The sequence below is a fragment of the Pyrus communis genome, chromosome 2 (genome assembly GCF_041283825.1).
Source record: "Pyrus communis isolate YQ-2024b chromosome 2, ASM4128382v1, whole genome shotgun sequence".
Lineage (NCBI taxonomy): Eukaryota > Viridiplantae > Streptophyta > Magnoliopsida > Rosales > Rosaceae > Pyrus > Pyrus communis.
The window spans coordinates 19,406,520-19,471,982 of NC_142566.1; the positions used below are offsets into that span (position 1 = coordinate 19,406,520).

At 37.0% G+C, this 65,463-nt stretch overlaps 3 protein-coding genes, 1 long non-coding RNA gene and 3 pseudogenes across 25 annotated transcripts in view; 2 read left to right on the forward strand and 5 right to left on the reverse strand.

Annotated features, from left to right (window-relative positions):
* The window catches only part of LOC137713906 (uncharacterized), a 2,896-nt gene extending 738 nt beyond the window's left edge, over positions 1-2,158 (forward strand). Inside the window, exons 1-5 of one of the 6 annotated variants that reach the window (XM_088685694.1) lie at positions 1-3; positions 254-436; positions 511-590; positions 958-1,063; positions 1,813-2,158. The exon at positions 1-3 is cut by the window's left edge and continues 377 nt beyond it. In XM_088685694.1, coding sequence (XP_088541820.1) covers positions 1-3; positions 254-436; positions 511-590; positions 958-1,063; positions 1,813-1,869 — 429 coding nt within the window. In that variant the 3' untranslated portion in view covers positions 1,870-2,158. Of the gene's footprint in view, positions 4-253; positions 437-510; positions 591-809; positions 1,064-1,812 lie in introns of all 6 variants that reach the window. The other 5 variants (XM_088685697.1, XM_088685699.1, XR_015956668.1 and 2 more) reach the window with 5 other exon arrangements.
* A 21,273-nt stretch (positions 2,159-23,431) lies between these two features.
* LOC137749040 (putative disease resistance protein At5g66900) lies at positions 23,432-28,150 on the reverse strand. 4 transcript variants are annotated; one of them, XM_068489223.2, is made up of 6 exons: positions 27,776-28,150; positions 26,794-27,448; positions 26,273-26,676; positions 25,612-25,973; positions 25,262-25,467; positions 23,432-25,114 (listed from the first exon to the last, which is right to left on the reverse strand). In XM_068489223.2, the coding sequence occupies exons 2-6, from the start codon at positions 27,437-27,439 to the stop codon at positions 24,276-24,278; spliced, it is 2,457 nt and encodes an 818-aa protein (XP_068345324.2). In that variant the 5' UTR covers positions 27,440-27,448; positions 27,776-28,150; the 3' UTR covers positions 23,432-24,275. The 4 variants fall into 4 exon arrangements, with proteins under 4 accessions (XP_068345324.2, XP_068345325.2, XP_088541800.1 ...); XM_068489224.2 differs by having other exon boundaries at positions 27,822-28,057; XM_088685674.1 differs by having other exon boundaries at positions 25,612-26,006; positions 27,822-28,015.
* Positions 28,151-29,058: 908 nt separating this feature from the next.
* LOC137749038 (putative disease resistance protein At5g66900) lies at positions 29,059-33,830 on the reverse strand (annotated as a pseudogene). The gene is made up of 5 exons (XR_015956646.1): positions 32,326-33,830; positions 31,438-31,769; positions 30,748-31,106; positions 30,413-30,624; positions 29,059-30,161 (listed from the first exon to the last, which is right to left on the reverse strand). The product of XR_015956646.1 is annotated as a putative disease resistance protein At5g66900 (transcript).
* A 3,768-nt stretch (positions 33,831-37,598) lies between these two features.
* On the reverse strand, positions 37,599-41,439 carry LOC137748201 (uncharacterized). Of its 11 annotated transcripts, none has more exons than XR_015956679.1 (7): positions 40,973-41,439; positions 40,446-40,532; positions 39,323-40,142; positions 39,101-39,188; positions 38,754-38,818; positions 37,906-37,989; positions 37,599-37,804 (listed from the first exon to the last, which is right to left on the reverse strand). It is a non-coding gene; the product is annotated as an uncharacterized LOC137748201 (long non-coding RNA). The 11 variants fall into 11 exon arrangements; XR_015956673.1 differs by having other exon boundaries at positions 40,864-41,438; XR_015956683.1 differs by lacking the exon at positions 40,973-41,439 and having other exon boundaries at positions 39,323-39,914; positions 40,084-40,142; positions 40,446-40,857.
* Positions 41,440-41,586: 147 nt separating this feature from the next.
* LOC137749041 (putative disease resistance protein At5g66900) lies at positions 41,587-46,094 on the reverse strand (annotated as a pseudogene). The gene is made up of 5 exons (XR_015956648.1): positions 44,840-46,094; positions 43,912-44,252; positions 43,231-43,580; positions 42,896-43,107; positions 41,587-42,705 (listed from the first exon to the last, which is right to left on the reverse strand). The product of XR_015956648.1 is annotated as a putative disease resistance protein At5g66900 (transcript).
* A 4,907-nt stretch (positions 46,095-51,001) lies between these two features.
* On the forward strand, positions 51,002-51,541 carry LOC137747834 (uncharacterized). Its single transcript, XM_068487975.2, has one exon. It carries the CDS (start codon positions 51,002-51,004, stop codon positions 51,539-51,541), a length of 540 nt encoding a protein of 179 aa, XP_068344076.2.
* Positions 51,542-57,366: 5,825 nt separating this feature from the next.
* Positions 57,367-59,832, reverse strand: LOC137747833 (putative disease resistance protein At5g66900; annotated as a pseudogene). The gene is made up of 4 exons (XR_015956684.1): positions 59,623-59,832; positions 58,919-59,277; positions 58,584-58,795; positions 57,367-58,294 (listed from the first exon to the last, which is right to left on the reverse strand). The product of XR_015956684.1 is annotated as a putative disease resistance protein At5g66900 (transcript).
* Between the last annotated feature and the right edge of the window lie 5,631 nt (positions 59,833-65,463).

Consider the following 65,463-nt stretch of genomic DNA (forward strand, 5'->3'; position numbering starts at 1 on the left):
GAGGTAATCTCTCTGTTGAAAGCTTCTATTTCTTTTTTCTTTTTCTTTTTCTTTTTTTCATTTGGTAGATTTTTATTTTTTTTATTTTTTATGGATTTATGTATTTTTTTTCAGAGAATTCGAAATGAAATAGGAATAGCGGATTGAGCATAAACAAATTGATGAAATTTTTATTTGAGTGTTTGTGTTGGTCCTTTTTTGATTTGTTGAGGTTTGGAATTATTTGAGTTTTTTTGCTGTTACTACTGTGAAGGATGCTTGGCAATCGCGAAATGGGGGCCTACCTCTTTGGAAAGAGAAGTCTCGCTGTCCAACCTCTCACGAATTACAAACAAGGTGCTTTCTTGCTGGAAAAACCACTGAACCAGTAGAACTTTCCTCGCTTCTTCAATTTGATTCGAATAAATTTTTTACCCAGAAAAGCCAGCGTTTCCTGGTGAGTTTTACAGCTTTCTCAATGTTTTTGTGATTTTGCATTTCCTTTTGTGATTTTGAGGGTTTTGTTTATAGATTCTCTCACTCATCTCTCAGCTCTCTCTCACTTTTGAGGTACATGCGGTTGGATTCCGTTTGCTGCTGCTGATTTGCAGGTAAAGCTTCAATTACCATATAAAGTTTACGTTTTTCATGATTTCTTGAATTAGGGTTTTAAACAATGGAAATACTGCTAGATTCTTATCATTATGTGCAAATTACTGGCGATTTGGATTGGTGCCTGAGATTTAGAGAATGGCTCGCAGCTTTAATTTCTTTTTCCTTCATTATTACTGTTTTAAATTTTTTTATTGTTGGGTATTGATAATTTGTAGTCTGTGAGGGCTTCAATCTGTTGGAATTTTGAATGGTTATTGCTTCATCGGAATTTGGGTGGTCCAAATTTTGACTTAGAAGAAACCCATTTGATTAATATTTTTGGTGGATTGGTTCTCTGTGTTTTCTCTGTTATTTCTCCCCCAGTTGGAAAGTGGAAGCCCCAACTTTGAGCTCAGAGCTTGAATTTCTCAATTGTTCAGTTTCTCTGCACTCTCATCAGTCACTCTTGATCCTCTCTCTGAAGAACTGGGTAATTTTCCAGGTCTATCAAGTAATACTCCATTTAATTGCTTAATTGAGGTTTTTTGTTTCTCTTCTTCTCAAAAAAGTTCATTGGCTTTGATGTTGGGCTGAAGTAAATGGGAAATCATTAATTGGCATTGTTCAAGATATAATTATGTGTTTTTGGATTTGTGAAACGATTTGGCTAACGAAGATAGTGGTTAAAATAAATTTTTTGTCATAAAGTTTTGTTATCTTATTCTCTTTGTATCTGAAGTCTTTGTGTCTTCATAAATTTTAGTTCTCACTACTCTACATATAAATCCAAACTTTGACATGATTATATATAGCCCTCATAGTTGATCTATCAAGAATTTTGGTTTATCCAATTTTATTTGACTTCTATATATTCCTAATTTCATGAATTAAACTTGCCACGCCGTCCATCTTGGAGTAAGACTTGAATTGTGATTCAATTATAACAACATATTACCACTTTTTGTACTACTTTGATCATGCTTTATATATTGGATGAAGCTTCAATTAGTTCTACCAAACAAGCCCCAAATTCTTTCTGGTAATTGAGATTAGTATCTGATTGTTTGATAATCCTCTATATATTTGATGAAGCTTCAGCTAGCTTCTACCAAACAACCCCTGATTTCTTTATGGTAATAGAGCTTCGTCTCTAATTGTTTATTGTCTGATTAGATTATTATAATATTTGGGTTGTTGGATATGTTGGGTTTGAATTGGGTTTTTGTTTTCGTTTTTCAGAGTGATGGATTTTTGTATGAAATGCGCTCTACCCTGAATTCCAGTGGGGGTGGCTGAAGCAGCTGCCGGATATGACAAATGGCAGCCAAGGTTCCCTAAATTGCCCATCCTTTTAGTTTTATAAAGTATGACAATTTGATATATATGTGTGTGTGTGTGTGTGTGTGTGTGTATGTATGTATGTATGTAGAGAACTTACATCTCTTGACAGATTGTGTGGCTAGATAGGTTTTCACGTACCTGACCAAAATAAAGTTTATCATGTTATTCTGTCCAACTATTGATTTGTAACAACGTTATGCAAATACATTTTACACACCATTTTTATAACACAATTATTCCTGTATTTGAAGACTTATATACAATACTTATAATTCGTTTGACATTCTACTGCAACGTGCGGGTTAAATCCCTAGTCTATGCTACTTTGAGGGCGACGCAACTCGGTCTCAGAACCTGTCTGCTAGTCTTGAATGCCAGAATTCTCTAGCTCGTCGGCGAAGTGATTTCCTGGTCGCCAAACAATTAAGTAGCTCCTTCAAATTCCTCAAAGACTCATCCAATCCAACTATAACATATGGAGGTTCAGGAACTGAACCCAAATCATGAAATCCTTCTTGCTTTTGTATGACAACATTCTCTCTGTTTCCTACCAAACCATTTTTCTGGACAGTAGCCAAGGTCTCCCTCGAAACAGCCATGTTCTTGAACCCATTCCTTATTCCCTCCACAGTCAGTACCGTCAACAACCTGTCTAGACGCTTATCCAAATCGAGAAGTTGCTCGACACATTTATACCTCCTGAAGCCTTTCCACCGGCTACGTGAGTAGCACTCGAGAATTAGAACTATTTGTTTCACAATTTTTTCTACTTTCTCCAACACCTCTTTGCACTTCGCTATGTCTTTGAGCGGCTCTAACGCTTCTATCTTGGAATCGAGATCTCTGAGGAGCTCTTTAAACTTCATAGTCTTGTCCTTGACATCCTTAACAATCTCACTCAGCAATGCTCCTAAAGCAGCACCTGCAAAAAGCTCCCCAACTCCTCCCATTCCAGCTTCTCTCAAACAAAACCCGACACCGAAAATCCGAAAACTAACTCGTAATAGTTTCAATCAAAACTTAAAGACAAGAGAAGAACATAGCAGTATGAAAAACCCAAATAAAAATGCTCTCTTGATATAAGGAAGAATCCGATCCTGCTTCAATGGGAGGCTAACAATTCCTGAGCTGAATCCATTGGCTTACTTTTCCCTGTCCCCATTGAGTTACCAAGCAAGTTCAAAGCTGCTTGCTGTGAAACTTCGAAACCTATTGACTTTGCCATTGATTGACCAAGAAGAAGTTTCCTCTAAACAAAACATCGCACCTATCACACTCATGGCTGCCGATAAGAGAGTAATTACAATGCAATGATCCAAAGTGTTTTGTGCATGAGGGGAACCCTTCAACCACAATCAGTCGCAAGTTAGAACCCTTCAATTATGTTTCCCTTCTCCGGTCACCGCTAACTTCCAAGTCAACAACCACAACGGTGGTTTTTCTTTTCTAGAAACAATTAGTATATGCTCGTTCTATACCGATCCCTACCCTTATTATAAAATTTATTTTCTAGATTTTTCGGACCACCATGCTATCAGGGTAATTGGAATTCCGTTTTTTTTTTTTTTTTTTTTTTTTGTAAAACAATCAAAACTCTACTTTATAAAGAAAAATCCAAAAACTTCATCTTCTTGTTAAAGTTGTGAGAGTGAATGCCTACATGTTTTTAGTCAAAGATGAAAAGTGAGGAAGACTTAAGAATAGTAGCATTGTTGTTGTTTTTGTTGTATGATGTTTTTCAAAAGACACTTATTTCACTTTTGCAATTCTCTACGGATATGACTCTATATAAGGAACATTCCATGTATGATCACAATACACAGAAAAGAAAATAAGTGGAAAGCAATAATATCAATATCCATTCCTTCCTTTTTTTACTTGCAATCATTTTGTGTTATAGTTACGAAAATAAACAGTGTGATACTTGCACCCGCTTCACTCATGTCCCTAGCAAAGGTTATCTCTCTAACTTTTGCCTATTTGTAACACGTTATCAACATGACTCTCTCTAACCAGTTATCATTTCCCTTTGCCGAAAAATGCTTCCTCCAAGAATCTTACTGTTCTTCTTCCTCATTTGCCTTACCTACTTGATGTACCCTCACCAAGATCTGCTAGCATCATGCCTTCTCCTAGTTCTCAATATAACAATTACTTATATTTTTTATTTCTTGTTTGGTGTAGCTCCTGATTACTAACGTAGTGTTTATTTATGTTAATTTTATTACGATCAAAGATGGTGTGTTACAATTACCCATCTTGAACTGCAGATTTAATTTTATTGCAATTTTAGGTGGTGCGGTATAATCGTCCACCCTAGGGCTGGGCAAACGGGGCCTGGACCCGCGGTTCGGGGCGGGTCCAAGCGATTCGGGGCGGGTACGGGGCGGGTTCTGTTTTTAAAATTCTAAAACGGGGTGGGGCGGGTCGGGTCCATGTCATTTGCGGGGCGGGACGGGTCCTAATTGCTGAGGAAACGGGTCCCCGACCCGAACCGTTTCCACCTTCCAAAGATGCGTTGATTTAATCTGATGCGTTGATTTAATCTGATCACTCTGTCTCTGCCTGCCAGACTCCCACACCCACAGTCGATTGACTCAACTTGACACCCCACTCCCCAAATCTCGTCTCCTCTCTCGTCTCAGACCTCGCTCGATCGTCTCAGAGTCAGACCTCACTCCGTCCAGATCCAACCCTCCGTTTCCTTCTCTCCCCTCTCGATTCTGCATGTTCCGCCTCCTTAGCTTCTGTTTGGTTTCCGAGAATCTGTTTTCCCGAGAAATTTTTTGATTTTGTTGTTTGTGTTGAGCTGTGCGTTTGGGACCTGGTTTTGTTTTGTTTGTCCTGGAATTTGTATAGCGTGATTGTTTAATTTAAATTTTCTTTTGGTTTTTTTGGAGATGATTAATTCTGTGCTTTTAAAAAATTGTAGGGCGGAAGAGATGGATCGTTACCAGAGAGTGGAGAAGCCGAGAGTGGAGACGCCTATCGATGAGAACGAGATTAGGATTACCAGTCAGGTCAGGATGCGCAAACATCACCTACGCCATGACCCTGCTTCAGGTCTCTCTCTCCCTCTCCTCTATTTTTTTTCTTCCATTTTTTGTGTTTAATTTCTGCTTTCGGATGCATAGAATTGAAAAAAAAAAAATTGAAAATAATGAAATTTTGTTGTGTATTATGATGAAACAAATTCAAACCCTGATGTTAATCTTGTGTGTTTACCTGCTGCTGTTGATTTTCTGCTCATATGCGATTATATGGTAGTATATAATGCGTATGGAAGTTTGAGAATGCGTAGGGATGAATGAATAAAGATTGAATAGAGATTTCGGATTTATGTTAGGTTTTGATAAACCTATATTACTTGATACAGCACCTTAGATTTTGCTTATCCAAGAGACTTCGGATGTAATTTAGGTTATTTTAGACCTATATTAGTTATTACAATACCTTAGGTTTTCTTTATCTGCTTGTGCTGCATCCTTGCAGGAAAAAGGATCGGATGAAGTTGTGTTCAAGGCCATGGGAAGAGCCATCAACAAGACTGTAATGATTGTGGAGTTAATCAAGGTTATGTGTCTTGTTCTGAATCGTTATATATTGTTTGTGAGATGTTTGTTTCCGTTCTTGGATTAGGCTGACAAGATATTCTTATTACTGTTGTTTCAGAGAAGAATTGTTGGTCTTCATCAGAACACTACAATTGGGCTAAGAAATTATAGCAGAATAGTTGTATATGTTGTTACAGTCTGCAAGTATAAGTTGCTTGCTTTCATGTCGAAAATGAAACTCTGGTAAGCGCTCCCCAAGGCTCGTGAAGAGAAATACCAGTCAAGAATCAGAGTACTTGAAACACTTGCATCCGGAACCAGTGAGGAAAGTGAGGTATGAAACATTTTTCGAAAAATTAGATCAAGAGTTGACAGCTTCTCGTAAACATGTTTCAATGTGGAACCAATGTCTTATTTTCAAAGTGAAAATTTTCTGTTACAGCTTATCATGAACCATCTTCAGCAAATAAAGGTATATTTCGCAGACAATGAAAAAACATATTGCTGGTGTTTAGCAGTCAAAGAATACGTATAATTTTACTTGTAAACTGCGGTTGTTCAAGTTTAATAAGGTCTATGGTTCAGATGTAACTCAATGCAAAATACTTAGTTCTTGATTTAGTTGAAGTTTAGCCAGTGCTCCCGGGGAATAAGTTTAACCTACTTATTTAATAGATTCTTTACTTCATAACACGATTATGTATATCAGTGTAGGAAGTTGTTTATGGCTCTAATTGATTATATGATTATGGACTACTGCGATATAATTGCATAAGCTTTTTGATTGATTATTTGTACAATCTGTGAAGCTGTACAATTTTTTTTTTCTTTCAAACATAATTGCATAAGCTTTTTGATTGATTATTTGCAATCTGTGAATCTGTACAATTTTTTTTTTCTTTCAAACAACCAAAAAAAAAAAAAAAAAAAAAGGACCCGTGGACCCGGCCCGAACCGGCCCGTTTCAACCGGGCCGGGTAATGTCCGGTTCTTATATTAAAAAATGTAATCCCCGGCCCGGCCCGCCCCGTTCCCTTTGAACCTAGGTCCGGTCCGGTCCCTTCAAAATTGGGCCCGGCCCGGCCCGTGCCCAGCCCTAGTCCACCCTACACTGCATAATTAAATATTCATGCTACTTGAGCGGTACATTATAATCACCCATCCTACGCTATATTGTTTCGATGAGAGTGGTCTTGTACAATCGCCTTCCTCATTAATTATGAGAGTGCTTATCATTTTGGTCTGAAGATCAAAATGAAAAATTTGTAAGAACCAGAAGTTCTAACACTACATTCCTCCATAATGCATATTATTGCAAGTTCTTACACATCTCATTTTTCTTTTAGAAAATGAAAAATGGCGAACTTGGCAAAGCTTGATTTTATTGCCCTGGATATTACTGGGAAAATCGGTTACGGTGGTTTGGACATTTGCAAAGAAGGCCTACTGACGCTCCAGTTAGAAGATGTGATTACGGGACAGAGGTCCAGGGCTGAAGGGGTAGAGGAAGACCTAGGAAAACTTTGGAAGCGACTCTAAGAAAAAACTTAGAGTACTTGGATCTAACGGAGGACATGACACAGAACTGAGCACAATGGCGTTTTAGGATTCATATGGCCGATCCTACTTAGTGGGAAAGACTTTGTTGTTGTTGTGGATATTATTGGGAAAAACTCCCTTACTTGGGTAGTGGATACCAAGATCCATATGGAGGCAAGAAACCTTGGAGACACCATCAAGAAGAGAAATAGTGCATCCTCTCAAGAATAGGTGAATGCCATGATCTTTATCTGTCACCACCTTGATGAAGGATTGAAGAACACTTAACGGTTGAAGGTCCATTAGCTTTCTGGAAGGCATTGAAAAATAGATACAATCACCAGAAAACAGTGATTCTCCCAATGGCTCGTTATGAGTGGACACACTTGAGAATCCAGGATTTCAAGATGGTTTTTGAGTATAACTTTGCAATGTTCAAAATTAGCTCCCAAATGAAACTTTGTGGTGAGAATATTATTGAGGAAGATATGCTGGAAAATACTTTCAGCACCTTTCATGCCTCCAATGTGCTTATGCAGCAGCAGTATAGAGAGCGAGGCTCTACTGAGTATAACCAGCTAATATCGGTGCTCCTTGTAGTTGAACAGAACAATAAGCTCTTGATAAAAAAATCATCAATCTCAAACTACTGGGTTGGTGTTATTCTTAGAAGTGAATGCTGTTTCCCTCGAAATGAACACCACATCCTCTTGTGGCAATAATTACAAACGAGGGCATGGCCACAAACGAGGCCAGTGGAATGGGAAAGGCAAGAATCATGGTGTCCAGTTTTACAACCAAGGTCTAAGGCATAATTTAAGCCCGAGCTTTAAATATGTAAATCGCCACAAGGTAAAGCTCATATGAGTAGCACTCCTAGAAATCCTGAAGGAGTTTGCCATAGGTGTGGTGGTAATGGCCACTGGGCGCGTGCCTGCTAGACCCCAAAACATCTGGTGGACCTGTATTAATCCTCCATCAAGGAGAAGGGTGTTGAAACTAATTTCATCGACCAGGCTAAACTAATCGATATACCTAATCCAGTGTTCAATTTATCAGGACAATTGAACACAACCTACATGGATGTTTCAAACTTCATTGTGGAAATAGGGAATGAAGTATATGGATCTGATTGAATAATTTTTTTGTTTGATGTACTCTTATTATCTGAACTTGTAGTTTAAAGCTTGCATTTCAATTCAATAAAAGGCATTTCAATTTCTTTTTATTATGAATAAATTGCTTCTAACTATGATTCCCTTATTTAGAGAGCATGGATAAAAATTATGGTTATTCTCAAAACAAGAGCAATTGCAGAGATATTTGTCTTGTAAATAGCGCAACCACGCATACAATACTTCGAGATCGAAAATATTTCTCAAGCTTGATGCTTACAAAAGTAAAGGTAACAACAATACCAAGTCAATCAGATGTTATTGAAGGCTCAAGAAAAGCCCAGATCATGTTACCAAATGGAACAATATTGTCCATACAAAATGCATTGTACGATACTCGATTTCCTCGAAATTTGTTACATTTTAAAGACGTACGTTTAAATGGATATCACATTGAAATAAAATGTGCAGAAAATGTGGAATATCTATGGATTACCTTCAATGATGCCCAGAAGCGTGCATCGGAGAAGTTGCGTGGTTTATCGAGTGGATTGTATTATATATACATAAAGACAATTGAAGCACATACTGTCATGAACCGTAAGTTCATTGATCCAAAAATTTACATGCTTTGGCATGACCGTCTAGGTAATCTAGGATCCACCATGATGCGTAGAATCATTATCAACTCCAACAGACATCCATTATTGAGCAGACATATTGCTATATCAAATGATAACCCTTGCAAGGTTTGTCCTTAAGGAAAGTTGGTAATTAGACCATCACAATTAAAGATTGATGCTAAATCCCCATCATTTTTGCAAAGAATTCAAGGGGATATTTGTGGGCCTATTCAACCACCATGTGGACCATTTCGATATTTTATGGTTTTGGTTAATGCATCTACACAATGGTCATGTGTTTGCCCCTTGTCTACTTGAAACGTAGCTTTTGCGACTTCTAGCTTAGATAATTAAGTTATGAGTACAGTTCCCAGATTACTTTATTAAGTCAATTCAACTTGATAGCGCTGGTGAATTTACGTCTTAAACCTTTGATGATTACTACATGACATTAGGCATTGATATTGATCACCATGTTCCTCATGTCCATACTCAAAAGGGTTTAGTAGAAGCATTTATCAAGCGGTTTCAATTAATAGCTTGTGTTCTGCTCATGAAAACAAAATTGCCAGTTTCTGCATAGGGACATGCCACCTTTCATACTACATTATTGGTTCGATTAAGACCTATATCCAACCACTAATACTTCTCAATACAACTCTTGTTTAGGCATCGGCCAAACATTTCACGTTTAAGAGTTTTTAGCTGTGTTGTGTATGTGCCTATTGCACCATCACAACGCACTAAAATGGGACCTCAGTGTAGACTAAGAATTTATGTGGGTTTTGATTCACCATTGTCGTTAGATATTTGGAACCTTTGACATGTGATATTTTTACAGCTCGTTGCAGAGTGTCACTTTGATGAAACAGTTTTCCCACCGTTAGGGGGAGAAAAGACCATTACAGAAGAATGGCAAGAACTGACATGGTTATACCTATGTTATCTTATTTTGATCCACAAAGCACTCAATGTGAAAATGAAGTGAAAATGATCGTTCATCTTCAAAGTATTGATATGCCAAATGCATTTAATGATGTTATGAAAGTGACAAAATCACATATACCAGCTGCAAATGCGCCTGCAAGAATTGAAGTCCTTGTTGGACAAAACAAAGTGGCAGTAAATGATTCATCCGATGCATGCTGAAGCGTAGTAGACCCCCAGGTTCAAAAGATTCAACCCCTCGAAAGAGGAAGATGAGGGCACAAATGAATCCAAATGAAATCATTCAGGAAAAGAAAATGAATGACTAATCCACAATCCATGTTTTTGTACTTCCAGAAAAAGAAAATGTGCTTAATAAGACACATGTCCCTGAAGAGACAGAAGTACATGAAAGCAAAGGAATCTCCATAATTATGCATGTAATAATGAATTGTGGGATCTAAATGAAATAATCATTGACAACATGTTGGCATTCGCAATAGCCACTGAATTCATATTAAGCGATGATATTAAGCCTCTCTCTGTTGATGAATGCAAAACAGAGACAAGATTGGTCTAATTGGAAAGATGCAATACAGGCAGAATTAAATTCCTTGGAAAGGCGAAGTGTTTTTGGACAAGTAGTCCAACCCCGCCTAGAGTAAATCCCGTGGGTTACAAATGGGTATTCACAAGAAAGGGCAATGAGAAAAACAAGATTGCAAGATATAAAGCACGACTCGTTGCACAAGGTTTTTCACCAAGACTTGAAATTGATTATAAGGAGACATACTTTCCTGTAATGGATGCAATTACGTTCCGTTACTTAATAAGTTTGGTGGTTTCAAAAAAAACTTGACATGCAACTTATGGATGTCATCACCATGTATCTATATGAAAAATTAGATACTTACATAAATATGAAGGTCCTAGAAGGACTTAAGTTGCCTGAAATGACTAACAAACCACAAGGTATGCTCTCAATCAAATTAAGGCGATCATTATATAGGTTGAAACAATCTGGACGAATGTGGTACAATCGTCTCAGTGAGTATTTAATCAAATAAGGATATTCCAACAATGTCATTTGCCCTTATGTGTTCATTAAGAAATCAAATTCTGGATTTGCTATAATGGCAATATATGTCGACGATATAAACTTAGTTGGAATCCCTGAGAAGCTCAATAAAACTGCTACATATTTGAAAAACGAATTTGAAATGAAAGAACTTGGGAAAATAAAATATTGTCTCAGCTTGCAGATCAAGCATTGTGGTAATGGAATTTTGGTCCATAAATTAGCTTACATTGAAAAAATCCTAAAGCGATTTGGCATAGACAAGGCTTATCCGCTCAGCATGCCAATGGTTGTTCGTTCTCTGGATATTAAGAAAGATTCATTTTGTCCAAAAGAAGATGATGAAATGGTCATTGGTCTAGAAGTACCATATCTGAGTGCAATAGGTGCTTTATTATATTTAGCACAATGTACTAAACCAGATATAGCTTTTTTAGTCAACTTGGTAGCAAAGTATAGCTCTACTCCAACAATTCGTCATTGGAAGGGAGTCAAAGATGTTTCACAATACCTTCTTGGGACAACAGATATGGGTATTTTCTACTAAGAGAAATCCACAATGACCAGAGCCTTATTGGATATGCAGATGCTAGTTTTCTCTTTGATCCGCATAAAGCCCGCTCATAAACTAGATATGTGTTCAGTTATGGAAATATAGCAATTTCATGGCGCTCAACGAAGCAACCATTAGTTGCTACATCTTCCAATCACTTAAAAAATACTTGCTTTATATGAAGCCAGTCGTGAATGTTCTTGGTTAATATCAATGATCCACCACATCTAGAATTCATGTGATCTACCTTCAAAGACATGATCTACCTTTATGTGAACTGTCATTCATGAAGTTAATGCAGCGTGTGTTGCCCAAATGAAGAAAAGATTCATCAAGGGCGATAAGACTAAACACATATCTCCAAAGTTTTTCAGTGCACATGAGCTTCAAAAGGCTAAAGTTATTGAAGTCAGACAAATCCATTCCAATGAAAATCTGGCAGACCTATTCACCAAATCTCTACCAAAGTGCACGTTTTAGAAGCTAGTGTACGATCTCGAATTATGTCAACTTACCAATTAGTTAAATTTGAAGAATGCAGAATCAGGGGGAGATACATATTGGGGGGAGCATCCATGATACATGCATGTTATACTCTTTTTCCTTGAACTAGGATTTTTCCCACTGGGTTTTTCCTATCAAGGTTTTCATGAGGCAACATAAGCATACTTAACATTATACCAACAATCCAAGCAAAGTTGTACTATTGTTCCTTCACTAAGATTTTTTTCCCATTGGGTTTTTCCAAACAAGGTTTTAACAAGGTAACTGATGTTGATATGTGGGCATCCAAGGGGGAGCGTTATAAAAGTTGTGGGAGTGAATGCCCACATGTTTTTAGCCAAAGATGAAAAGTGAGGAAGACTTAAAAATAGTAGCATTGTTGTTGTTGTATGATGTTTTTCAAAAGGCACTCGTTTCACTTTGGTGATTCTTCACAGATATGACTCTATATAAGAAGCATTTCGTGTATGATCACAACACACAGAAAAGAAAAATATGTGGAAAGCAATAATATCAATATCTCTTCCTTCCTCTCTTTACCTGCAATCCTTTTGTGTTATAATTACGAAAATAAATAGTGTGATACATTGCACCAGCTTCGCTCTTGTCCGTAGCAAAGGTTATCTCTCAAACTTATGCCTATTTATAACACATCTTCAATTATAACAAAATAAATGGTCATTCTTTAAAATTAGAGTGAAACTATTCACATGTTAAATATTAAAATTCAAGGGTGGACCCTTGAGCAAGGAGAAAATGAAGAGAGAATGTTGTTTTAGAAAATGAGTTAGTTTAGTGTGATTTTTTTTTTTTTTTTGAATAAACGATATTATCTACACTAAGGGGAGGAGTAGGCTGAGTTTTTTGTGGCCTATTTTAATTTGACAAGGAGAGATGGGAGGCGTGGCAAAGAGAGAGAGTAGGGAGAGAGATGTGTTTGTAGGATTATGTAAAGGATGTGTTATTCCCCCTACGCAATGTCTTTATTTATAGTAATAAGGGAGGGAAGAATCCTTCTCCTCCAAGGAATACAAGTCCTAATAGGGAAGAATAACTAGTTAGGATTTACATAATCACACTTTAATACCATGTTTATAACACTCCCCCTTGAGTGTGTACTCAAGTAGATTCGACATCATGTAGAGTTGAGGAAATCGACTCATTGGCATTGATTTTGGGAACACACTAATCTCAAACAAGGTAAGAATTTTCATATTGAACTAAGTCTCACAAAAAAACCCAATGGGCTATGGTAAAACCCGAGTAGGGACAAAACCCATAGTCTAATAAAAAGTGCATAAGAAAATGCAAAGTCAAATAAAATGTCTACGGGACGTCATCAAGGATATAATCAACCCAAGGTGGGTGCCCCATCAAAACCTTGTTAGGTAGCAAAACCCAAAGGGAAAAATTCTCCTAATCGTAGGAAAAAGAATACATTAAGGTCAAGCAAGTATACTTCAGGATACTCCCCCTGAGTTTGACATAATTCCAAAGAACTAACAATGTTACAACTCAAGAAAGTTTATGTATACCTATTCCTTGAACAAGCTTCTGAAATGTCGCATTCGAGAGTGATTTGGTGAAGAGGTCCACCAAGTTGTCTTGTGAACGGATTTGAGTGATGTCAATCTTCTGATGCTTTTGTTATTGATGTGAAAAGAAGAAATTCTGCGCAATGTGCTTGATGTTGTCTCTTTTGATATAACCCTTCTTGAGTTGTTTGATGCATGTTGCGTTATCTTTATAGATCATTGTAGGGACGTCAACGATGGGGTAAAGATAGTAAGAACTTCGTATATAGCCCACAACTACTCTCAACCAGAAGTATTCCCAAGTAGCTTCATGCAAGGCGGGTATTTTAGCATGGTTTGATGAAGTGGCCTCCAATGGTAAAGATATTGCGGTGCCTCCAATGGTAAAGACGTAACCCGTTTGGGAGTGCACCTTATGCGGGTCAGATAAGCAACATGTATCGGTATAACCAACAAGGCAGGAATCGATTTGAGAACCAAGAGGGGTTGCGACATCACTCGAGGATCTGTAGGGACAGAGCAGGCCTAGATTTGTAGTACCCATAAGGTAACGGAAGATGTTTTTAACACTAGTCCAGTGTCTATGTGTCGGTGCATTACTGTATCTTACCAAAAGATTAACAGGGAAGGAGATGTCAAGCCTAATACATTGAGCTACGTACAGAAAAGCGCGTATCACTTAGATAAGGAACTTCAGGTTTTAAAATCTCTTTTTCATCATCCTTTAGATGGAAGATATCTCATTTTGCATCTAGCGATTGAACGACCATATAAGTACTCGAAGGCTTCACTTTATCCTTGTTAAAGCATCGCAACACCTTTTGGGTGCAGTTCGATTGATTTACTAATTCCACCCGAATGGTGTTTTATCTTGAGACCGAGACAATATCAAGTCTTTCCTAGATTCTTCATCTTAAATTCCGACTTCAAGTGCATGGCAATTCTCTTGAGCTATTCAGGAGTTTTGATGAGGTTCATGTCGTCAACATAAACTGCAACAATCGCAAAAACGGAATGTGACTTTTTAATGAACACGCAAAGGCATATTTTGTTGTTCACATATCCCTAGCTAGTCAAATACTCACTCAAGCGGTTATACCACATTTTTCAGGATTGCTTCAAACCGTAGAGTGAGTGCCTCAGTTGAATTGAGAATGTGTTCCTAGGTTTGGAACTATTTGATCTAGTCAAAGTAAGTCATTTGGGAACTTTCATATAAATTTCCGTATTAAGATCCCTATAGAGATATGCAGTTACTATGTCTATTAGCTGCGTACTCAGTTTTTCGAAAACTACCAAATTGATAAGGTAGCGAAAAGTAATCATATCAATAATGAGTGAAATACGTTTCATTATAGTCAATCCCGAGGCGTTGTGAGAAGCCTTGCGCAACAAGACGAGCTTTGTAATGCACAATTTCGTTCTTCTTATTATGCATCCGAACAAAAACCCACTTGTAGCCAACGGACTTCACATGTGAAGGAGTAGGAGCTACCAGTCTAGACACCTTACGTTTCGCAAGTGAATCGAGTTCGACTTGGATTGCTTGTTTCTAGTTTGAGAGCATTCCATCTGCAAACAATCAAACTTATATGCAAAACTTAGCGTGTGTGTGTCTGTGTGTGCATGTGCACTTGCATGTGTACATATACATGTCCTTGTGTATGTGTTCACGTGTGTGAAGAAGATATATGATAGTGCTATTCAATCTAGGGTCGGTCCTAAGAGTTTTGAGGCTTGGGGTGACCAAAAAAATGTGCCTTAACTTCATATAAGAAAAATTATTTGTTTTCACACATAAGACTTCGATAAAATTATACTTAGAAAAGCACTTCAAAGTCAATAATTTAGGCATGAAAAAAAACTAATTTATTTTGTATTGAGAGAAGAGAACCCAAAAACCCTAGGCTTACAAGTAGATAGATGATGAGTTTTGTTTCCTTTCTATGTGAACTTTTAAAGTGTTTTTATATAACTCGTGAGGTGTTTTTTCTTATTTACTAACCTTGTCAACATGGACTAAAAAAATAATCATATTTTTGAATCTTTAGTTGATATATATAGGCAATGAATGAGACATGCATCCATTATTTTCTTGAAGGCTAATGCTAGGGATACTAAATTTTTCAACCAAATTTTGTAAACTGTATAATTTAATTGTTAATGATTGGATTATTACTTAAATATTGATTAACATGCTTATTTCTTATTAGTGACACGTCATATGTGTTGCAAATTTTGACACACCCTGATCCAGAATGACCATTAGGACTCCGAATCGAACTGTGATGGTCGACATCTGGAAGATGATGAAGCCATAAAGTGTAGTGATATGGAAAATGTGAATAAATTTAAACCTAAAAGTGCCTAAATATAAGAGTGCACTATGAGCGGGAATAAACCCATTTCACACATGATGTCAGAGCATAAGTACAGTACAGTAAGATAGGTTGAGAATTATACCATCGAAGGAGATTGCCTACACCAAGATTTGCCAAGAATCCTTGTCAATATAAAAGCTCAGGTACTAAAATGTGGAGGGGCGAAAAACAGAGGTGAGTAGGCCTGAAAAACTTTTAATAAAAATCTTTGAAAACGTTATAACCCCTTGCCATAAAACATGTATACTCTCTAAAATATACGTACTACGTATAGTATGAAAAAACTTCTCGTAACCTGCAAAACGTAAATAAGGCATGACATCCCAAAATCACAAAATCTCAATAGTAATATAAGTAAAATCAGGTGCTCAACAACCTATACTAGCACACTAGTTGGAGCTACCCTTGCAACATGTATGACAGTGTCAGGCAACTTGTACGACAGTGTCGGAGTTGCCTATTGCAACCTATACGACAATGTCGGAGTTGCGAAGTTGCTTATTGTAACCTGTATGACAGTGTTGGAGTTACCAACCAGTACGACAGTGTAAGAGTTGCCTATTGCAACCTGTACGACAGTGTCGGAGTTGCTTATTGAAACCTGTATGACAGTGTCGAAATTGCCTATTGGTATAATCATGGCATTAAAGATCATAAGCATACCTATGTATCCCGTAGGATGTAGCATATTTCATAAATTCCGTCATTTCGCTAATTCTTATAAACTTTAGTCTAATCCAGGTGTACGTAAGAAATTCTTTTTCAAACGCATAAATGGAAACTATCAATCACACACACACACACACACACATACACTATAAAAAGAAAAAGACCCATTCACCTGAAGTCCACGCTATAACTCCCTAGCACGAATATCGAGGCATCACGAACGATCAACGCCTAGAACAGATATCAAATCACATCTCATAATTCTTATCCATTGAACACGTAACTTACATAAAACACATCCCCAAGGACGTTCTATAATGATTTGAAACCCATTGACCAAAAGTCAACGTCAGTCAAAGATCGACAGTAAGGTCCACAACCTTACGTAACTCGATCTGGAAGATCTGTAACTCGGATTTCCTATCCATAACTTCCTAAAGGTCTATTTATCTTCTAGAACAATATTCTAAAATTTTGGAACGATCCAATGATTGGGTCTACGCCAATAGCTAAAATTAAATGACTGTTAATGTTTTATTTTACAAACTTACAAATCCAATTCGGGAAGATCTGTATGTTGGATTCCTGATTCGTAAGTTTTTAATATCCTCAAATATTACGTACTATAATGTATTAAAGTTTGCTAACGATCCAACGGTTGAATCGTCGATTCATAAAATGGTTAAGTGACGTAGCATTCCATACTAGGTTCAAACTATCAAAATATAACAAACAGTTATTAAATTGACATCAGAACATCAAATTTAACTCAAAAGAGTAGCGTTGTTGGGCCCTCGCCGCTGCACGAGGCTGTCGGCTGCCCCGATTCGCCGGAAAATTGAACTAATTCCAAAAATTCTCAAATTTTATAAGAATGAAGATCTCAACGAGTAGAGCAAGTTTTATACCTGTGGCCAAGTCCAATTTGGCCGGGAAAAGCTTCAAATTACCATGAACCGGTCGGAACCCTAGAATAGGCAATTCTTGATTCGACTTCCTTGGTGCTCCGCCGCCTCTAAAACTGATTGGGCTTTGTTTGAAAGCTCAAAGGGAGTCTAATGGTGATGGAGATCAATGGGTTTGCTTCAAAAATGGTGGTTCACCACTGTGGATGCAAATTTCTTCCTCCTTGATCTTGGACAAAATTGCACCTACAAAACAATTAACACCTTTGGTCAAGGCAAGAGCCTCATGCGCCCACGATGAATTTGGGGGGGGGGGGCGCTTTGGCCGAAGAACCTCTGATGCCAAAGTTAGAATTTAGAGAGAAAGTGTTTGAGAATTTTAGAGAATTTTAGCAAGAGAATTGGGAGTCATTTTTGGAAGAGAATGATGAGCTATATATAGGGATACGGTCAGCCATTTAGGTATTTTTTGGGTGTAAATTGTGGTTAATTAGTCCTTAATAGATTAATTAGTTAATAAATCTATTAATTGACTAATTAACATATTTTGAAAGAAATTATTTGGGGAGTTATGGAATGATTAAGATAATTAGCTAATTGATTATGGAATGAAATAGGTTTTGGGAGTTACCTTGTAGAAGGGATTTGATGTGATAGGTTTTGAATCGTTACCTATTTTGGGCACTTTTGACTTGGTTGAGGGATGATTACCCGCTGCTTGCGCGTAGGAATCCCGTTACGCCTCAAGGGTACTTTTGTCATCTTTTGTCCAAAAATCCACATGTCGCCTTGTGATTATTTTTGGCTTCACAAATGCCCCCACACCTATTGGGCTGCTCATAGGAAAGGGCAGCAGGTGTAGAAATCTTCTTACTTTAGGAAACGTAGGACTGCTTCTTATTTTGATGTAGATTCCCTTTTTAATAGGAAATTAGATCCTTCTAGGAAATGGAAATAAATTTCTCTCAAAGCCTATTTAAGTCCACCTTAAGTGGGTTATTAAATCAACTTTGGAGAGCAATTTTTTCTACCCTACAAGAGAAAGAGCTTAGAAGATATTTGTTCCCCCTCCTCTAGCAATCTTCTACATCTTGCCCGTGCAAAGGATCGTCTTTCGGTGCTTTCTTTGTCTTCTCCACGCCAAACCGAGGTAAGAAAAAATTAATTTTCCTTGTTTTCTCCTTGGATAGTGTTGTCATGGGGCAGCTGTTAGGGTGGTGCGGCACGTCGGCTGGCAGGGGCCAGGAGTCGGCTTGGCATGGGCTGATGAGGTGTTGAGGTAGACACCACTGCTTGGGTTGCTCGGCTTAGCTAGAGCCAAGGGCAGCTTGTGCGGCTGGGGCCGCAGATTGAGGCATTGGGGCATAGTGCTAAGCGAGCCGTATGACTTATGTCATTTGGGCTCTTGGACCTGACGGGGGCTAGACCGGCGATTGAGAGAGATGATAAGGTCGAAGGCCTCATGGGCTGCTAGAATGCTGGGCATGCAGGCCTCTTACCTGTTGGTCTGGGAGAGAAAATGAGGAAAAAACCATATGGGTTGAGTTCCTCTACTGAGTACTGTGAATAACGTTGGCTGCTTAGTTCTCTTCGTCGGGAGAAATGTAGGTTAGTCACCGAGAGAGAATGTAAAGAGGATCAAGATGGATACTTTGGCTAGTCTAATCGTTGTCGTGCATCCTACTGTAAATGAAGTTTGAAAGAAGAGATATTTACTGTCTGCTCAACAGATGTTGGTTAAGAAAAAATTGAAGACTTCCTTCATTGCTCGTGAGGGTCCACTTGCAGTTGAGAGACTTGTGATTGACATGACTTCTTCTAATGGGAAGAAAGTTGAGGCGGCTAGATCTGAGCCTATGACGCTTGTTATGTCGAGAATGGCAAATTCGATTGCTGATAGTATTGTTCAGTGTCGAGGTCTTGTCATGCCCCTAATATTAAAGTCTGTGCCAAGACGTCTGTCGAGAGCTAAGTCCGGTTTTCCTTCGGAAAATCTTGCTATTATGAAAAAAGATAAGGTGGACTTTGATGCTAAAGTGGCGCTAAGGCCCACTCTCTCTACTGTTGAGACTGATTCGCCTGCTGGGAAGAAGGAGACTGCTCACGTAGGCAACTGTGAGAAATCCATTAAGCCTACTTCTAGGGAGGCTGTTGAGATCTGTGTGCTTTTGAAACCAGATCTGCTTGAAGACACATACGTTTATGCCAAGTTTGTTGATGATGTTAGAAATGTTGTTTGCCTAAGTTCCTTTGCGAAGCATACGGCCGAGTATAGGAAGGCTGCTTTATTTGCAATGATGCAGAAGACGACTATTCTAGCAGCCGAGTCCATGCTCTTTGACCAAGAGGATACCAAGGCTACCAAGGAGGAGGCAAAGGTTATGGCAGCCGAAGCTTATTCTTCATATATTTAAGATTTTGATTGTACCATTTCTGAGCTTCGTTCGCCTGCTTATGCAAAGGATGAAGGGTTGATTATGGCATATAACAAAGTGATCCACTTCAAGAAAGTTGTTGATAGGCTTGAACCCCAAGTGTTAGAACTCCAAGGCGCACTGAAGATTAATGAAAGTTTGAAGAAAGAAATAGATGAGTTGCATCGCGTCCGTGTTGGTCTGCTTGAGGAGAATGAGCAGCTGGAGGGTGAGAAGGATAGGCTCGAGGTTTCAAGACCTTCTCTATTTCTCCAGAAGCCTTGCTTGACTTTACTTTTGAGACCTTCATTGGTGAAGTAGCTGGAGATGCTGGTTCCCAGGTTGGAGCAGCCGGGGGTGAAGCGCTGGATGATGTTGCTGCTAAAAGTGTTGCGGTTGCTTAAAGTGTGGCGACCGAGTAGTCGTGAGATGTCCAAGTTGCTGAAGTGAAGTCTTCTAGGTAGCCTTTAGGATTTTCTTTGTTTTTCCTTGTAGCTCTTGTTTTTCTTGAACTCATTTGGCATTTTCAAGTTATTTATAAACATCAATCCTTCGCTTTCTTCATCTTCGCTTCTTTTGTTTATGCCCTAACCTTTAAACTTTATAGACCAGTGGCAGGCGTGCTACTTTTCTATAAGCAGACAGGCCCGCGTAGTCTATGCAGCCATAGGTGTTGGTATAGAACTTTGCAAAGTTGTTAGTCATAGGGTTGGCAGCCGGATGCTTTACTTACAGAAGTAGACAAATCTGCATAACCACTACACTGTTAACCTTGGCTTTCTCTAATTCCATAGGTTGCGTAACAAGTATCACAACACTTTAGGACTTGGTGTAAGTTGTTTCGCGTTTGGCAAGGGTGAAGTTTATCGACTACGTAGCATGTTGACAATGGATAAAGCTTCGTATATGCATGCTAGCTTGTTTAACCTTTCACAAGAATGTACGGTTGTAAAAGTCTAGCATGGATTTACTGCTCGAAGGGTAAGCCGTAGGCGGTCTTCTGGAAACAGTAAGCTACCTTAGTGCATTCGGTAGCAGCTTTAGGGTTCTAGGGCAGCCGTCCATCAAATATACTGCGTAATGTGCCCTCTTCGTCTCTAAGGCTCGGTTCCCCACGAATTACGCCAAGAGACCCAAAATCCTTCAGTTAGCTAAGCCTTGAAAAAGACCATTGTGGCTACTTCAAGGAATCCCGACGTAAGCCATCATGCATCTAGTTATACTAGGGCAGCCAGGCTTATCCACGTCTGGATATTCGGAGTGTAGAGTTTATCCTCTTGTCGTCTTGGAGAGCTAACCCATGTGGGTGTTGGGGAATTGGTTTACCCTTTTGCATTGAAGAGCATTGTTGGTCCATCGGGGTGCGTAATTCCTGCAATGAGTCCCTAAGAAGGGCGCAGTCTTCTTTTGAAGTGCAGTAGTGACCAGTTGTTGTAAGCATGCAACCAAGCCAAGTTATGATTACTTCTGAATTCCTCATTGAAAAACGAGTGAAACGAACGAGAACTTAGTTGTAAGGTAGGAATTGCATAACAACTGGATAGTCTTCGACTTGTGAGGTGGTCCCCGTCGAGCTGCTTGAGTCTTCGGGCTTTGATGTAGTGGGAGGTCACACATGGTACTTCCTTAAATTATAGGCGCTTCACTGCTTTTCGATCTTTTTGTCGTTTCATGGTGGCGAGGGTGTAATTACTGTTTATATACACTATTTATGAAACTGAACGGTACTATACTATTTATGAAATTGAACAATACTACACTATTTATTGGTCCAAATTCATAAATAGTGCCTAATTCTTGGTTCACTTTCATAAATAGTGCCTACGTATTGGGTTTTATTTCAAAATAGTGTATAGTAATTAGTACAGTTTCATAAATAGTGTCTCATTCTTGATCCAGCTTCATAAATTGTGTCTAGTTCTTGGTCCACTTTCATATATAGTGCCTAGTTCTTGGTCATGTTTCATAAATAATGTCTAGTTCTTGGTCCAGTTTCATAAATAGTGTATAGTAATTGGTATAATTTCATAAATAGTGTCTCTTTCTTGGTACAATTTCATAAATAGTGTCTCTTTCTTAGTTCAGTTTCATAAATAGTGTCTTTTTTTTTATATTGAACTCTTTTAATTTTTTTATATTTTCTAATCAAACAAAGAACCAATTAGAACCGGAGGTGATTAAAAATTCATATGGTTCACAGCTCAAAGTCTATTTTTAGCATATTCCCATACAAATCAAACAAATGATACTATGAATTATAAATCGAACCTGGAATTCACAAGAAAAAAAAAAATAAAATCGAGCTTATATTTTACTCAAATAATTGAGAATCCTAGATGACAAGAAGCTTCAAATTCAAAATTCAATTTTCCTACATTTTCGTGAGCCAAACACAACTCTCGTGCATGAAAAGCATTTAGAACTGATATCAAACATAGAGAATGTGTCATCCAAATACAAGAAGTAGGCGAAAAATCGAATCTAAGAAGCTCAATTAAGTGAAAACTTCATTAAACAGTGAAAATTAAAGATGAAAAACTTCGACATTTCTGCAAATCATTTTCCTGAGTTCCTCGGGAACAAAACAACACTTTGCAATTGAAATTCCAGAAAATTAATAGTCGATCCTTGAGTGAGGAGGAAGGATTGAGATGGAGCTGAAATCGCAGGCCTTGTTGATCTTCAACTTCATTTGCTTGAATCAGTAAGACTTTGAGGTCCGTTTAGATGTTCGAAAATTGGAGATTGAAATGGAGTTGAATTTCTAGGAGATTTGAAGAGAGATGGACCTTTGATTGGAAAAAGACTCCTGGTTGACAGTTTGAAAAAATTCTCTGCTTCCTCATATTGTTCTTATCTGTAAGTGGAGGATCACGTATTTGATAGAGATACAATGGCTTGCACGCACTTTTGTTAGGTATTTTTTTGGTTTTTTCTCTGTCTTATCCTTATGTTAATGAACTCCACTGGTTCTCTCTAAGAATGCCTTTTTTTTTTTTTCTTTTTTTAATTCCAAAAAAGCCACTTTTCCTGCCAGGTTTTTTTTTTTTAATTTTTTTATTTTTTTTATTTATGAATCCCTTTTTCCTGCCATCAATCACTCCACATAATTTTTTTTTTTTTAAGTTGCGGCATATATTTTAAGAGGAGAAAAAACTCCATAGAAGCAAATACAAAAGCTGGGAAAAAGCACCAGCACACCAAACCAAATAAAAGTTGGGAAAAAAACGTTGTGCAATTGCACGGGCCTTTAGTTAGGTTTTTTTTTTTTTTTTTTTTTTTTCTCCTTATCCTTATTATTAAATAAAGTTATAGGATATTTTTTTTATTAAAATTTAAAAATTTGAGGTTTTTTTCATTCGCTTTTCTTAGAAAATATGGCCTGTTCTTGAAACCAAAAGAGAAAATAAGACCCTTTCTTTCTTTATTTCAACTATTAACATTGAACAAGACTAATGGAACTATTTTTGTTGGAAAACATAGTTTGAGACAGATTTGTCGCAATATATAACCTAGAGTATATATGAATAATACTGAACTTGACCGGTAGACGTGAGTATAGATATCAAAGAAACTTACTTACAAAGATTAACGCTTAACCCCGTGACATGAAATTTTTTATCTTATGGAGACTCTTCAACCTTTTTTTTGGGTTCATTTTTCTTTTAAAATCTATTTGGGAAAGCATGAATCAGATTGTGTTGTTGAATCCCACATAAATTTATTTATTTATTGGTAAAAGGTTACTTTATTACGAACACAATACATTACAGAAGAAGAGGCCCACATACAAAACACAAACAAAAAAATGGACCTCCATGGTAACCCTTAGCCCAACACGAAGTATTGAGTGAGCCCAATTCAGAAAAACCGAAAAACACACCAAAGAAACCTGCAGCCTGAACGCCTCAAACGGAGACCCCAACAACCGCCTGAAATCCAGCCAAGAAAAGCCGACCCAGAAGTGAAGGAACAGAAGACGCGTTACTCCAAAGAGCACCCCAAAGTTGCAGCCACCAATCGAAGGAACAAAGGAAGCCTGCCAGAAGAAGGAACCCACAAGCAACAGTGCCAACGAGGGCACACAGACGGAGGTGGCGGGAACACCCGAGCAGGAGCTATACTCACCTTCCAAGAGAATCGCGGAAGTTTGCGGGAAAAATTAGTGGTCGCAAATCTAAATGGTGGCACTGAGGAGAAACGGGAAAGGGGATGGATGACAGAGTAGCAAACTAAAGGGAAAATGGAAGGAAACGGGAAAAGGGATGAAAGGGAAAGAGGAGAAACAGGAAGGGGGAAGGACGGAAGAGATGGAAAGGAGGGCTGAGGAGTGAGGACAATCAAAGGGCAACAGAGATGGGACGAAGTAAGGGGGTAGCAAGCCTAAAAAACAAAAGAAAGAACAAGCTGAAAAGCAAGGAAAGAGAAGGAAACATAAAAGAAAAGGAGAAGGGGAGGGGACTGCCACCGACCCTGGCCATAGCTAAGGTAATAAAAAAAATCGAGAAACTGTGTAAAAGGTCCCACCAAAAACACAAATCACACAGAGGGTGAAGAGCAACGTTCACTGAGTCTTGTGGAGCCAATTTAGGTTGATATTCTCTTTGGCCACAATTATACTTACGTTTTTCAGATACGACGAGAATGATTCCCATAAATATTTTGCCTCTTCATCACAGACCACTTCCTTTAACTGCTCAAGACCCTTGACTGATGGAGGCAGCTCCTGGAACCTTGAACATTGTCTCATGTTGATCTTTCTTAAACTACTCATTTCACCAATATCTTCGGGCAACACCTTGATGCTGAAGCAATCAGATATGTCAAGAAAGTGTACCTTTCCAAGGTTCTTCATCGAGGTTGGAAGCTCCAACAGTTCTGTGCAGGATCTTAGCCTCAACATTTCTAAATTTTTCAACTTTCCAATCCCTTCAGGCAAGGCAGATAGCTTATGACAGTTAGTGACATTGAGCTTCTTTAGTTTACTAAGATCACAAACCTCGGCAGGCAATTCAATTAAATCACTGCAATAGTCGATGTTCATTTCCTCTAGATTTGGGAATGCTGATGAGATTGAGATGGAACAGTTGTTGAAAGCTTGATCAATGTTACACATGAACAAGGATATCTTCTTCAGACTAGCCAATTGTAAGGGATTTTTCGTTATGGAAGGAATTGAGATGCGTTCCAATCTGATTCTCTTAAGATTTGGTAATGAACTCAAAAGTTGGAAGTTACTCAATTCAGCAGGTAAGAAACCATAATTTGTGACTATCACAGCCTTCAATTCACCCATGTTCACCATGGAATCGGGTAAAGCATAGTTCTTTGTCTGAAAATTCAATACTAAAACCTCAGCTTCTAGCATTTGCAAGTTGGGCCATTTTGTTGAAAACCCTTCATCTGCAAAGTAACAACTGTGAGTGTGGGGAGGCGAAACTAAAATGAAAGTATTATTAAGACTTAATGTGCATACATGTGCGTGCGGAATGAATATTTATTTGTGCATGTCTACGTAATTGCTAAAGCGAAAGGGAGAGATAGAACAACCAGTTGTTATGGATAATAAGCGGGCCTTCATCTGCTTCTGTTCTCTCCACCATTTTGGAAGTTTGTCTCCGCATATGTCAATAATCAGTCTTTTTCTACGTTCTACTGGTCCTTTTTTTGTGTTGTAGATAGCCAGTTCCCTAAGAACATCATGCTGGGTAACAAAGTGCTCACTATAATACCCGTCCCCCTCAATCTTGTCCTTCCTGGTGACGATTAAAACTAAGTTTCTTAGAAGAGATTTCTTCAACCAACAGATTGCAACAAGAAGTTATTAGCATCAACCAGTCGTGAATATAAAGGGGAAATAGAGCGAAAATATCATACAAGAGAAAATAAAGCTTGCACACCTTGTAACAACAAGATTAGCTAGACTTCGTTCGGTGAGCTTGTGGAGGTTTGCAATGCACTCTATATCTGTATCTAAAGCATATAACTCTGCCCAGATATCAATGAGGGCAGCAGCAGGGATTCTTTGGTCTTCCGGAAATGCACCTAAGTCTAAGAAACATTCCTTGATGGCAACCATTTCTTTATCCAAGGCATCCAAGCTTTGTTCAAGGATGAAAAGCAATTCAGTCTCTGAATCAAGAAAAGTAAAACCTTTAGACCAGTCAAGTTCCCTTTTTTGCCATATCTCTATAGGCTGCCCGCAAAGCGATCTCCCCGCCACTGTAATAGCAAGTGGAAAGCCCTTGCAACGCTCAACTATCTGCAGGATAATTTCCCAAACAAAGCCAACTACCTTTTAAGTTGCAGAGCCAAAGTTCAAGTTACTAAGATGAGAAAATGGATAAATAAACTATCTACATTTCGTTATTCTAATTTTAGTTTTAGTCCACAAATATGCTTAAATTCATGATTACTCACAGGTTTATATGGTAAATGGATGTGTTCGTCCACTCAATTGTGGATGCTTTGCGTAAAGTGAACATAATTTCTTGATAATTTTCCAAAACCAAGTCAACTAACTTTTGACTATACATTCTGTGCATTGCAACTAAAAAGTACCTTTTCTGGAATATCTTTTGGAATATGAGAGCTCTTATCTCCAAGGGATGCTGAATGATCAAAAAGTTTCATCGCATTGTCATGACTCAATGGTTGCAAAGAACAAGGGAAACCATATCCCCGAAATTCAGACCTAGATGTCACCAAAAACTTGTAATTTTCCGTTTTGAATTGATCAAACTTCTCCAGAAGGGATTCTGATCCAGACCAAACATCATCCAGGACAATGAGTATAGGATTCTGCCCTTCTTGCTTCAGAAAACGTTGCAGCAATGTCACTGTACTAACTTCGTTTTGGAAAGGAGGTACCTGGATACCCTTGCGTTGATATAGATCTTGAACAATATTTTCCAATTTATGCTTTTTTGAAACCGTGACAAAGAAGATATTATCCTTGAATGTATCTATAAAAAAAAAAAAACATAATAAATCTGTCCTTGAGGCGTCATTTAAATCTGCCGTGGTTGTACAAAGAAAAAAAACATATACAATTCAGAGTGCTAAGTTATAATATATGATACCTTTGACATCCTTGTCTTGACAAAACTTTGTAGCCAAAGTGGTTTTTCCACATCCTCCGGGAGCAGTCAGCACAACCATTGACACATTTTCGTCCTTTAGAAGCTTCCTCTTCAATTCCCTCAGAGGAAAATCCAATCCAACCACAAGCGGCGGAAGTTCAGGTACTGCGCAGAAGGCTTCACAATCGAGTTGTTTTGGGATCACCTGATTCAATTCAATTCTTCCGACCGCCTCCTCTATAATCTTCATCGTAACTGCAATGTCCTTCACATCCCTTATTCCCTGAACGTTTAGTATTTCCAAATGTTGTTGAAGAGATTCATTCCATTCAATCAGCCTGTTGGCGTATTTGTACCTTTTGGCTACGCTCCACCATTGAGTCTTTTCGCACTTTGGAAGGAGCTGTATGCCCTCCTCCAAATGTACTTTCAACTTTTTCAGTTCCTCGACCGGAAGATCCAATTTCTTGTTGGATTCTTCTATATCTTTCAACAAGGGTGCCAAAAGGTCTAACTTGGATTGGATGCGTTTGAGGAGGGGCGTAAACATTACATTCTTGGTGATCAGCTCCTTGAGGGCATCATACAGCATACTGAATGCTAGTCCGAGACCAGCCCCTCCGAAAAGGTCATCCGCTCCACCCATTTCTTGATTCTTAACAACAAAAACCAACACCAAAATCAGAAAAACCTACAAAAGTTTCGATCTAAAATGTACGACGACAGAAAATAACAGGGAAATTGGCCGAAATAATCATTTTTCACCCAATTGTTGAAATGATCAGTTTTTCAGTATGTGTTCGATATTGGATTTTGATAAGTTCAGAGATTGAGAATTTGAGATTTGATTTCGGACCATTTTAGCCACTTTCCCAAAACAATAACAGATTAGAAACTGTGGAAAAGCGAGACACTCTTAAACTTGGAACCCAAAATAAAGAGATTCAGAAAACAAGCAATACAAAGTTGGACTTTCTCTTACCTTGTTGGTGATCAAGCTATCTGGGTTTTAGCATAGAAATACTTACTATTGAAGCTCGATAGAAATTTCGGAGTTGGAGCGCGTTGTATAGTACACCCAGTCGGCTCAGCCCGACTGAGAATCGCAAATTCTACAAGAAAGCGGTGCAGGAAGGGAAAAAAAAGACTTCAGGGAAAGAGGCAGTTTAGTTCATCATTCTTCATGGCCCTTCTCTGCCCTTCGTTACATTTATGCTTGGAAAGAACTAGGAAAAGTAGAGGAAATTTTTACCCAAAAAAGTTTTTTTAACTCGTAAAGTATAGTCACACTCAAAAAATTCATCTTCACACTTTTAGGCGGAAAAGGATTGGAAATTTCGTGATCATGTTGTTTATTATACATTATACGATAAAAAATTATTTAAAATTTAAATTAAATATAAATAAGATCTAATAAAATTGACTGCACAATATATGATGAACGGTCACGATCACAAAATCTCACAGATTTCCCGAAAAAGGATGGATCCTTTTCCCTTTTAGACCACCACACTTGGTAATTGATTTCGTTTGTTTGTTTGTTTTTTTTTTTTTTTGGTAAGGCAACCCAAATTTTATTATAAATAGTCAAATTAAAAAAATCATCTTTAGGCTAGAATCTCTATGATGGTAAAATAAACAACTATTCTTGGATTTTAGAGTGCAACAATTCATTTGCTAAATGTTAAAAAAAATAATAAAACTCAAGGGTGGACCTTTGAGCAAAAAGAAATGGTAGAGAGAGAATGTTGTTTTAGAAAATGAGTAGGTTGGGTTTAAATTGTTAATAATAAAATATTCTTGTTAAAATACAAAGTGTTGTTAGAGATGAAAAGGTAAATTGAATAGTTGAATTAATTTTTTGAAATTGTTCACTTGCTAGTTTAACAAAAATTTAAATGAGAGAATCGAACTAAGGATTAGGCGAGTCGAGCTACACTATATATAAGGTTTGGTCGTTAGATTATAATAGTAGTTTTACTCTCTAAACCAACACAAGACAGTAAAAATGAACCAAGACATCGGGATTAGCCATCAACAACAAAGTAAGCTAGTTCTTTCTCACTTAGAGCGATGAGAAAGAGCAATGATCGATTAAATATTTAACCATTATTTCTACGTTGCAGTTAACTCACTTGCGGTCGAGCACTACTGATTATATTTTGACAATATGGTAAACCAAAACTTAGATAATCTTTACCAAAGTAAGCAACCAAAAAAAAAAAAACATATAGATATAACCAAATGCATAATTAACATATTAGGTGCAGTTAAAACACATTTTGTTTCGCATAATCAAAGAAAATATACTACACATTATTTATATTGTGTAAAACAATAACATGATATTTACGCATAAAAAAACAACACAAGATATGAAGACTCAAGAGAGTTTGAAATAAAAACTCATATGATGAAACATAGAAATTGGACAGAACCAAGAACGAAACATGTTGCTCCAACATTTATTGAGGAAAACAATGCAACACAAATCAGAAACATGTTGCTCCAACATTTATTGAGGAAAGACAGGTCTCATAACTGAAGCTTTTCGAGCCAATTCAGATTGGAATTTTCTTTTGTCACCTTGATTTTGTCTCTGGCTAAGAAGGAATCCCAGAAAGGTTTCTTCTCTTCATCACAAATCACTTCCTCTAACTGCTCGTCAAGATCCCACACTGATAGAGGCAACTCCAATCTTGAGCATTGTGCCATGTTGATCTTTCTTAAACCTCTCATCTTACCAATGCCTTCAGGCAACTTCCTAATGCCGAAACAATTATACATGTCAAGGCAGCGCAACTTAGTGAGGTTCTCAATTGAAACCGGAAGCCCTACCAACTCTGTACAGGACCTTAGTCTCAATACATCCAAATTCTGCAGCTTTCCGATCTCTTCAGGCAAGGAAGATAGCTTATGGCAGTTGGTGATACTAAGCACCTTCACATGAGCAAGATCACAGAGCTCGGCAGGCAGTTCCACCAAATCATGGCAATAGTCGATATTCATTTCCTCTAGACCCGGCCAGGCATCAGAAATTTTGATGGAACAATTGTGGAAAGCTTGACCCATATTACACATGAATAAAGATATCTTCTTTAGACTCTTCAATGGTACCCAGTTCTTGGTTATGGAATGAATTGAAATGCTCTCTAATCTTATTCTCTTCAGATTTGATAATGATTCCAGAAGATCAAAATTACTCAATTCAGTAGACGATAAACCATAGTTTGTGACTATTAGAACCTTCAGCTTGACAATTTTCTGCACAAATTCAGGTAAGGCATTGTTCTCCGTCTTAAAATTCAAAACTAGAACCTCAACTTGTGGTAGATGAACACTCTGCCATTGTGTTGGGTACGTTCCATCTGCAAACAATATGCTACGAGATATGAGTAGGAGAGAATTAAATGAAACTTTAGTGTATATTTTAGCGTGTGTGTCTGTGTGTGCACGTGCATTTGCGTGTGTACATATACATGTACTTGTGCATGTGATGATGTGTGTGAAGAAAATAAATGATAGTGCTATTCAAATCTGAGTGTGTGTGTGTGTACATATGCTGGTCATAGGCAGATGCACGTATATGCATTTTATAAAGAGAGTGAGATGGAACAACCAGAGGAGATAGACAATAGGCGAGCGTTGATGGGTTGAGACTTCTGCTCCCTCAACCACTTGGGTTGATTGCGTCCACTTACGACAATCAGTCTTTTTCTATCTTCTATTGGGTCTAATTTCGCAATGTAGATGCCCAGCTCTCTAAGCATATCATGCTGGCGAACAAAGTGTTCGCTGTAGTAGTTATCCAGAATCACCATATTCTCCTTCCTGGTAACAATCCAAACTCAGTCAGTTGCAGACTTACAGTTGTATATTATGGTAGGAGCTACTCATGAATATAGAAGTTTTCAATGAGAATATTATACTGGAGAAACATAAAATCTTGAGTACCTAGTGATCACAAGATTTGCCAGACCTTTCCTGGCGAGCTCGTGGAGGTTCTTGATGGACTGAAAGTCCCCATCTAGCATATATAACTCTGCCCACATATCAATGAAAGCAGCAGCAGAGATTCTTTGATCTTCAGGAAATGAAACAAGGTCCATGAAACATTCCCTGGTGATAGCCTCTTTGTCACCTAAGGCATCTATGCTACTTTGAAGGCAAAGAAGCAACTTAGTCTCATAATCAAGAATAGAACCTCTACGCCAGTCTTCTAGTCTGGAAAGCCAGGATTCTGCAGCTTGTCCGCTAAGTGAGTTCCCGGTCACTGTAATGGCAAGTGGAACTCCCTTACAGTGCTTTAGTATCTGCAGGTTAGTTGTACCAAATGATGTCAACTACTATCCGAGTTGCAGACTGTAAGTTCAAGTTTCTTTTAACATCTCAATGGTTTCATGAAAATGGTTAATGACTACCTACTTATCTTCATTCTTATTTTAGTTTTAGTTCTTAATTAAAATCATATGTGATTCGTGAATGATCATTTGCACGTTCGTATGGTAAAATGGGTGTTCGCTTCTGTATGTGTATACTTATCGTAAAAGATCAAAACAATTTCTTGTCCCCACTTTGTTGCTCTATAATTTGTGAGGCCTTGATAAGTATATTGTGTCGTGAATTGCATAGTGAGAAACAAACCTCTCTCAGGAGATCTTCTGGAACAGACAAGCTATCTCCCAGGGCTGCTGAATAACGCAAAAGAGTCATTGCATCTTTATCCTCCAAAGGTTCGAGTTTATACGGAGTGCCAAATCCTGGAAATTCAGATCTCGATGTCACCAAGATCTTGTAATTTCGCAATTTCAAATCAACAAACTTCTGAAGAACAGATTCGGACCAAACATCATCCAGGACCAACAGTAGAGGATCTTGTCCTGCTTCCTGAGACTTCACGCGTTGATATAGCTTTTCTACATCTGAGTTGGGGTGTTCCGAAACAGTGACAAAGAATATATTTTCCTTGAATTTATCTATCAAAATACAACACAAGAAATATGTTTGATAAATGTGTAAACAAAGAACAAGACACGATGGTAATGTTAAGACTGAAAAAATTAAATCTTGATCTCAAGTACAGTACAGCTCTAGGATAAGCAAAGAGTATGAAACGAGTGAAGCAGTTTTCGTATTGGAACGTAGTCCAATCATGAAGCTAGTGTTGTAAATTCCTACCCGTGAGGTTTTCCATTTATATTCCTGTAAGACTCAGTCTCTCAGATATGAACTGTATATCAGCAATGGGGATGATTCTTTGCTGATATAACGCACGAGTGAGACTAATATCCAAGATATACCAATATTCAAGCAATTGAAATATTACACTTTGGATTAACTTTGGTGTTATATATATCTGAAGCTGGGATTGATTTGGTATAAATAGGTGCTGTAAACTCATACAAAAGGCTTCAACTCAACGACCGACATCTATAGCATACTACTAGTAGTAATCGAGAGAAAAAGATGTTAAATTACAGATTAATTCTACTATAACAATTCTCAATTAGTTATTAGAAAATACTATCATACCTTTGACGTCCTTATCTTGACAGAATTTCATTGCCAATGTGGTTTTCCCGCATCCTCCCGTAGCAGTCAGCACTAACATTGAGACATCGACCTTGAGAAGCATCTTCTTCAAATACCTCAAAGGCTCATCCAATCCAACTGTAACACGTGGAGGTTCTGGAACTGAACCCAAATCACGAAATCCTTCTTGATTTTGTATCACAACATTCTCTTTGCTTCCAACCGAACCATTTTTCTGGACAGCAGCCAAGATCTCCTTCGTCACAGCCAAGGTCTCGCTCGAAACACCAAATGTCTCCCCTGAAACAGCCAAGTTCTCGCTCGCAACAACAAATGTCTCCCCTGAAACGGCCAAGCTCGTCCTTGCAACACCGAATGTCTCCCTTGAAACAGCCAAGTTCTCCCTCGCAACACCAAATGTCTCCCTTGAAACAGCCAAGTTCTCCCTCGCAACACCAAATGTCTCCCTTGAAACAACCAAGTTCTCAAACGTATTCCTTGTTCCCTCCACATTCAGTATCTCCAACAACCTTTTTAGACACTTGTCCAAATTGAGAAGTCGGTTGGTGTATTTATACTTTTTGAAGAGTTTCCAACGGCTAGGCTTGGAGCACTCGAGAACTAGCTCTTTCCCATTCTTCATTTGTTTCTCAATTTTTTCTACTTCCTTGTTTGATTGATCCAACACCGCTTTGTACTTCGCTATGTCATCGATCAGCGGCTTTAACGCTTCTAGCGTGGAATTGAGATCTCCGAGGAGCTCCTTAAACATCATAGTCTTGTCCTTGACATCCTTAACAACATCATACAGCAGAGTAAACAATGTTCCTACAGCAGCCTCTGCAAAAAGCGCCTCAGCCATTCCAGCTTCCCTCAAACAAAACCCGACACCGAAAAATCCCAAAACTAACTTGCAATCATTTCCATCAAAATTTGAAGACAAGAGGAGAACATAGTAGTATGAAAAAAAACCCAAATAAAAATGCTCTTAATACAAGGAACAATCCGATCCTGCTTCATATAGGAGGCTAAGAACTTCTTAGTTGAATCCATTGACTTTTGCTTTCACCTACCTCATTGACTTACCAAGCAAATTGCAAAGCTGCTTTCTGGGAAACTTCGAAACTAATATATTTTGCATTGACTGACCAAGAAGATGCTTCGGCTAACCAAAATATCGCACCCATCACACTCATGGCTTCCGACAAGAGCGTAATGACAATGCAATGATCCAAAGATAAATTCTAATATATTACAAATAATATTGAAATAATTTAAAATTTTCTGGACCGCAACGCAAACAGTTGGTATGCATGGGGGCATTTCTTCTTTTTCTTTCTTTGGGGACAAGGAATTCGCCTACCACAAACCCATTTTCCATCCCTTCCCGGAAAGTGTTGTGTTCGCTCGCAATCAGTCGCAAGTTGGAACCTTTCAACAACCACAAACCAATTTTACTGATCTACTCTTTTGAATTTATTTTCTATACTTTTTGTACCACCACACTAACAGGAAAATTGGAATTTCGTATTTTTTTGTTGTAAAACAATCAACGCTCTAAACACTCTGTTTTAAAGTGCAAAACTCAAAAAATTCATCTCCAAGAGATGTTGTAAAAGAGTCCATATTGTAACAAAATGAACGGTCGCTCTTTAAATTTAGAGTGCAGCTATTCACTTGCTAAATGTAAAAAATAAAAATAAAAAAATCATTGGAGGGTAGAACCTTGAGCAAGGAGAAAATGAAGAGGGAATATTGTTTTACAAAATGAGTGGATTGAGTTTGAATTTTTAATAATAAAATATTCGAAGTTTGTTAAAATAGTGTTGTTGGAGATGAAAAATTAAGTTGAGTAGCTAAAATAGTTTTTTATACTGCTCACTTAGTTTAACAAAAATTTAGAGTTTCTCTTGAAGAGATGCTCTAACTAGACCCAAAAATCTTCGAGCCGCAAAAGTTTTAGCCCATATTATGCACTTGAGCCTATACATTTTGGTCGTCTTGCAATCTGTAGAGCAGGTCAGAAATGAGGTTTGTCCTAAACCTCAACAATTCATTCGTGAAAAAACTTGTGCGGGGGAGAATTTCCGCTAATATCTGTGTTCTAAAAAAAAGTTGAGTACTTCTTTTACTCTTTAACTCCTTGAAAATAATTCATAGACCTACCACTAGTCATCATGATCAACTTAAACGAAATCAAAACAGAGCTCAGCATCCAAGACTGGTTTGAACATGGACGTCTTTGCTTTCACCTCGTTGAAGATGTCGTAGAGGATCCCTTTCCGTCATACAGCACACTGAAAACTGTCCCTAGGCCGCCCCCGGTATAAAGCTCCCCCACTCCCAGCAAACCAGATAATGTAACTTTGAAAATGTGAGAAAATTTGATTAAAATATAAAAAAGATTAACAATAACAGATTCTAAATCATCCAAAGTCAAATTCACATATGGCGTGCTTCATGACAGTGTAATATAAAATTGTAAGCACGTTCTTAGTTTTGAATTACCGACCAACTCGAATAATTATATTGTCAAATGAAGAATTAAAAATCGGTAAAAAGACTCCAATAATTATATTGCCAAATGAAGAATTAAGATTCAGTAAAAAAAGACCATTGACTTGACTCAATTTATTTTTTTCGTTGGAAAGATGATATAAAATGGATTAGGCTAATCGAACTATACTAGATATATGGTATGGTCTTCGAATAACAATAGTGGTTTTACTCTCTATACCAGCAAAGACATTAAAAAAGAACCGAGACATCTGGATTAGCCATCAACAAGCATGCCACTTTCTTCATGCTCAGAACAATTACAAAGAGCTAATTCCCGATAGAACAATAGTCCAGACCAATCCCCAATTTCCGAATTTTATTAAATTATTAAAAACACTAGTAAAAGAATAGAAGTGGGAGGAAAAATTAAAAATCAATAAAAAGAGACATTGACTTAACTCTATTTATTCTTTCGGTTGGATGGATGATAATGAAAAAAAATGAAACATTCTTAAATTTGGAACCCAAAATAAAGAAATTCAGAAAACAAGTCATACAAAGTTCGATTTTCTCTCACGTTATTGTGATCAAGCAAGACAGTTAAACGAAAAAAGTTCGATTGACTGTGGAGGGAGACTTGGAATTAACCAGGAAACTGCATCACCATGTCTAGGAAGCTTGCATATGGTGACAGAGATAACCCACCAACCGCAATGCAGGTTTTTGGTCGACCAGAATTGTACTTTTGTTATAAAATATTGTTTCTTATCCTTTTAAATTGTGAAGGCAAGTTTCGGAAGGAGACAAAAGCATAAAGACAAACGAAAGTTTTGAAACAATGAGCAATTTGGATGAACTAATAAATTTACTTCCATTGGCAAACCATTTCTTTTCTGCACTTGCAAGTTGGTTTCCAAGACTATTTATTTTCTCTAATGCATTAGCTAGCACCCAAAAAAGTGAGCCCATAAACTCTAAATTCTTACCAACTTTTTGTAGGATTGTATTCCATTTCTCTTTCGATAATACTTACATTCCTCACATGGATAATTTCACTATTTTGTCCATTTTTTGTTTGAACAAGCCTCGGGTGTTCTTTAGGAGAAATTTTTTTGTGGAGCTTGACTTATCACTGGACTTCACTGAGTGGCACTACAATACACTTAAAACTCGTCACGTGACAAGTCTTGAATATTATCTTTTATCATTCTTTTATATTTAAAATTCTCATAATTATTTTTTTGGAGTTTTAACGAAAAACCTACAGTACTGTTCACTTTAACGAAAAACCACATTTTTACACTAAAAAGTCAATCTTGGTACTATTCATTTTACCCTTTATTTTGTCTTTATTGTTAAAACTCAAAGTTTTCAAGCCATTTTCGTTAGTTTTCCTTTATTTTTTTCCTACTAATTAATATATAATATGGATCAATCTAATGTTTTTTTTTTCTTCTTCTTCTTTCTCCCTATTTATTTCTTCCCAAATTTCCCTCCACTTTGTTTTGTTGTTGGTGTTCACTGTCTCTCCCACTTCTTACTCTCTCCTAGTTCTATATCTTGCTTTCCTTCAAAAAAAAATAAAAAATAAAAATAAAAATAAAAATATGCACCCTCTCCAATTTTATCATGGAAAGCAACCAAGAACCTGTAAGTTTCTTTTCGTTCTTTATATTTGATCATGTGAACTAGACATGAATAACCCACATATATATATAGGCGTATTAGGGTTATTTTTTTTTCTTTTAATTGGGGGTTTTTGGGTGAGGGTGTTTGGTTTATTTTATATTTTTGTTCGTTAAAAAAAAATGCTCAGATGCTGAAAACATAGAGCTTATGGATTGAAAATGGATAAAATGAAGAACGATGTGAGATCTTTATTTTTAAAAAATGCGCAGATGCTCTTGGTTTTGAATTATAAACCAACTCCAATAATCCTATTGCCAAATGAAGAAATAAAAATCAATAAAAAGGGACCATTGACTTAAATCTATTTTGTTTTTTGTTTTTTGCTGGAAGGATGATAATGGATCATGCAAGTTGAACTACACTATATATAAGATTTGGTCGTTGGATTATAATAGTAGCTTTACTCTCTAAACCAGCTCAAGGTGATAAAAATGAACCAAGACATCGGGGATTAGCCATCAACAACAAAGTAGGCTACTTCCTTCCTGCTCAAAATAATTAGAAAGAGCTAATTCTCCGATAGAACAACATCCTCCTGTCCCTTATCTCCGAATTTTATTAAATAATAAAAACGATAATAAAAGAATATAGGCGGGGGAACACGACCTAAACCCCTGAAGAAAAAAACAAACAATGAAAATGCAAAACAAGACGAAACTCAAGGTCATGAGTATAAGCGACAACTACAAAATCTAGAACGGTGGTCCAACATTTATAGCCGTATAGGCACTAGCAGCCGCACTGAAAGAAGCTAAGGCATTAGCAACTTCCGCGCGTTATGAACTTGTGTTTCTATTATCATTATTGACTGTGGAGGAAGAAATGGAAATTAACCAGGAAACTGCATCACCATGTCTGGGAATCTTTCATATGGTGACAGAGAAAATTTTGTTTCTTATCCTACTAAATTGAGAAAGCAAGTTTCAAAAGAAAACGAAAGCATAGAGAAAGACATATGAAAGTTTTGAACCAATGAGCAATGATTGATTAAATATTTAACCATTATTTCTACGTTGCAGTTAATTCACTTGCGGTCGAGCACTTAGATAATACTAGATAGTAATGCTTGCGCGTTGCTAGTGGGATTAGAAATCGGCTGCAGTATATGAAATTGAGCTAATAATACATGTTGGGATAACATTGATTAATCTAAATAAAAATATCTCAGGATAGGAAAGATTTTTATTTGCTGCAAAAAAATTCTTATTTTGTTATTTTACAAAGGTAATTCGCTCCAACTTCCTTGGTATCATTGCTCATCCCTGCGACAACTCTTTGACATTCCAAAGAACTAAAAACGAATGCAAAATTACCTAATCAAAATTAGAAGCAAACCAATGAAAACATTTACGAACATGCCGTAAAAGTATTAAATGCGAAAGGGGAACAAACCTTTTGCACGGTGGTCTTGAAGCAAGTAGCATTAACAAAATCGTGATCCTTCAAATCCTCCAAGAAAGTGGCTTGCTCGTTCTTCTTTCGGCACGAAGCATGCACGGAAAAATGCATACATAAAATAGGCAACAACATAGTGCAGGTTAATTATTTGGGTTGAAAATAAAAAACAAAGTAGCTGAAAAACTCAAAAACATCGTAAACTGGACGTCTTTTAAACGCAAAATTGTAATATGTTGTTCATGCATTTGTATAACTCTGACATATCCAATAAAACACGCCAAAACAAAGAATGCAATTTCACACAAAACAACAGAACAAATTAATCAAACAAACGCCAATACATAATGAAACAAAAATCTAATATCCAAAATTCAAATAATTTGTAAAACATGAAAAATTACAGGAATAAATGAAGGAGAATGAGAAGCAACAAAACTTAACGGTCTGGGGGAAGCTGAGACAAAGGTAGGGCAATGGAAGTGTCTCTGAAAGTCTATAAATAAAATTTATCTTCTGGGTGGGGATTCGGTTTCAGTTTAGCTAAAGTCTCTGATGCAGTTTCCATGTTCCTTCCTGGGATCTCTAAACTCTTCCTCTTTCTCCAATGACCCAAAATTCCAAAATTTCCAACAGAAAAAAAGGGTAAATTTATTAGAGATTTTGAGGTAATTGCTAAGATATTTAAAATCCAAGCATGATAACAGTACAAAGATAAATTTATAAATTAACTAATTAGGCTTTGAATAAATGAAGCTAATTCCTTTATAGTAACAAATTGTTGGTTAGAATACTACAATTTGATTAAATATATAATAAAAGAAAAATAGGAAAATGATGCTTACCAATATGGACGTATGGATTGCTTCGAAAGAACGTAAATGCAAGGTTGTCATCCCAATGGTTTTGTCTGCAATAAGAAGTGTAATTAACTTAAAAAGAAGCATCATTGCTACTTGCTAGTCTTCCTACACAATCAAATCACATTGACCATAAACTATTACATGCAACTCAAAAGATAAAATGAAGATAAGAGAAATTCACTGAAAAACTCGAAAACACTTGCCGGAAAAACTCACTGATAAGCATTAGATATCTTTTAATAATTGCACAGTTAAAGCGTGATAGCTACGATATTCCTCTAGCCATCAGAACCTGGAACACATAACTAATGAGTGTTAAAGAAACTTACCACAAAATTGTCAAAAGAGAATATACGACCATACGCTTCATCCAGTTTCATTGCATATCGTATCAGTTTATGAAAATCTCCTTGCAATCTGTTGTTCAAAAAATCCAAAGTAAAAATCAACTACAGTAACTCATAACAACATAAAGTATAACCATTAAATTAAATTCAACATAATACAGAAACAATTTCACTACCATACATAAAACTCCATAAATTCCTTACCACATAAACCTTGAGAGGTCCAATAGGTCTAGAAGTCTCAAAACCTTCTCCATATTCAGCTCTAGCCGCCTGAAAACACCGAAAAAGAGGAAAAAAACATAAATTCATCAAAATTCCCTACCCAAAACTAAGCTAAAAATGGAAAATATTCAAACCTCATAATCTCTGGTTTCCTAAACGCCACATGGATCTACATTAGAAAACATTGGAGTAGCGGTATAAAAGTGAAAGATTTAAGACATTTCAGTACAATGCAAGTGGCAGAAACGTCAAAATTAAATTTTATTTGATAATTATCAAGGAATATGATCTATAAATGACAAAACCAAATTATGGTTGTAGCAATGATTTCACCTTTGTTTATTTTTCTTTTACAATAGGTCCTACATGTGCCTTAATCTCTTATAAACGGTTATTTGATTGAGTCTAAAAGCTTCAGTCAAACATTTCAAAAATAAAAAATCTTTGATCCATTCAAATTATGTATTAAATTTTATTATCAAATATAGATGCACTGGGCAATTGAGACCCACGCAAAACAGAGGAAATACCTGCATACTCTTTCACTCTTTCCCTAGGTTCTGTCTACTGACTGTGAATTGTAAACAACAACATTATCAACAATGTTTACCCTTGGTACGCAAAAAAAATTAAAAGAAAGAGGCCCAAAATTTTACCATGACAAATGAGATTGTAAATGTTATTAGAATGTGTAGTGATAGAATGAAGCAAACTATATGCACTGGTTAATTGAGACTCACCCAAAACAGAGGAAATACCTGCGTACTCTTTCACTCTTTCCCTAGGTTTTGTCCACTGACTGAATTGTAAACAATGACATTATCAGCAATGTTTACACTCGGTACGCAGAAAAATTTAAAAGAAAGAGGCCCAAAATTTGAGCATGACACCAATTCTCAAACTGCACATCTACTAAATTACAACAGTACTGTATCGATGACTGAAATGATCTTTGGAGCATCTAGGTACCCAGGTTTTCAATTAAAAAACTTATCCAATTGAATTCAATTTAAAAAATGATCTCTCGGGCATCTAGGTACACAGGCATGCATTCAAGTGCACAAACACAGTCAAATGAGTTATGAATTAACAGAAAACATACCAAAGGCAGTGGGAAGCTGTACGTCGATGTCAGACATGAAACTTAGCTGATTCAACTAAGCGGGCCTGCTAACCAGAATGCTCAGACCTGTATCATATTTAAAAATACCCATAAATCATCATGACCTCAATCAAATATAATCAAGATAAGAAAAACATAACAGGCACAAATCACATAATAGAAAAGAAGTTTCACAACTCATCCACAATCATCAACAGCTAAATTAAATCCAAAAATTAATCACGATCATCCATTTGTATATCAAGTAGACGTGTAAATGGGTCGGATTTATTGGGTTTGGATCGGGTTTCATCTGATCCGTTAATTTAACGGGTTATTCAAACCTAACCTGTTAAGCTAACCGATCATCCCTTTCACCCGTTAACAATTTTTTTTTTTTTTTTTTTTTCCGTTTCACCCGTCGTCTGCGCCTTCATCATCGACCTCTTCTGGGCCGCAGCTCTGGCTGCTTTTTTGTATTTCCCTAAGATCCATGAACAAACCACCCAGAGTTCAAAGGACCTCACCGACACCATTTTCGAATTCCCCGGACGGAAATCTCCTCTGAAGGCTATACACATGATCGAGCCGGTGCTCGACCGAGACAACCCTGCTTATTGGGACTTCCTCTCCTTTTTCTCATATCTTCCCAAATCCAAAGAAATCATCGTCAACACGTTCGAAGAGCTCGAGCCACCTGCCATCCTCCAGGTCATTGCTGAAGGCCTGTGTAAATTTCACGCCTTGGGAGACGTCGGCGAGGGGTGTGAATTTCACGGCGTTGGAAGATCCGCCGCCTTTGCCGAAGCTGAGGTATCCAGTGCCGCTGGATTTGGAGGGGAGGCAGTAGGAGAAGAACCGGTTGTATTTCAAGGCAGATTACTCCTGAGGGAATCCCGGCCGAGACCGAGCAAACCGGCGGCACCCCCGAAGAGTCCCTGATTGCTTTGGCCTATTTAACCATTATTTCTACGTTGCAGTAACTCACTAGCAGTCGAGCACTACTGATCATAATTTGACAATACGGTACATCATAATTTAGATAATCATCTTGACCAAAGTAAGCAACAAAAAAAAAAAAAAAAAAAAAAACTTATATAACCAAATGCATAAATAACATATAAGATGCAGTTAAAACACATTTTGTTTCATATAATCCAAGAAATTATAACACGCATTATTCATTATTTATATTGTGTAAAACAAGAACATGATACACCAAAAAAAAAAAAAAAAAAAAACAACACAAAATATCTTAAGACTCAAGAGAGTTTGAAATAAAGAGTATTACAAGCGCATATGATGAAACATAGAAATTGGACAGAAGCAAGAACGAAATCACGCAAGAAGGTGAAAATTGAAGAAAACAATGCAACACAAATCAGAAACATGTTGCTCCAACATTTATTGAGGAAAGACAGGTCTCATTACTGAGGATTTTTGAGCCAATTCAGACTGGTTTTTTCTTTTGCCACCTTGATTTTGTGTGTGTCTAAGAAGGATGCCCACAAATGTTTATTCTTTTCATCACAAATAACTTCCTCTAAGTGCTCGGTTAGATCCAACGCTGATGGAGGCAACTCTTTCAATCCTGAGCATTCTCCCATGTTGATCTTTCTTAAACCGCTCATCTTACCAATGCCTTCAGGCAACTTCCTAATGCCGAAACAATTATACATGTCAAGACTGCACAACTTAGTGAGGTTCTCAATTGAAACCGGAAGCCCTACCAACTCTGTACAGGACCTTAGTCTCAATACATCCAAATTCTGCAGCTTTCCGATCTCTTCAGGCAAGGAAGATAGCTTATGGCAGTTGGTGATACTAAGAACCTTCACATGAGCAAGATCACAGAGCTCGGCAGGCAGTTCCACCAAATCATGGCAATAGTCAATATTCATTTCCTCTAGACCCGGCCAGGCATCAGAAATTTTGATGGAACAATTGTGGAAAGCTTGACCCATATTACACATGAATAAAGATATCTTCTTTAGACTCTTCAATGGTACCCAGTTCTTGGTTATGGAATGAATTGAAATGCTCTCTAATCTTATTCTCTTCAGATTTGATAATGATTCCAGAAGATCAAAATTACTCAATTCAGTGGACGATAAACCATAGTTTGTGACTATTAGAACCTTCAGCTTGACAATTTTCTGCACAAATTCAGGTAAGGCATTGTTCTCCGTCTTAAAATTCAAAACTAGAACCTCAACTTGTGGTAGATGAACACTCTGCCATTGTGTTGGGTACGTTCCATCTGCAAACAATATGCTACGAGATATGAGTAGGAGATTAATTGAAACTTAAGCGCAAAATTTAGCGTGTCTCTGTGTTCATGTGTGTGTGAGCACGCACGAATGTGAATATACGTGGATAAGTATGCTGGTCATAGGTAGACGTGCATATGTGCACATATATGCATTTTATAAAGAGAGAGATGGGACAACCAGAGGAGATAGATAATAGGCGAGCATTGATGGGTTGAGACTTCTGCTCCGTCAACCACTTGGGTTGATTGTGTCCACTTACGACAATCAGTCTTTTTCTATCTTCTATTCGATCTAGTTTTGCATTGTAGATAGCCAGCTCTCTAAGCATATCATGCTGGCTAACAAAGTGTTCGATGTAGTAGTCATCCAGAATCTCTATATTCTCCTTCCTGGTAACAAGCGAAACTCAGTCAGTTGCAGACTTGCAGTTGCATATTATGGTCAGAGTGACACGTGAATGTGGAAATATGGAATGAGAATATTATACAGGAGAAACTTAATAGCTTGCGTACCTAGTGATCACAAGATTTGCCAGACCTCTGCTGGCGAGTTCGTGGAGGTTCTTCATGGACAGAAAGTCCTCATCTAGCTTATATAACTCTGCCCACATATCAATGAAAGCAGCAGCAGAGATTCTTTGATCTTCAGGAAATGAAGCAAGGTCCGTGAAACATTCCTTGATGATAACATCTAAGGCATCTATGCTACTTTGAAGGTGAAGATGCAACTCAGTCTCAGAATCAAGAATAGAACCTCTAGACCAGTCTGCTAGTCTTGAACGCCAGAATTCTGTAGCTTGTCCGCGAAGTGATTTCCCAGTCACTGTAATGGCAAGGGGAACTCCCTTACAGTGCTTTAGTATCTGCAGGTTAATTGTACCAAATGATGTCAATTACTATCTGGGTTGCAGACAGAAAGTTCAAGTTTCTTTTAACATCTCAATGGTTTCATGAAAATGGTTATTGACTACCTACTTATCTTCATTCTTATTTTAGTTTTAGTTCTTAATTAAAATCATATGCGATTAGTGAAAGATCTTTTGCAGGTTCATATGGTAAGATGGGTGTTCACTTCTGTATGTGTGTACATATCGTAAAAGATCAAAACAATTTATTTTCCCCACTTTGTTGCCCCCATAATTTGTGAGGCCTTGGTATGTATATATGTCGTGAATTGCATAGTGAGAAACAAACCTTTCTCAGGAGATCTTCTGGAACAGACAAGCTATCTCCCAAGGCTGCTGAATGACGCAAAAGAGTCATTGCATCTTCATCATTCAAAGCTTTGAGATTATACGGAGTGCCAAATCCTGGAAATTCAGATCTCGATGTCACCAAGATCTTGTAATTTCGTGATTTCAATTCATCAAACTTTTGAAGATGAGATTTGGATTCGAACCAAACATCATCCAGGACCAACAGTATAGGATCTTGTCCTGCTTCCTGAGACTCTATGCGTTGATATAGCTCTTGTAGAACATCTAAGTTGGGCTCTTTAGAAACGGTGACAAAGAAGATATTTTTCTTGAATTTATCTATCAAAATACAATACAAGAAATATGTTAGATAAATGTGAAAACAAGGAACAATATACTATGGTAAAATTGAAGAGTATGAAACGAGTGAAGCAATTTTCTTAAAGGAACCTGATCAATCATGAAGCTAGTGTAGTAAATGCTTCGTTACCCTGTCAAGTAAAATTTCCTACCCATGGGATTTTCCAATTATATTCCTCTCATGAACCGTATAACAGATATCCAATAAGACATGGGGACGATTCTTTACCATATAATGCATGAGTGAACTATGATATCCGAGATATACCACATATTAGTCATGGAAAAAAGAAAGCTTGAATTTCGAAACCAGATATCCAATAAGACATGATATTCAAGCATTTGAAATATTACATTTGTGGATTAACTTTGATGTTATATATATCCGAAGCTGGGTTTGATTTGGGCATAAATAGGTGCTGTAAACTCATACAAAGGGCTTCAACTCAACAAGCGACATCTATAACATACTACTAGTAGTAATCGAGAGAAAAAGATGTTAAATTACAGATTAATTCTACTATAACACTTCTCAATTAATCAGCAATTAGAAAGTAGTATCATACCTTTGACTTTCTCATCTTGACAGACTTTCGAGGCCAATGTGGTTTTCCCGCATCCTCCCGTAGCAGTCAGCACTAACATTGAGAAATCGCCCTCAAGAAGCATCTTCCTTATATACCTCAAAGGCTCATCCAATCCAACTGTAACACGTCGAGGTTCTGGAACTGAAACCAAATCATGAAATCCTTCTTGATTTTGTATCACAACATTCTCTTTGCTTCCAACCGAACCAATTTGGTGGACAGCAGCCAAGATCTCCTCCGACTTAGCCAAGTTCTCCGTCGCAACACCAAATGTCTCCCTTGAAACAGCCAAGTTCTCCCTCGCAACACCAAATGTCTCCCTTGAAACGGCCAATTTGTCCCTCACAACACCTGCTATCTCCCTTAAAAGAGCCAAGTTCTCCCTCGAAACAGCCAAGGTCTCCAACCCATTCCTTATTCCCTCCACAATCAGTACCGTCAACAACCTGTTTAGACACTTGTCCAAATTGAGAAGTTGCTTGGCGTATTTATACTTTTTGAAGCCTTTCCACCGGCTAGGCATGGAGCACTTGAGAACTAACACTTTCCCATCCTCCATTAGTTTCTCAATTTTTTCTACTTGCATGTTTGATTGAGCCAACTCCGCGTTGTACTTCGCAATGTCATCGATCAGCGGCTTTAACGCTTCTAGCGTGGAATCGAGATCTCCGAGGAGCTCTCTAAACATCATAGTCTTGTCCTTGACATCCTTAACAGCATCATACAGCAGAGTAAACACTGGTCCCAGAGCAGCACCTGCAAAAATCTCCCCAACTCCTCCCATTCCAGCTTCTCTCAAACAAAACCCGACACCAGAAAATCCGAAAACTAACTAGTAATAATTTCAATCAAAACTTAAAGACAAGAGAAGAACATAGCAGTATGAAAAACCCAAATAAAAATGCTCATTATATAAGGAAGAAACCGATTCTGCTTCAATAGGAGGCTAAGAATTTCTTACCAAGCAAATTGCAGAAGCTGCTTTCTGGGAAACTTCGAAACTAAGATATTTTGCATTGACTGACCAAGAAGAAGCTTCCGCTAACCAAAACGTCACACCTACCACACTCATGGCTTTCGACAAGAGCGTAATTACACTGCAATGATCCGAAGATAACTAAATAAGATAAAATAATATTTGAAATAATTTAAAATTTTCTAGACCGCAACGCAAACAGTACCATTTTCCATCCCTTTCTGAAAAGTGTTGTGTTCACTCGCAATCAGTCGAAAGTTGGAACCTTTTAATTGTGTTTTCTTTCTCCGGTCACCGCTCACTTTCAACTCAACAACCACTACTGTGGTGCTTCTTTTCTCAGAAGTAACAAGAGGAAGTTTTTACCCAAAAAGTAACTTTAACTCCGACCTGACCATATAGGCAATTTTACAGATCTACCCTTTTAAATTTATTTTCTATATTTTTTGTATCACCGCACTAAAAGGAAAATTGAAGTTTCGTAATTTTTTGTTGTAAAAAAATCAACATGCTAAACACTCTTGTTTAAAAGAGCAAAACTCAAAAAATTCATCTCTAAAAGATGTTATAAAAGAGTCTCTGTTATAACAAAATAAACGACCACTCTTTAAATTTAGAGTGCAGCTATTCACTTACTAAATGTTACAAAAAAAAAAAAAAATAACATTGGAGGGTAGACCATTAAGCAAGGAGAAAATGAAGAGGGAATATTGTTTTACAAAATGAGTGAGCTGAGTTTGAATTTTTAATAATAAAATGTTTAAAATTTGTTAAAATAGAGTGTTGTTGGAAATGAAAGATTAAGTTGAGTAGCTAAAATAATATTTTTATATTGTTCACTTGCTAGTGTAAAAAAAAATTTAGAGTTTCTCTTAGAGAGATGCTCTAACTGGATCCAAAAGTCTTCGAGCCGCAAAAGTTTTAGCCCATATTATGCACTTGAGCCTATACATTTTTGTCGTCTTGCAATCCTTAGAGCAGTTTCACACCTAACACAAATGCGCTAGCACCCAACGCATTTATATACTCAGTGAACAATGATAGACTCAATAAACAATAATAGGCCAAATGCATCTCCACCCCTAACAAAAAATAGCCTAGTCCATTTTATTAAAATATGATTAAATAAAATGCATCTCCAATTGGACCTTTAAAATAATGACATGTTTCCCCTCATTTGACCGGTTCTCTCTTTCTCTCTTTCTCTCTCTCTCTCTCTCTCTCTCTCCCTCTCTCTCTATCTATTTTCTCTCACTCTCTCTCTTTTCCAGCTCACTCCCGTGAGCTCTCCTTCTCCTTCCTCTTCAAAACCTTCAACAAATCAAACACAAAATATTATTTTTGTAATCCCTGGAGCTCAAGGAACCCAACCATGGCCTTGCATGCGGCATCGGTGCATGGTGCGAGGTCCTACCATTGAAGTCGAGAGCTTGAGCTCTCAATCTCTAACCCAGGTGATGTTTCTATCACTGTATTGTGTTCTTGAGCTTTAAATCCTGTTGTGTTGCAATTTTTGTGGTTAATTCGAGGGCTTAATTCCTTGCATGTGATTCCGACAAAGGAAAACGGACAAACTCCGACGAGTTCAAGGTCCAATTCTCGGTGAAATCTCTTGCATTTCACCTGGGTAAGCTCTCAATCCTATTCTTATGGTTTCTAACTTATAAATCGTGTTGGAAACCTTTGCTTTGATGCAAACATGTTGTCGGTGCATTTTTTTTTTCTTCAGATTTTCCGACGAACTCGACCTCCACAACAAGTCCCTCTCTGGCGCAAAAAAAAATAAAATAAAAGTGACTAACGTCAGCCTGCATCAAGTAGGTCGTCCCATAGGTATGTCGATTATGGACCAGTCTCTTGCCTGACTTAAGATGGGTGCCGGCCTATCCGCTAGGCTGGAGTGCAAAGCCTGGGTGTCGGGCCATTTTTTTGGCTAGGTGCCGGCCTATCAGTTCCCCGGTGGAACTGCTCTTAGAGTAGGTCGAAAATGAGGTTTGTCTTAGATCTCAACAGTTCATTCATGAAAAAACATGTGCATGAGAGAATTTCCGCTAATATTTGTGCTCTAAAAGAAGGTTGAGTACTACTTTTACTCATTTAACTCCTGGAAAATAATTCATAAACCTACCACTAGTCATCATGATCAACGTAAAGGAAATCAAAATACATCCAAGACGGGTTTGAACATGGACGTCTTTGCTTTCGCCTCCTTGAAGATGTCGTAGATCACACTGAAAACTGTTCCCCCACTACCAGCAGATCAGACAATATAACTTTGAAAATGTGAGAAAAATTGATTAAAAAAGATTAACAATAACAGATTCTAAATTATCCAAAGCCAAATTCACATATGATGTGCTTCGTGACAACGTAATATAAAATTGTAAGCACGTTCTTGGTTTTGAATTACGGATCAACTTCTATAATCATGCTGCCAAATGAAGAATTAAAAATCAATAAAAAGAGACTATTGACTGGACTCGATTTATTTTTTCGGTTGAAAAGATGATATATAATGGATTATGTTAATCGAACTACATTACATATATGGTATGGTTTTAAAATTACAGTAGTAGTTTTACTTTCTAAACCAGCACAAGACAGTAAAAAAAAACTAAGACATCTGGATTAGCCATCAATTATAAAATAGACTACTTTCTTCCTGCTCAAAGTAATTAGAAAGATTTAATTTCCGATAAAACAGTAGTACCAATCAATCCCCAATTTCCGAATTTTATTAAATAATAAAAGAATAGAAGTGAGAGGAAAAATTAAAAATCAATAAAAAGAGACCATTGACTTGACTATATTTATTTTTTTGGTTAGATGGATGATAATAAAAAAGTGAGACATTCTTAAATTTGCAACCCAAAATAAAGAGATTCAGAAAAACAAGCAATACAAAGTTCGATTTTCTCTTACGTTATTGGTGATCAAGCAAGGTAAAGAATAACATAAGGCTATTACTACTATTAGTTTGGTTATAAGCAAACATCATGCACAAGTTGTTTACTAATTAGTATTACTCCTATTAGTTTGTATCATGACTGTTTTCTTTCTGTTATTCATACACCCAAGACATTGTAAGAAATAATGTTGATTATTCAAAACAAATCAACAACTAGTTGCACAGAGTCACAGTCAGTGATACTCCCATATTGATAAAGAAACAAAATAAAAAGGAAGTCGACTTCCAAAATAAAATAAAATGTATATAAATATAGAAACTTGTTATTAGCACTTCAAAAATCTTCGAGCTCTTTAAACATCATAGTCTTGCCCTTGACATCCTTAACAACATTATACAGCAGAGTAAACAATGTTCCTACAGCAGCCCCTGCAAAAAGCCCATCCTTAACAACATCATAGTCTTGTCCAATTTTGCGGACCGCAACGCAAAACTGTTGGTGTGCATGGGGGATTTCTTCTTGTTATTTCTTTGTGGACAGGGAATCCGCTTACCAGAAACCTGTTTTCCATCCCTTTTCTGAAAATTGTTGTGTTCACTCGCAATCAGCCGCAAGTTGGAACCTTTCAATTGCATTCCCTCTCTCCGGTCACCGCTCACTTCCAACTCAACAACCACGACGGTGGTGGTACTTTTCTCAGAAAGAACTAGTAACAGTAACAAGAGGAAGATTTTACCCAAAAAGGTAACTTTAACTCCTAACATGTAGGCAATTTACTAATCTACCCTTTTAAACTTAGGGGTGTATTCAATTAGGAATTTCGTGTTTTTAGCTGTAAAAAATCACAACTTTATTTTAAAAGAGCAAACTCAAAAATTGATTCATTCTATCAAAACTTTATTTTTGTTGTAAAAGTTGTATGGTGAATGCCAAATCCCACATGCATTTGGAAAAAGGTGAAAATGATAGTAATATATTTATTATTATGTAATATTGTCAAAAGTAATCATCATATCATTTTTGGATGTTCTAATGGGAGTAGCTCTATTAATAGAGTGATTCATGTGTTATCAAAACACACTACGAAAGAAAGAATCAAATAAATAATATCAGTATATCTCCCTCCCTCTCTTTATCTGTCATCTCTTGTGTTATAGATACTAAAGTTATAGTGTGATATTTTGCACCCGTTTTACTCCTGTCTTTAGCAAAGGTTATTTCTCTAACTTTTGCCTATTTATAACATGTTATCAGTACGACTCTCTAACCATTTCTCATTTCCCTTCGCCGAAAGAAAAAAAATGTTTCCTCCTAGGATTTTACTGTTCTTCTTCTTCCTTTGCCTCACCTACTGGATATACCCTCGTGAAGAACTGTTTGCACCATGTCTGCTTCTTATTCTCAATTTAACAATTACTTATATATTTGATTTCTTGTTTGGTATAGTTCGTGATTACTAACCCAGTATTTATTTATGTTAATTTTACTGCGATCAAAGATGGTGCGGTATTATCACCCATCTTGGACTGCAGATTTAATTTTACTACAATTTTAGGTGGTGCGGTATAATCATCCACTCTGCATATTTAAATTTGCTTGCTATTTAATTTTACTACAATTTTAGGTAGTGCGGTATAATCATCCACCCTGCATATTTAAATTTTCCTGCAGTTTGAGTGGTGCGAAATAATCGCCCATCCTATGCTTACTTCAATAAGAATGGTGCGGTACAATCGCATTTCTCATCAATCATGTAAATCTCAAGCCTTAAGTCTCGAGTGCTTATCATTTTGGATTGAATATCAAAATGAAAATTTTTTAAGAACTAGAAGTTTTAACACTATATTCCTCCAGGAATACATATTATTACAAGTTCTTACACATCTTTCTTTTACAAAAGAAAATGACTAACTTGGCAAAACTTGATTTTGTTGCCTTGGACATTGCTAGGAAGAACTACCTTACTTGGGTAGTGGATACCAAGATCTATCTGGAGGCAGGAAATCTTAGAGAAATCATTAAGGAGGAAAACAGTGCATCATCTCAAGATCAGGCGAATGCCATGATCTTTATTCATCGCCACCTTGATGAAGGACTAAAGAGCGAGTACCTAACGGTTGAAGATCCATTAGCTCTCTAGAAGGCATTGAGAAATAAATACAATCACCAGAAAACAATGATTCTTCCAAGAGCTCGTTATGAGTGGACTCACCTAAGGATCAATATTTTAAGTTAGTGGCTGAGTACAATTCTACGATGTTCAGAATTAGCTCACAGATGAAGCTCTGTAGGGAAACCATTAATGAGGAAGATATGCTGGAAAAGACTTTCAACACCTGTCATGCCTCCAACGTGCTCCTGCATCAGCAGTATAGAGAGCATTGCTTCATTGAATACAACCAGTTGATATCTGTGCTCTTAGTAGCTGAACAAAACAATGAGCTCCTCATAAAGAATCACCAGTCCCGACCTACTGGATCGGTACCATTCCCAGAAGTGAATGATGATTCCCTTGAAGGGAATACCATATCCTATTGTGGCAATAATTACAAACAAGGACGTGGCTCCAAGCGAGGCCAATCAAATGGGAAAAGCAAGAACCATGGTGTCCAATTTCACAAACAGGTTCTAAGGCATAATTTATGCCCGAGCTTTAAGAACGCAAATCGCCACAAAGGAAAAGTTTATATGAACAACGTTCTTAGAAACTCTAAAGGAGCTTGCTATAGGTGTGGTGGCAATGGGCACTGGGCGCGTACCTGTTGTACCCCAAAACATTTGGTGGATCTATATTAAGCCTCCCTCAAGGAGAGGGGTGTCAAGATCAATTTCCTTGACTAAGCTAGGCCAATGGATATACCTGATCCAGTGCTCAACTTATTAGGGCAGTTGAACACAAACCACCTAGATGCTTCAGAATTCATTATGGAAATAGGGAATGAAGTGTATCGGTCCGATTGAATCATTTATGTTTGATGTATTTTTTATTCTGAACTTGTAGTTTAAAACTTGCATTTCAATTCAATAAAAGTGGCATTTCAATTTTCTTTTATGAATAAGTTGTTTTTAACTGTGATCCCCTTTATTCAGAAAACATGGATAAAAACTGTGGTTATTCTCAAAACATGAGAAATAGCGGAGATATTTGTCTTGCAAACAATGCAACCACGCATACAATACTTCATGATCGAAAGTATTTCTCAAGTTTAATGCTTACAAAAGTAAGGGTAACAACAATATCAAGCCAATTAGACGTAATTGAAGGCTCAAGGAAAGCCCAGATTATGTTACCAAATGGAACAATATTGTCCATACAAAATGCGTTGTATGCTACTCGATCTACTCGAAATTTGTTGAGTTTAAAAAACATACGTTTAAATGGATACCACATTGAAACGAAAAATGCAGAAAATGTGGAGTATCTATGCATTACCTCCAATGATACCCAGAAACGTATATCGGAGAAGTTGCATGGTTTGTCGAGTGGATTACATTATACATACATAAAGATAGTTGAATCACATACTGTCATGAACCAGAAGTTCATTGATTCAAAAGTTTACATGTTTTAGCATGACCGTTCGAGCCATCCAGGATCCACCATGATGCGTAGGATCATTACTAACGATAATGGACATTCATTATTCAGTAGACACATTGTTATTTCAAATGATACCCTTGCAAGGCTTGTTCTTAAGGGAAGTTGGTAATTAAACCATCACAACTAAAGGTTGATGCTGAATCCCCATCAGTTTTGCAAAGAATTCAAGGGGATATTTGTGGGCTTATTTAACCATCTTGTGGACAATTTCGATATTTTATGGTTTTGGTTGATGCATCTACCAGATGGTCACATGTTTGTCTCTTGTCTACTCGAAATGTAGCTTTTGTGAGACTTCTTGCTCAGATAATTAAGTTGCAAGCACAGTTCCCAGATTACCCTCATTAAGTCAATCTGACTTGATAACGCTGGTGAATTTACGTTCCAAACCTTTGATGATTACTGCATGACATTGGGCATTGATGTTGAACACCCTGTTCCTCATGTCCATACTCAAAATAATTTAGCAGAAGCATTGATCAAGCGGCTTCAGTTAATAGCTCGCATTCTGCTTATGAAAATAAAATTGCCAGTTTCTGCATTGGGACATGCCATCTTACATGCTGCATCATTGGTTCGATTGAGACCTATAGGCAACCACCAATACTCATTAGTACAACTTATGTTTGGGTATCAGCCAAACATTTCACATTTACGAGTTTTTTGTTGTGTTGTTTATGTGCCTATTGCACCGCCACAACGCACTAAAATGGGACATCAGCGCAGACTGGGAATTTATGTGGGTTTTGGTTCACCATCTATCATTAGATATTTGGAACCCTTAATAGGTGATATATTTACAGCTTATTTTGCGGATTGTCATTTTGATGAGACAGTCTTCCCGTCATTAGGGGGAGAAAATACCGTTCCAGAAGGACGGTAAGAGTTGACATGGGCTGTTCCCACATTATCTCATTTTGATCCACGAAGCACTCAATATGAAAATGAAGTGAGAGGATCGTTCACCTTCAAAGTATTGCTAATCAAATGCCAGATGTATTTAGTTTCAAAAGTGAGAAAGTCACATATTCCAGCTGCAAATGCACTTATAAAAATGGATGTCCCTATTGGAAAAAATAAAGTGGCAGCAAATGAATCATCTGGTGCACGCCTGAAGCTTGGTAGACCCCTAGGTTCAAGAGATTTAGCCCTTCGAAAGAGAAAGACGAGAGCAAAGCTGAATCCAAATGAAATCATTCAAGAAAAGAAAATGAATGATAAATCCCCAATTCATGATTCTGAAAAGGAAAATGTCCTTGATGAGACACATGTCCCTGAAGAGACAGAAGTGCATGAAAGCAAATAAATCTCCATAAATTATGCATGTAATAACGAATTGTGGGATCAAAATGAAATAATCATCGACAATATGTTCACATTCTCACTAGCCAGTGAAATCATATTAAACAATGATATTGAGCCCCGCTCTGTTGATGAATGCAAACAGAGAAAAAATTAACCTAAATGGAAAGATACAATCTAGGCAGAATTAAATTCTTTGGAAAGACGAAGTGTTTTTGGACCGATAGTCCAAACCCCGCCTGATGTGAATCCCGTGGGTTAGAAATGGGTATTCACAAGAAAGCACAATGAGAAAAACGAGATTGCAAGATATAAAGCACGACTTGTTGCACAAGGTCTTTCACAAAGACCTGGAATTGATTATGAGGAGATGTACTTTCCTGTAATGGACGCAATTACGTTCCGTTACTTGATAAGTTTAGTGGTTTCAGAAAAACTTGCCATGTGATTTATGGATGTCATCACCGCGTATCTATATGGAGAATTAGATACTAACATATATATGAAAGTCCGAGAAGGACTTAAGCTGCCTGAAACGACTAATAAACCACAAGTATACTTTCAATCAAATTAAGGCAATCATTATATGGGCTGAAACAATTCGGACGAATGTGGTATAATCGTCTCAGTGAGTATTTGATCAAAGAAGGATATATCAACAATGTCATTTGCCATTGTGTGTTCATTCAGAAATCCAATTTTGGATTTGCTATAGTGGCAGTATATGTCGATGATATGAACCTAGTTGGAACTTTTCAAGAGCTTAATAAAACTGCTGAATATCTGAAAAGCGAATTTGAAATGAAAGACCTTGGGAAAGCAAAATATTGTCTCGGCCTACAGATCGAGCATTGTGCTAGTGGAATTTTGGTCCACCAATCAGCTTATATTGAAAAAATCCTGAAGCGATTTGGAATGGACAAGGCTTATCCACTTAACACGCCAATGGTCGTTTATTCTTCGGACATTAAGAAAGATCCATTTCGTCCAAAAGAAGATGATGAAATGGTCCTTGGTCCAGAAGTACCATATCTGAGTGCAATAGGTGTTTTATTATATTTAGCACAAGTACTCGACCATATATAGCTTTTTCAGTTAACCTGTTAGTAAGGTATAGTTTTACTCTAACAATTCGTCATTGGAAAGGAATAAAAGATGTTTAGCGATACCTTTGTGGGACAACAAACATGAGTCTCTTCTACTCAGAGAAATCCACAAATGACCAGATCTTTACTGGATATGCAGATGCTGGTTTCCTCTCTAATCCTTATAAAGCCGTCTCACAAATTGGATATGTGTTCACTAATGGAGATACAACAATCTCATGGTGCTCAACAAAGCAAACACTAGTTGCTACATCTTCCAATCACTCGGAAATACTTGCTTTACATGAAGCAAGTCGTGAATGTTCTTGGTTAAGATCAATGATCCATCATATTTGGAATTCATGTGGTTTAACTTCAAAGACAGACACTCCAACTGTCATCCATGAAGATAATGCAGCTTGTATTGCCTAAATGAAGGGAGGATTCATCAAGGGCGATAAGACTAAACACATATCTCTAAGGTTTTCCAGTGCACATGAGCTTTAGAAGGCTAAAGTTATTGATATCAGACAAATCCGTTCCAATGAAAATCTGGCAGACTTGTTCACCAAATCTTTACCAAAGTGTACATTTCAGAAGTTAGTGCAGGGAATCAGATTACGTCGACTTACCAATCAACTAAATTTGAAGAATGCATAATCATGGGGAGATATAATTCAGGGGGAGCATCCATGAGACATGCATGTTGTACTCTTTTTTCTTCGATTAGGATTTTTCCCACTGGGTTTTTCCTATCAAAGTTTTAACGAGGCAACATAAGCTTACATAACACTATATCAATAATCCAGGTAAAGTTGTACTCTTTTTCCTTCGTTATGGTTTTTTCCCACTGAGTTTTTTTCCAAGCAAGGTTTTAACGAGGCAACTAATGTTGATATGTGGGCATCCAAGGGGGTGTGTTGTAAAAGTTGTATGGTGTATGCCCACATTCCACATGCATTAGTATACCCACATCCCACATGCATTTGGAAAAAGGTGAAAACAATAGTAATATATTTGTTGTTAAGTAATATTGTCAAAAGTAGCCATCATATCATTTTTGAATGTTCTCATGGGAGTAGCTCTATAAATAGAGTGATCCATGTGTTATCAGAACACACTGCAAAAGAAAGAATCAAATAAATAATATCAGTATATCTCCTTCCCTCTCTTTCTCTGCCATCCTTTGTGTTATAGCTACTAAAATTATAGCATGATATTTTGCACCCGCTATGCTCCTGTTTTTAGTAAAGGTTATTTCTCTAACTTTTGCCTATTTATAACAATTTTAAAGAGACCATAGACTTACTCTATTTGTTTTTTTGTTGGAAGGATGACAATGGATAGGCGAGTCAAACTATACTTCATATAAAGTTTGGTCGTTAGATTACAATAGTAGCTTTATTCTCTAAAATAAGCACAAGACAATAAAAAAGAACCAAGACTTCGGGATTAGTCATCAACTATAAAATAGGCTACTTCCTTCGCACTTAGAGCAATTAGAAAGAGCTAATTCCCAGACAGAACAACAATTCTCAATCCCTTATCTCCAAATTTTATTAAACAATAAAAAAGAATAGTCAAGAATACAGGTGTGAGGAAGAACTAAAAATAAATAAAAAGAGTTGGTGTGATGATAACAGATTAGACGAGTAGAACTACACATAAAGTTGGTCGTCGGATTACAATAGTAGCTTTACTCTCTACACCAACACAAGACAGTAAAAAAGAACCAAGACTTCAGATTAGCCATCAACTATAAAGTAGGTTACTTCCTTTCTGTTTAGAACGATTAGAAAGAGATCATTTCCCAATATAACAACAGTTCCCAGTCCCTATCTCTCAATTTTATTAAATAATAAAAAAGATAATAAAAGAATACAGATGAGAAGAAGTATTAAAAATTAATAAAAAGAGACCACTGACTCAATTTATTTTTTAGATTGGATGGATGATAATGGAAAAGTGAGACACTTTTAAATTTGGAACCCAAAATAAAGAGATTTAGAAAACAAGCAATACAAAGTTCAATTTTCTCTTACGTTGTCAGTGATCAAGCAAGGTAGGATAAACAAAAAAAAGTTCAATTGACTACGGAGGAAGACTTGGAAACTAACCAGGAAACTGCATCACCATGTCTGGGAATCTTTCATATGGTGACAGAGAAAAATTTGTTTCTTATCCTACTAAATTGAGAAAGCAAGTTTTGAAAGAAAACAAAAGCATAGAGAAAGACAAATGAAAGTTTTGAACCAAAGAGCAATGATTGATTAAATATTTAACCATTATTTCTACGTTGCAGTTAACTCACTTGTGGTCGAGCACTACTGATCATATTTTGACAATATGGTAAACCACAACTTAGATAATCTTTACCACAAAAAAAAAAAAAAAAAAAAAAAAAAAAACATATAGATATAACCCAGTGCATAATTAACATATTAGGTGCAGTTAAAACACATTTTGTTTCGTATAATCCAAAAAAATATAGTACACATTATTTATGTTGTGTAAAACAATAACATGATATTTATACATAAAAAAAACAACACAAGATATGAAGACTCAAAAGCGATTGAAATAAACAGTATTACAAACTCATATGATGAAACATAGAAATTGAACAGAACCATGAACGAAACATGTTGCTCCAACATTTATTGAGGAAAACAATGCAACGCAAATCAGAAACATGTTGCTTCAACATTTATTGAGGAAAGACAGGTTTCATAACTGAGGCTTTTCGAGCCAATTCAGAGTGGATTTTTCTTTTGTCACCTTGATTTTGTCTCTGGCTAAGAAGGAATCCCAGAAAGGTTTCTTCTCTTCATCACAAATCACTTCCTCTAACTGCTCGTCAAGATCCCACACTGATAGAGGCAACTCCTCCAATCTTGAGCATTGTCCCATGTTGATCCTTCTTAAACCTCTCATCTTACCAATGCCTTCAGGCAACTTCCTAATGCCGAAACAATTATACATGTCAAGGCAGCGCAACTTAGTGAGGTTCTCAATTGAAACCGGAAGCCTTACCAACTCTGTACAGGACCTTACTCTCAATACATCCAAATTCTTCAGCTTTCCGATCTCTTCAGGCAAGGAAGATAGCTTATGGCAGTTGGTGATACTGAGAATCTTCATATGAACAAGATCACAGAGCTCGGCAGGCAGTTCCACCAAATCATGGCAATAGCCGATATTCATTTCCTCTAAACCTGGCCAGGCATCTGAAATTTTGATGGAACAATTGTGGAATGCTTGACCCATGTTACACATGAATAAAGATATCTTCTTTAGACTCTTCAATGGTACCCAGTTCTTGGTTATGGAATGAATTGAAATACTCTCTAATCTGATTCTCTTCAGATTTGATAATGATTCCAGAAGATAGAAATTACTCAATTCAGTAGGTGATAAACCATAGTTTGTGACTATTAGAACCTTCAGTTTGTCAATTTTCTGCACAAATTCAGGTAAGGCATTGTTCTGTCTTAAAATTCAAAACTAGAACCTCAACTTGTGGTAGATGAACACTCTGCCATTGTGTTGGGTACATTACATCTGCAAACAATATGCAACGAGATATGAGTAGGTGAGAATTACATTAAACTTTACTGCATATTTTAGTGTGTGTGTCTGTGTGAGCACATGCATTTGCGTGTGTACATATACATGTACTTGTGTATGTGTTGATGTGTGTGGAGAACATAAATGATAGTGCTATTCAAATCTGAGTGTGTGTGTGTTTGGATGTGAGCACGCACGAATGTGTATGTATGTGTGTGTACATATGCTGGTCATAGGTACATGCATGTATATGCATTTTATAAAGAGAGAGAGATGGGACAACCAGATGAGATAGATAATAGGCGAGCATTGATGGCTTGAGATTTCTGCTCCCTCAACCACTTGGGTTGATTGCGTCCACTTACGACAATCAGTCTTTTTCTATCTTCAATTGGGTCTAGTTTCGCAATGTAGATACCCAGCTCTCTAAGCATATCATGCTGGCGAACAAAGTGTTCGCTGTAGTAGTTATCCAGAATCTCCATATTCTCCTTCCTGGTAACAATCCAAACTCAGTCAGTTGCAGACTTGCAGTTGTATAATATGGTAGGAGCTACTCATGAACATAGAAATTTTCAATGAGAATATTATACCGGAGAAACATAAAATCTTGCGTACCTAGTGATCACAAGATTAGCCAGACCTTTCCTGGCGAGCTTGTGGAGGTTCTTGATGGACCGAAAGTCCCCATCTAGCATATATAACTCTGCCCACATATCAATGAAAGCAGCAGCAGAGATTCTTTGATCTTCAGGAAATGAAACAAGGTCCATGAAACATTCCCTGGTGATAGCCTCTTTGTCACCTAAGGCATCTATGCTACTTTGAAGGCAAAGAAGCAACTTAGTCTCATAATCAAGAATAGAACCTCTACGCCAGTCTTCTAGTCTTGAAAGCCAGGATTCTGCAGCTTGTCCGCTAAGTGAGTTCCTGGTCACTGTAATGGCAAGCGGAACTCCCTTACAGTGCTTTAGTATCTGCAGGTTAGTTGTACCAAATGATGTCAACTACTATCTGAGTTGCAGACTGTAAGTTCAAGTTTCTTTTAACATCTCAATGGTTTCATGAAAATGGTTAATGACTACCTACTTATCTTCATTCTTATTTTAGTTTTAGTTCTTAATTAAAATCATATGTGATTCGTGAATGATCATTTGCACATTCATATGGTAAAATGGGTGTTCGCTTCTATATGTGCATACTTGTATTTGTATACTGATCATAAAAGATCAAAACAATTTCTTATCCCCACTTTATTGCCCTATAATTTGTGAGGCCTTGATGAGTATATTGTGTCATGAATTGCATAGTGAGAAATAAACCTCTCTCAGGAGATCTTCTGGAACAAACAAGCTATCTCCCAGGGCTACTGAATGACGCAAAAGAGTCATTGAATCTTTATACTCCAAAGGTTTGAGTTTATACGGAGTGCCAAATCCTGGAAATTCAGATCTCGATGTCACCAAGATCTTGTAATTTCGCAACTTCAATTCAACAAACTTCTGAAGAACAGTGTTGGATGTTTAGAACAGTGTTGGACTAAACATCATCCAGGACCAACAGTAGATCTTGTCCTGCTTCCTGAGACTTTATGCGTTGATATAGCTTTTCTACATCTGAGTTGGGGTGTTCCGAAACAGTGACAAAGAATATATTTTCCTTGAATTAAACCTTGATCTCAAGTACAGCCCTAGCATATGCAAAGAGTATGAAACGAGTTAAAGTTGTTGTCCTAATGGAACGTAGTTCAATCATGAAGCTAGTGTAGTAAATTCCTACCCATTTATATTCATGTAAGACTCAGATATGAACTGTATATCAGCAATGGGGACGATCCTTTACTGATATAACGCATGAGTGAGACTAATATCCAATAAGACATAATATTCAAGCAATTGAAATATTACACTTTGGATTAACTTTGGTGTTATATATATCTGAAGCTGGGTTTGATTTGGTATAAATAGGTGCTGTAAACTCATACAAAGGGCTTCAACTCAACGAACGACATCTATAACATACTAGTTGTACTAATCGAGAGAAAAAGATGTGAAATTACAGATTAATTCTACTATAACACTTCTCAATTAGCTATTAGAAAGTACTATCATACCTTTGACGTCCTTATCTTGACAGAATTTCATTGCCAATGTGGTTTTCCCACATCCTCCCGTAGCAGTCAGCACTAACATTGAGAAATCGCCCTTAAGAAGCATCTTCTTCAAATACCTCAAAGGCTCATCCAATCTAACTGTAACATGTGGAGGTTCTGGAACTGAACCCAAATCATGAAATCCTTCTTGCTTTTGTATCACAACATTCTCTTTGTTTCCTACCGAACCATTTTTCTGGACAGCAGCCAAGATCTCCTTCGCAGCAGCCAAGGTCTCACTCAAAACACCAAATGTCTCCCTTGAAACAACCAAGTTCACCCTGGCAACACCAAATGTCTCCCCTGAAACGGCCGAGTTCGCCCTCGCAACACCAAATGACTCCCTTGAAACAGCCAAGTTCTCCCTCGCAACACCAAATGTCGCCCTTGAAACAGCCAAGTCCTCCCTCACAACACCATCTCCCTTGAAACAACCAAGTTCTCAAACGTATTCCTTGTTCCCTCCACATCCAGTATCGTCAACAACCTTTTTAGATACTTATCCAAATTGAGAAGTCGGTTGGTGTATTTATACTTTTTGAAGAGTTTCCACCGGCTAGGCTTGGAGCACTCGAGAACTAACTCTTTCCCATTCTTCATTTGTTTCTCAATTTTTTCTACTTCCTTGTTTGATTGATCCAACACCGCTTTGTACTTCGCTAAGTCATCTATCAGCGGCTTTAACGCTTCTAGTGTGGAATTGAGATCTCTGAGGAGCTCCTTAAACATCATAGTCTTGTCCTTGACATCCTTCACAACATCATACAGCAGAGTAAACAATGTTCCTACAGCAGCCCCTGCAAAAAGCCCCCAGCCATTCCAGCTTCCCTCAAACAAAACACGACACCGAAAAATCCGAAAACTAACTTGCAATCATTTCCATCAAAATTTGAAGACAAGAGGAGAACGTAGTAGTATGAAAAAACCCAAATAAAAATGCTCTTAATGTAAGGAACAATCCGATCCTGTTTCATATAGGAGGGTAAGAACTTCTTAGTTGAATCCACTAACTTTTGCTTTCAGCTACCTCATTAACCAAATTGCAAAGCTGCTTTCTCGGAAACTTCGAAACTAATATATTTTGCATTGACTGATCAAGAAGAAGCTTCCGCTAACCAAAATATCGCACCTATCACACTCATGGCTTCCGACAAGAGCATAATTACAATGCAATGATCCAAAGATAAATTTTAATATAATACAAATAATATTGAAATAATTTAAAATTTTCTGGACACCGCAACGCAAACAGTTGGTATGCATGGGGGCATTTCTGTAAGTTGCGAGTGTCAAGGGACATGTACTCGCCGTTTCTTGACATAAAGTAACTTGGTCAATCCGAGTTAATAGTTGAGAAAATTATGGAGCCTTATTTGGTTAGGTTTAGAAGTCCTTATTTAGTGCAATTAATCATGAAAACCTTAATTAGTTGAAAAATAATTGGTTACCATTTAGGACTATTATGATACCCTAATTGATATGGAATATCCCATGTAATCAGTTGATAGGCCGGATTACATGGATAATTATCAGTATATTAGGAGGTCCCTGCACTCACAGTAATTATCCTTCTTTTGTGCTAAACCCTATTCACTAGCAAAGGACCTAACGACTGCTTGAATGGAGAAAACCCTTCCTGGAACCCTAGCATCAGGTCTTCCTCTTCTACAGATAAGTTTATTTCCTTTGCATGCTGATTTTATTATTGCATTCGTGATTCTAATGTCTTGTTGTTGTTCTTATGATTTTAGAATATCTTACATGTGGTATCAGAGCCACACAACAAGCTTAGGGTTCGGAGGAAGGGTTCTTTGCGATTGGTTAATTTCAAATTCTTTTCAACCAATATGATTAGAGAGCCGTGATATATATAATTCTATTTGGTATGATTTCTATTGACTATAATATATGGACTGGTCTAGGTGGTGACTATGCATACTGCTGCCTTTAAGTAGTTTTCATGAAATTTAATTATTTATTTTTCCTTTTGGCTCTCATTTAATTATTAAGAGTGGGTTTGTTTTGGTTCGACTAATCACGCTCTTGTGATATGATTTTGGGGTTTTTCCTGCTTCCGTGTTTTTTCTTCTTGTATGGATATGTTAACCTTGTATTGCCGAGAAGATCGTGTCATCTATGTTGTGAATTTTCCAATTATATGAATCAAGTATCTTTAAATAAGTTATCTATCTAATGCCAAAACAAAGTACTAGGAAATAGGATTGTTGAATCTGGGCAATGAGGTTTTTCTTTCATAACCATGCTTCTGTTTTCTGCAAATTTTTTCTTGCAGTTTTTTTTTATCCCGTTTACCTGGGCATCAAGATAAACTGAAATTAGGTATACAACTCTAACGAGGTTTGTTTTATGCGACTTTATGGACTCCTATTTGATAATTATGAATTAATAATTAATATATATATATATGACATCCCACATCGCCTAGGGGAATGATCCTTATATGTATATTTCCATCCTTACCTAGCACGAGGCCTTTTGGGAGCTCACTGGCTTCGGGTTCCGTAGGAACTCCGAAGTTAAGCGAGAAGAGGGCTAGAGCAATCTCATGATGGGTGACCCAATGGGAAGTTGCTCGTGAATTCCCAAAAACAAAACCGTGAGGGAATGGTAAGCCCAAAGCGGACAATATCGTGCTACGGTAGTGGAGTCGGGCCCGGGAAGTAGTCACGCCCGGGCCGAGATGTGACATATATATATATCAAGGTCACGGTGAACGATGACCTAATCTTATCTTGGGTAATATTTTGATTTATTATATAATTTTCTGATTATTATTTTAGTTGATAAATATTACCGGTTTTTATTTGATTAATAAAAAATAAAAAAAGAGGTTAAAACATGCGAACAGTAAAAGGTTTCTCCCTCGCGTGAGGGTTGCTGTTCATCAATGCCCAGCTTACACCAACCTCCCCAGCTTACACCAACCTCCTTCAATCACTGTAATGCTCGAATTGAAGCTTGAAATTTCGGGGTATTCCCGCGAAGGTATGAAACTTCTTTTCATAAATTATTGCAATTTGGTTGAATTGAAATTAAGCTTTTTGTTTCAACTGAATTGATTTTGTGATATTATAATTGAGAAGTTGAAAACTATCTTGTTGTTTTTTAGCAAATATGGTGTTTTCATTTGGGATTAATTCAATTTTGCATTTTCCAACTCTTATCCATATAGTGCATATGCAAATGAATAAGTAAGTTTTCGTTCTTGGTTATTTCTCTATGAAATGATAGTCGCTTCTATTATTGCAATAAATATTACTTTTAGTATTATATATAACTGATGTAATTTTCATAAGGAAAACCATTCATGACAATAACCTGGGCTTAATAGACTTTCATAACTCCAAATATTATGAAATTTTGACATGTTGTAATATCGAATGGATTGTAGACGCTGACAATATTTCCAATTTTTTTTTTTTTTTTTTGGACAAGAAATGGATTTTATGGTAAATTTTTAAGTGTGATATCATGTTGCTGGAAGCCTGCAGACTTCTACAGAATAGTGTGTTTGTAATATTATTTTGATATATTTATGTAATTGATAAATTCAAGAAATTTTAGTATGATATGCATTGAGATATTTATTTTAAATCTGAAAATTTTCATGAGTATTGGTTTGAAAATGAATTATTAGTGAATTTTTTAATCTTGAGACTGTACTGCAGAATTTATGCAGTTTTGCAGCACATTCCATTTCAATTTTATTTTTAGCCCACTTTTAAAATTGAAAAAATCATGGAATTTTGGGTGACAATAGATTTACGTGCCTACTTCATTTTTGAAAATCTTCATGCATATTGGAGAAAAAAAATGAATTTTTGGTGAATTATTTAGTCTCCATTATGTACTGCAGAATTTTTGCCGTTTCTGCAGCACATCCCATTTCTAATTTTCTTTTGTAAAGTCTTAAAAGTTATGAAATTTTGGAAATTAACAAATTTGTATGTTTACTTTATGTCTGAAAATTTTCATGCATATCGGATGAACAATGAATATTTGGTGAGTTTGTAATCTCAGGTTTGTATTGAACATTTTCTGATGTTTCTAAAGCACCTCTCTTTTCAAATTCATGTTTAGCTCGCTTAAAATTTTAAAAATCATGAAATTTTGCGAAATAGTAGCCATATATGTCTAGTGCATACCTAAAAATTTTCATGACAACCTAAAGAGAATTGAGTTTTTAGTGAATTTGCAAACTAAAGTAGTATTGCTGAATTTTGGTACTTCAAAACTAGTTTTGTTATGTGATATTGTTTCACTGATTTGTGCACATCTATTGGTACCGATTATTATCCAAGTTTATGGTTCCAATAAGTCCTTATTTTATACAAATTCTCAATACTATTGACTTTTATAGACAACACTGATTAAATTTTGATTTAAAGATGTATTGGTTTATTTTGCTCAAACCAATATTTTTTTTGGTCATCAATTATGATTATGATGATCATTGTCTTTCGAGAAAAAGAAAAAAAAAATGGAAAGTGATATCAGAAAAAAAACTTTTTTTTAAAAAAAATTAATTATGCAATAGGGCAAAAACAAAGACATTTCACAATTAAAATTTAAGTTGAGTGTAAAAAGAGGTTATATAGGTCCAAATAAAATTTTTCAATATTAATCTTCTTCACCAATACAACAAAAGCTCTAAATAAATAATAAAAAAAAACATATACAGAGAAAAGAGGAAATGATTTGAGACAACGTCCCTTAGAGCAACTCCACCGGAGGCTTTAGTCCGGTGGACAGGCGACCCAAAACACCCAATAGCTTCCCTCCCTTTCTCCAACCCATGCAGGGGATTGGGCACGGGAGAGGCCGAGTGGACAGGCCAGGAGCGATTCCCTTAAGGCTCGGTGATGCATGGCTGATTTTAGGATGACCTCAGTCACGATATAAAATTAATAAAAAAATATAAAATATAAAAAATTAATAAAAATAAAAACATTAATAAAAATAAAAAATCAGAAAAAAATAATAAAAAATC

What these genes read in the sequence shown, in the direction of transcription:
- LOC137749040 (XM_088685674.1), bottom strand. Translation starts at nt 27,439, where the DNA reads ATGGGTGGAGCGGATGACCTTTTCGGAGGGGCTGGTCTCGGACTAGCA. An exon ending in TCAAGACAAGGATGTCAAAG is followed by an intron (nt 26,677 to 26,793) that starts GTATCATATATT and finishes TTTTTTTTATAG; the next exon opens with ATACATTCAAGGATAATATC. An exon ending in GCTAATCTTGTTGTTACAAG is followed by an intron (nt 25,468 to 25,611) that starts GTGTGCAAGCTT and finishes AATCGTCACCAG; the next exon opens with GAAGGACAAGATTGAGGGGG.
- LOC137747834 (XM_068487975.2), top strand. Translation starts at nt 51,002, where the DNA reads ATGTTCAGAATTAGCTCACAGATGAAGCTCTGTAGGGAAACCATTAAT.